Source organism: Malania oleifera, chromosome 9, assembly GCF_029873635.1.
Source record: "Malania oleifera isolate guangnan ecotype guangnan chromosome 9, ASM2987363v1, whole genome shotgun sequence".
NCBI lineage: Eukaryota > Viridiplantae > Streptophyta > Magnoliopsida > Santalales > Ximeniaceae > Malania > Malania oleifera.
Genome location: NC_080425.1, coordinates 82,533,420 through 82,605,508, shown reverse-complemented (window position 1 = coordinate 82,605,508; position 72,089 = coordinate 82,533,420). Strand labels below are relative to the sequence as shown.

Sequence of the window (72,089 nt, the reverse complement as noted above, 5' to 3'; positions counted from 1 at the left end):
CACACCAAGAGGTTGGTCGACTGAGCTATGGTCAACATTTTGACTCTGGGGCAAATAGTGTTTCGGTCAACCATCGTATTATGGCATACAAATGGTTGGTCGATCGAGGGCGTTAAAATTCCAATTTTGCCCCAAAAAATCCAACATCGGTTGATCGTCTTTGTAAGCCTTAATTTTTTTACCTTAATTAATTTTGAAAATGTAACGACCCAAAGGATAATGGTATTTATCAGGGCCTCATTGTCGAATACAGGGGATTCGTCGATGAGGGTACAACAGGACCTCGTCAACAAAGGCGAGCTTCATCGACAAGAAAATACTGAGAGGGGTTTTAGGCCATCTGAAATTCATCGACAAGGAAGTAAGGTTCGTCGACGAAATTGCTGAAGGACTCGTCGACGAGATGACGTGGCTCGTCGACGAAGGTCGTAGTATAAATAGTGTTTAACTCAAATTTTTTACATAGAAATTTCATTTGAAACCCTCTCTCTCTCTCCTCTACGGCTCCTCCTCCTTCTTTCTTTGATTTCAGCCCTGTCAGTCGCCAGATCGGCGATTTGAAGCCACCACGATACTCCTGGTGGAGTTCTCTGCAAGTCTGCCAGAGCGGATCGTCGGTGGGACGAAGTTAGAATTCATCTTAAATCCAGGGTAAGGTCTTTTATTCAGTTTTTGGCCTTCTGACAGTTGTAGGAATTGATGTAGGCCAAGAAATATTGATATTTTGTTTGTGATTTTTAGGGTATTGAGTGGAGAACCCTGGGAGTGTAGGACCCGTTATAGTAAGGGGATTTTAGCAAGAGTCAGGTAAGGGAAATATGCTATGCTGGACAAATTTTATTATGTTTCAGTATAAATTATACGTTTTTATCAGATGATTATTCACGATAGAAATTTGTACAATTTATTATTTATGTATAATATGTTTAAAACTTCTATGTGGCTTGAGGATATGGATATAGTAAAGAAACATATTTTATAGTATTTTCAGAATATGATTTACAGAATATACAGCCAGTGGTTATGTTTTATAGTAATTACAGTAATATGATTATACAGTTTTCAGTACCATGATTATACAGTTTATAATACCATGATTATACAGTTTACAGTTCAGTTCAGAGATACATATGATACAGTTACAGTTTATTTCATTGTCATGGTTTATACATTTATTACAGAATCATAGTAAAACAGTTAGTGTATATAGACATATATTATATAGTATCAGACCCTATTGAAGCATACAGTTACAAAGCACGGTACCGTAGCTACATACAGTTTACAGAGTGCAACCACCTATTCAGATAATACGTGGTAGTAGGTCGATCGTATAGTGCCCTGACGTGGATAGGCTCCCCATCAGATATGGGTTGAGGAGGGCAGAACATACCGAGGGAGTATAGTGATTTATCCTAGTTGACTAGTCAGGATAGATCCCGCCTACAGGTTGCACAACCCTGTCATGAGGGGTTAAATCATGACACATAGTTATCCACAGGAAAGTTTTCAGTTATTATTATGTATATACAGATTTACAGAGACAGAGAATATACTTATGTACATTAAAAGTATTTTGAATAATAACCTAAAATACTGATATGTTAACATGGAAATGGTGGTGGTTTATATTACTTGTACTGTATTTACAAATCCAGTTATACATGATTTTATAGAAACAAATTTACATAATATTGTAACTTATCTGCCACAAACTAGCAATAGCATATTTCATCTTACTGAGCATTGGCTCATCCCAGTTATTTTAACATTCTTCAGGTGATCCAGGTAGGCAAGCAGATCAGGCTTGCAGTTAGAGGGGCTTCAGTATTACCCTGTCAGTAGATAGTGAGTATGTTTTTTGAGTATTTTTGTATAGCCCCAGCCCAGTTGAGGGTAATTTGGGGAACAGTCGTACATGTATATTTTGGGAAACAATTTAGAACTCTGGTATTGTATATAATTACATATGGTTATGTTTATTTGATTTCCGCTTCTTGCTGCCTAGGTGGATGATTGGGTTTAATCCAGTATGGTATCAGAGCATGTTGAAAAAAGGTTTTATGTGAGTTGTTAGGTTCCTAAGGTCAATCTAAGGTCGTCTGAGCAATCAATCCATATCATGTAGATGCATGCATTATTACATACCAATTAATAATAAAAAATTAAATGCGATACAGTTCATCAAAATGTCTTCTTCTTTCACTATTCATTTTCCATGGAATTCGTTAGGAGTGTGTGAGCTTTATGTTTCTATTGGCATCCATTTTTCGGTATCTTATGTTCGTGCTAAAATGAAAACATGTTCACACACTAAATGCACACATAAGATATTTGTAACGACATGAATTTTTAAATGAAATTTAAAATAATAAAGAGAGAGGGAAATAGAAACAGAAACAGAAGGAGGCCGCAGACTTCGTCGACGACAATGCATTTAGGGAATAAAATAATTTTTAAGAAACTACTTGAATTCGTCGACGAACACAGGCCTTCGTCGACGAAGAATTACCGAGAGGGGTTCTGGAGCCGACTGAATTTCGTCGACGAAGACTGGATTTCGTCGACGAAGGTTGGGCTCGTCGACGAGTTTTGTCACCTTTAAATATGAAAAATCTGATTTTTTATTCATTTTTCACGCTTTTCTCTCTCTCCTCTTTGGCCCTCTCACTCTCTCTCTTCGATTTTGGCTCCGCCAGTTGCCGGATCGAAGATTTGAGGCTACCACGACGCTCCTGGCGAAGTTCTTCACAAGTTTGCCAGAGCGGATCGTTGGGAAAACAACGTTGGAAATCATCCCTGAGTTTAGGTAAGGCTTTTTAAGCCAAATTAGACTTTGTGGTAGTTATAGAAATTGATGTACGCATAAAAATACTAATGATTAATACTGGGAGTTTTGAGTTTCAGGGTATTGAGTAGGAAATCTTACGGGGGTTAGGCTAGGAAATTCTAGGGGCTTTCTCACTAGCCAGGTAAGGGAATAAACTAAAGTAGTCATTTTCCATACAAATTATTATTGATTATGAGTAAATTTATTTTCAGAAAAGCATATGTTATAATGTGTATTACGAATAAAATGTACGATTAGGAAAATACTGCTATGATGATTAAAATGTATATGTATGTATGAGATACCCGAAAATCATGACTTTAGTATGACTTTTAACAGAGCATGTGTGGCATGAATATTATTTTACGTAAAATGAGATATGATATGAATGCTTTTACGAGTAAAATACATTTTCAGGTATTTTGGAAAGATGAATTATGTTATATTGAGTTGACGAATATACGATAAATGGCTTATTTTCAAAATGTAAATACCTGAAACGTATCTGGCGCGAGGCCATATTTATGTTGTCGGCATGAGGCCGTATTTATATGATTTTGGCACGAGACCATATGTTTATGTTATCGGCACGAGGCCGTATTTATGTTATTGGCGCGAGGCCATATTTACTATGATTTTGGCACGAGGCCATATGTATGATTTCGGCGCGAGGCCGTATCTATGTTTTGGCACGAGGCCGTGATGATGTTATGTATGTTCATGTATTATATGTTATTACAATCAGGATGTTAGTTTAGTTTAGTTCAGGGCTCGGTACCATAGCTATATTGTAGATCAGATATCTACTTCAGATTAGTGCTAACCATCCCACGAGGGGATGGGAGATGGATAGTTGATGTGACTTTCAGTAGAGTGTGGACGTCCACCTGGAAGTGTGGACGTCCACCTGGAAGTGTGGACGTCCACCTGGAAGTGTGGACGTCCACCTGGAAGTCTAGACTAGGGTGTGGCGGGCCCATCGTACTTACAGACATATTTGATTTGGCAGTGGTCGGCCAGCCATTGTCGGGTTCTGCCTTCGGGCTGCACAACTCGTCATGGGGGTAATACATGACATTAGCTAGCTATTCATCCTGGATTTGTTTTCAGTATTACGAGTTATAGCTGATGTTTATATACGTTATGAGTTATTAGCATATATGCAAATGTATGATCATTTCGTATGATATGACGGTTTTCTGACTTATGAAATGTACAGTATATGTATAATTGTATTAAATATTCATGTTGCCACACAGCTGTATTTAGTTTATTTTCCCTTACTGAGAAGTGTCTCACCCCCAACATTAATATATTTTTCAGGAAACCCAGAGAAACCGGCGGGTCAAGACCGCCGTTGAGTAAGAGGAGCTTCCCTACTAGAAGGGTAAGCGTTGAGCTAGGACAAGGAGATTTTGTTGCATAGTCCTAAAGTTAGTTTGAATTTTTGGAGATTGTACATATAAGCAGTATAATGATGTTAATAGAAAGCTCTGGTATTATGTTTTTATGATTGGATGTTGAGATTTTACTTTACTGCTGCTAGGTTATCCGCTTCTTTGACAGATATCCCCGCTACCCATGGGTACGGGTTGACCCTTTTCATTTATTATGGGTCATTTTATATTTAGAAAATGAGCAGTTTGTTACAATATTAGTGCTTTGTCAGCATCAAAACATGGATCAGACTCAAAAAGTCAACAGATTCAACTACTTTTCAAAAGGCAGTGCATAACTAGGAGAATAGTAGGTGGATGGGTGCTGTGATTGAGGAAATAAAATCCCTGCATAATAATCAAACTTGGGAGTTGGTGGAGCTTCCAAATGAGAAGAGAGCGATAGGCTGCAAATGGGTATATAGGAAGAAGAAAGCAATTTCAGAAAATGAAAGAGAGAAATTCAAGGCACAGATAGTGGCAAAAGGGTACTCATAGAAGAAGAGAGCCGATTATGATGAAATTTTATCATTTGTGGTCCGAGACACTTCCATCGGGATTGTGTTGGAATTAGTAGCTCATTATGATTTGCATTTGGAACAAATGGATGTGAAGACGACATTTCTCCATGGTGGCTTGGAGGAACAGATTTATATAGTACAACAAGAGGGATTGTGTGAACCCAAGCAAGAACATTTAGTTTGCAAGTTGAAGAAATATCTGTATGGGCTGAAATAGTCTCTGAGGCAATGGTATAAAAGATTTGATTCCTATATGATCATGATAGGCTATTGAAGATGTGAGTATGATTGCTACGTGTATGTGAAATACCTTAATGATGGTTCCCTTATTTTCTTATTATTGTATGTCGATGACATGTTAATAGCTGCGAATGACTTAACTGAGGTAAATCAGTTAAAGGATCTTTTGCATAAAGAGTTTTACATGAAGGATCTTGATCTAGCCAAGAAGATACTTGGGATGGAGATTCATCGGTATAAAACTGTAGGGAGGTTATGGTTTTCTCAGGGTGATTATGTAAGGAATGTGTTGGAAATGTTCAACATGATTGATGCTAAACCGGTATTGTAACGATCCTCAATTTCTTAATATAAAATATCACATAATAAATAAAATGGTCAACCCGAACCCGTGGATAGCGGGGACACCTGTCAAACACAGTGGAAAACCTAGCAGCAGTAAACATAAAATCTCAAACATCCAATCATAAAACATAATACCAGAGCTTTCTATAACATCAAAATACTGTTATGATATACAACCTCCAAAAGTCAAAATAACACTAGGATTAAATGACAAAAACTCCCGATCCTAGTTCAATGCTTACCCTTCTAGTAGGGAAGCTCCAATCACTCAATGGCGGCTCTAGCCCGCCGGTCTCACTGGATTTCCTGAAAATCATTTAATGTTCGGGGGTGAGACACTTCTCAGTAAGGAAAAATAAACTAAATACAGCTGTGTGGCAACATGAATATTTAATGCATTTATACGTATACAGTACATTTCATAATTCTATAAACATCATCATATCGTACTGGGTAAACATATATTTTCACATTTGTTAATAAATCATAACATACATAAAATCATCTGTTATAACTGTAGTACTGAAAACAAACCCAGGATGAATAGCTAGCTGGTGTCATGTATAACCCCCCATGACGGGTTGTGCAGCTCGAAGGCGGGACCCGACAATGGCTGGCCGACCACTGCCGAATCAAATATGTCTGTAAGTACGATGAGCCCGCCACACCTTGGTCCGGGCTGCCAGGTGGACGTCCACACTCTACTGAAAGCCACATCGACTATCCATCTCCCATCCCCTCGTGGGATGGTTAGCACTAATTTGACGTAGATATCTGATCTACACATATAGCTACGGTACCGAGCCCTTGAACTGAACTGAACTAAACTAACATCCTGGTGGTGATAACATATAATACATGGTCATATACATAACATCATTACGGCCTCGTGCCGAAAATATAGTAATTACGGCCTCGTGCCGAAAATATAAATACATGGCCTCGCGCTAATAACATAAATACGGCCTCGTGCCGATAACATAAATACGGCCTCGTGTCGATAACATAAATACATGGCCTCGCGCCAATAACATAAATATGGCCTCGTGCCGATAACATAAATATATGGCCTCGCGCCAAAATTGTTTCAGGTATATATATTTTAAAAATACATCATTTATCATATAATCGTCAAAACCATCACAACATAATTCATTTTTTCATAATACCTGAAAACATGTTTTGTTCGTAAAATCTTTTACATTATAATACATTTCACATAAAATAATATTCATGCCACGCATATGCTATTAAAAGTCATACTTCATATTCTAAAATCGTGATTTCCTTACATCTCATACATACATATACATTTTAATCATCATAGCAGTATTTTCCCAATCGTACATTTCATTCGTAATACACAATATAACATATGCTTTTCTGAAAATAAATTTACTTATAATCAATAATAATTTGCATGAAAAATTACTGCTTTAGTTTACTCCCTTACCTGCCTACGGAGAAATTTGTTAGGATCCAAAATTTCACGCCCTTAGCGCCCGAAATTTAACTTCTGAAATTTACATTTTTCCCCAGATTAATTAACCTATTTCTCCAAAATAATACTCATCTAGCCTTCCCTAGGCTCCATATACCTCAAATTAATATTTAAACTATTATTTAACATCCCCACTTAATTTTTCAAATTTTGCTTGCGGGTCCCAAAATTACACCCGCGGCGCTCACCCGGGCCCTAAATTCCAGAAATCCTACTTCAGTCCTAGATGCTTAATATTTTAACATTTCTAAATTAATGCTAATTAATTAAAAATAAGCCCCTTAATAACCGCCGCACCCCAAATTTGGGGTTTTGGCCCGACACCCCCACGAGAATTTCGTCCCATTAGACTTGTAGAGAATCATCCCCAGATTCTCGTGGTGGTGTCTGTTCATCAATTAGGCTTATATTTTGTAAAAAATTAAAGAAAAATGGAAAAATGACTTACCCCAGGGAATACGCTTACGCCGCTCCTACCACCGATCCGTTTCGGTAGAAATAACGGCAGCAGTGAATGGAGTCCAGAGGTATCTTCGGATTTTCGATCGGGCGAAAATCCGTCATGAAATCGAGGAGAGAGGGAGAGAGAAAGTGAGGAGAGAGAGAGAGAGTTCAGAGAGTTGCTGAGAAGAAAAGAAAAGAAGAGAAAATAAGAAGAAGAAGAAGAATAATAATAATAATAATAATAATAATAATAATATATATATATATAAAAAACTTTGAATCTCCTAAGCTTCAACAAGCTTCAGGAGGGTAAATATAATAATAATAATAATATTTAATTGATATTAATAATAAATATTTTTTTTAATAAAATAAAATTATATTTAATTAATTTTTTTTCTCTTTTTTAAAAAAATTTGTTTAATTAATTAATTAATAATAATAATTATTATTTTTAATTAAATTTTTTTTTTGAAATCATTCTATTAATTTTTTATATCTCTTTTTTGGGGTTTTTACAGGTATGTACACCTCTAGTGAGTCACTTTAAATGCCCAAGTATGGATGATAATATATGGGGCATGTCAAAGGTCCCCTATGCTAGCGCAATGGGGAGTTTAATGTATGTCATAGTGTGTACAAGACCAAACTTGGCGGATGCAGTGAGTGTGGTGAGTAAGTTTCTCTCTAATCCGGGTAGACGATAGTGGGAAGCTATTAAATGGACTTTCATATACTTACGAGGTACATCTAATTATGGCATCATGTTCGGCAAGCAATAGGATAGTCCATCAATTGTGTTGTTTGTTGATGCTGATTATGCAGGGGATATAGATGACATAATGTCTACACCGGGTTATGTCTGCCTTATGAGAGGACCTATATGTTGGAGGACCATGGTATAATCTTTGGTGGCATTGTCTACAACTGAATTTGAATATATGACAGTTACTGAAACTGCAAAGAAGCCTTATGACTTACCGGTTTGGTCAATAAGTTGGGTATATAGTAAGGTGGGGTTGTGTTGCGTTGTGATAGTCAGAGCACCATCTACTTGGCGAATAATCAAGTATATCATGCTAGAACCAAGCATATTGATGTAAGGTTCCACAGGATCCGAGAATTGATTACTTCAAGGGAACTTGTATAGGAGAAGGTTCACACATTTGAAAACGCAACAGACATCTTGACAAAATCGATTACTACTAAAAAGTTCAAGCATTGCTTCGACTTGCATCACGTCTCAAAGTGTTAGAAAGGAGACGGACCTAACTTAATGTTCCAAGGTCAAGGTGGAGCATCAGGCTATGCTTTCAATTTCTCCTAAGGGGTAGAAATTCACCAAGGTGGAGATTGTTGTGTTTGGTGGCTTATTTCTTGAGTAGGTAACATACACAAAGACAAGAAACATAGTTAGAATCGGCAATATGGGGGAAACCGTCGGCAACTTCTCTACACCATCGATGGTTTGGCTGAACTCTAGAATTATCTGCTCTCGGTATCTTTGCATCGAAGCAACCGTTGATGGCTCTCTGAATGTTACTTAAACAGTTTGCTTTCGGTATCTCAAACTGTCGAGGGTTTGTTGAAACCATCGACGGTTTCGTTATAGGCAACAAGGCTAAATTCAAAATTTGAATACGAACGTTAAGTTGGTTGGAGTTTGGGGGGAAACATCTTAAGGGAACTTTATTTATACACTGGTATGAGTGTATTTTCATGAGTGGAAGAGAAGAAAATCACTGTAAGAAGTATTGTATTGTGTCCTTTGACACTTATATAGTGAAACTTTGTTCGATTGCTCTCGTGGAGGTAGACATTGCCGAACCACATAATTCCTTACGTTGTTGTTCTTGCTTTCATATATACTGCATGTGTGTGTTCCATATTTGTTCTTCATTGATTGTTGCGTTTAATTTACGATGTACAAAATTTGAGTTTATTTACAACAATCATTATACTCCAAACACTGTTGTGAACTTGTAATGTTCATAATTATGTTTGATCCAGATGCTACACAGTTAAACTTGCCAATGTGAAAGTGTTTTACATGGGTGTTACAAAGGCTCATTTTAATGCAGTTTCTTAATTATTTATAAGGGCTCACAAAATTGTCAAACTCATGTGACCCTTGGTTTGATTCTTTGTTTTAAAATACAAAAAAAAAAAAACAAACAAATAAAAGAAGAAGATGAATAATACGAGGAGGTAGGGGCATTGGCATCAATGGTGTCGCCAGCAACAATGGCAAATGTAGCAATTGTCTCCTCTCTTTAGTTTCCTTTACGTTGTGATACTAGCCTCTTTTAATATATATTCCCTCAACTCTTAGGACATGTTCACTTTCTAAATCCATATTTCTGGCTCTAAAAATTGATCTAAATACTACAAGAAGAAGAAGAAATACAAGATGTAGTATAGGATGTTCGATCATGAATCTTTTGCAAAGAAATGTTTGTTCGACCATGAATCTCTTGCACAACCATGGATCGCCTTCGCAACCATGGCTATCATTGGCTAAAACAATTGATGTTGTTGTGAGGAGAAAAATATGGAGGAGGGAGAATAAGAATATGATAATGAATCAATTCATAATTGAGGCACGCCTTGTAATAACCCCAAAAAGGGACTATGCAAGTTTAGTGGGGTGATTTCAAAAAAATAATAATAATAAAATTAATTAATTAATTAATTGGATTTATAAAAAAAAGAAAAATAAAAAATATAATAATTAAAATTTATTTTTATTTTTATTAATAAAATATATTATTATTATTATTATTATAACTTACTGGAAGCTTTTTGAAGCTTCAGGTAAGCTCCAGGCATAGGACTCCCCCCAGGTTCTCTGAGCTCTCTCTCTCTCTCTCTCTCTCTCTCTCTCTCTCTCCCTCTCTCTCTCTCTCTCTCTCCCTCTCCTCAGTTACGTTGCGGATTCTCGCCCGATCGAGAATTAGAAGATACCGTTAAGCTCCATTCTCCACTGCCGTCATTTCTATCGGAACGGATCGATGGTAGGAGCGGCGTAGACGTATCTAATAGGGTAAGCCAATTTTTCCTTTTTTCTTTAATTTCTTGCAAATTATAAGCCCGATTGACGAACGAACACCACCACGAGAATCTAGGGATGATTCTCTACAAGTCTAGTGGGACGAAATTCTCGTAGGATCGTCGTGAGTAAAATCCCAAATTTGAGGTACACGGTTATTAATGGACTTATTTTTAATTAATTAGGATTAATTTAGAAATGCTAAAATGTTGAGCATCGAGAGTTGGGTAGAATTTTCAAAATTTAAGGCCCGGGTGAGCGTCGTTGGTATAATTTTGGGATCCGCAGGCAAAATTCAGAAAATTAAGTGGGGGTCTCAAATATTGGTTTAAATGTTAATTTGGGGTATATGGAGCCTAGGAAAGGTTAGATGAGTATTATTTTGAAAAAATGAATTAATTAATCTGGAAAAAATGTAAATTTCAAGATTTGAGTTTCGGGCGCCAAGGGCGTGGGATTTGAGGTTCTAATGAGACTCTCAGTAAGTCAGGTAAGGGGAATAAATTATAGCAGCACTTTTAGAATTAATATGTAAATTAATATGTGAAAATGAACATATGGTATTTTGCCTGAAAATTATTATGATATAAATATTAAATAAATTGTGTGGCATTTGAGTAATATTAAATTGTGATGCTTTGCAGTGTGAAATTAACATATTATGAGTATTAGATGAAAATTGTGTGATACATGACATGTGTTGAAAAATGTAAAATATAATGATGTGTATTTTCTGAGAAAATATTGAAATGAGAATGATTGATGTGATATTTATATGTGAGTAGAAATTATTTGCATGAAAAATGAGTTTGTACAAATTACTGATATGAGTATTTTGGAAAATGTGGAAATATGTGCAATATGATATATATTATTATGAGATGATGAAATGTGCACAGAAAAATGATGAGAATATTTATATTAAATTGAATTGAGATATACAGAAATATGATTGATGATATGCCAATACCGCACAATAATTACGGGTGAGTGGTATTCCTTTCTTACTGATGCCGTTGGGGAGATATGCTCGGTATAGAGATTGTGTGTCTGTGTATGAAGTTCCTACTGATGCTGTTGGGGAGGTATGCTCAGTATGGAGACTATGTGTGTGCGTGCGTGTGAAGTTCCTACTAATGTCGTTGGGGAGGTATGCTCAGTATGGAGACTGTGTGGGTGTGTGTGTGTGAAGTTCCTACTGATGCCGTTGGGGAGGTATGCTCAGTATTTAAAATTGTGTGGTGAAGTTCCTACTGATGCCGTTAGGGAGGTATGCTCAGTATGAAAATTGTGTTGTGAAGTTCCTACTGATGCCGTTGAGGAGGTATGCTCAGTATGGAAATTGTGTTGTGAGATTCCTACTGATGCCATTGGGGAGGTATGCTCAGTATGGAAATCGTGAATGTGTTGAGAATTGGAATTATGCGATCTAATGTATTATGTAAAGTACATAAATGTGAATTTATGTATACATAGATATGTAATGAGTTAAAATGAGAAATGATTATGAGAAATGAGAAAGTGTGTGTTTTATAAAATAAATAATTGAGGCGAAGTGACACTCTCCGCCTGAGGGCTTACTGAGTAAGGTGAGTGCCCTGATAGGTATCAGATGTGGCCATTCTTGGCTGCATAACATGTTAGGGCAGAGGGAAGCTACCTGTATGGGCAGACAATATTCTCTATTCTCAGGAACTTCGCGGAAAATTATGTGTGTTAGAAATGAATAAACTTGAGTAATGGTTTTAAAACTTATAAAAACTTGTGTTGTATATCTATATGATTGTGAAAATGTGAATATCAGTGTATTTTCTTAGATGAAATATTGTTTTGAAAAAAAATAAAGCATGTTATAACTAAACTCATATGGCCACACACTGTAAATAATTTATTCCTTCTTACTGAGATGTGTCTTACCCAAATTATCTAAATTTTTTAGGGAACAGGGATAGGCCAGGTGATAGAGCTCCGTGATCATAGGGAGCTAGAACCCTGACACATAGGGTGAGTTTCAGGACTAGGGGAGGTGTAATTCCCCTAGAGTTGAGTTGTTTTTGAGTCTGTTATAGTGATGTATATAGATGTATATTGATACTCTGGGTATTGTATTCTGATTGATATGTACATACTGTTTTCCGCTGTTAGGTTGTATAATGAAATAATTTTTAACTCGGTACCCAATGCGGGTCGGGTCATGTGAATGGTAATATGGTGGTTGACGTGGCCGATTTGTGAATGTTATGGATGACGAGTGAAAATTCATTTATTATTGGCATCACACGCCTTCCTTTATTGGCGAGGAATGCATTAAGATTGGTTTAAGCGGCTGAGGGATTCTGTGTAAGTAGAAATCCTTTTGATTATTGGGGTTAACGATTTTAACCTTGGAATTGGATGAAACAGTGAACATTGAAAATCTTGTTGGAGTATAAGAATTTGAGTAGGGGCAACCCTAATCAAAATAATTTGAACTAAAGACTCCCTTACAATAAAAAGAAAAAGAAAAAGAGAAACAACATTGTTTGTGGCAAAAGTGAGCATATTGCTCGATTTTGCAAATTTCTAGCACGTTTGTTATGATAAACTTTGTTCAAGGTGTACACTCATTTTAAGGAACCCAAAACTATTATACTTGGGAATATTCACATGTTATTATTAACCTCTATATGGATGACTTGCTCATGAATAAAATAAAAATTATGCTCAAAAAACGTTTTCAGATGAAAGATTTAAGTGAGGCTAATGTTATTTTAGGCATGAAAATTACAAATATCGTGCGATTGTATATTTCTTGATCAATTGCATTACGTTGAAATTTTTTTGTATAAATATGGCCATGATAAGTGCAAGCATTTTACTACTCATTTTGATTAAAGTAATCGCTTATTTCTTGTTGAGAATGAAAATGGAGTGGTTAATTAAAATGAATATAATAACATTATTGGTGATTTGAGATGTGTGGTTGATTTAACTAAACCTAACATTGTATATGCAGTAGGAATACTTGGTAGATTTTTGAGCAAGTCGGGTAGAGAACATTAGAATGTTCTTGAACGTGTAATGAAATATTTAGTTAGTACAAAAAATTATGGTTTGTTTTTTACTAAGTATCCTATGATACTTGAAGGTTTTTGTGATGCTGATTGGAATACTTTGTCAGGTGATTATTTCTCTGCCACTGGTTATATTTTTACTTTAGGTGGTAGTGCTATTTGCTGGAAATCTAAAAAACAAACAATAATTGCTAACTCAACTATGGAAGTTGAGTTTAGGGTTTTAGCGTCAGTTAGTGAAGAAGCAAGTTGGTTAAGAGATATATTGTATGTAATTCCATTTTGGGGAAAACCAATACCACCCATCATAATTAATTGTGATAGTATTAGAGTGAATAACCATTATTATGACAGTAAATCTAGACCCATAAGAAGAAAACACAGTACTGTGAGATCATATTTGAGTAGTGACATCATTATTGTGAGTTATATAGAATCTTATAAGAATCTTGCAGATTTAGTAACTAGGACCTTAGCAAGAGATTGGATCTGAAGTACATTGAGGTGAATAGGTTAAAGCTCATAAAATCATGAACCACATGAAGATACCCAACCTAAGGACCAAGGATCCTATAATTGAGTTCAACGAGAAGAATGAATCATACGATGGTCATAAGAAATGCACTATTATTTTTTTAAACTCATCCCTATGGTGTAAGTGCATTTATCTTGTAACGGAGGAGGTTGAGTTTTTAAAACTCTTAATGATAATCGTTAGGTTGAGTTTTTAAAACTCTTAATGATAATCTGTCTCTTATGAGTGGGGTGTTAGAGTTACATGGGCATTTTTATAGATTTTACCTATGTGAGTAGGGGTGTGAGGCCGCTCTTTATGAGAATTGGGCTTATTCTCAAATATGTTAATAAAACCAGGATTAGCACAAGGCCGAAACGTGCTCACTGTTAAAGCTCATGTCAACACTTGAATGATTACGTATGAGCAATAATATTTATTTCCCTTAAACAGTCATAGTTCGAGTATGAGACCACTACTGGCTTTGGAGTAAGGGTTATTATTGACTAAGTGAATGTTCAATGCATATCACACTTTCATTATACACAATTATTAATATTTTATTGTTAAACTCTCTACATGCATGGTACATACATAATATTCAAATGAGGGGGGGAATTGTTAGTGCATTTTAATGTTATTATTTTATTGATTATCTTGGAAAATTGCATGTATATTGGAATGTGTTACATATCTACATTTAATTAAGTCATTCATTCATGTATCTCATAAATTCATAAGATTAATTATGTAAGTGTATCTTAAAATTATGTGTGCACCTATTTAATATATATACACCTTATTTATTAAGTGCATGAAGAATGAAAGGTCATCACGTGCTCATAAATAGACCATTAAGGCATTGACACTGCATACAAATTTTTTTCACATAATTCTCATCATGTCATCTTTCTTTAAAGTTTAGAGAGTTTGAAAAGTAAAGAAAGATGTTTTTTTTGTGGAGTTTTAGACTCTTCCATTTGTGCAGGATTTGAGAGAGTCATACAATTAAGTTAAAAATCGTAGATGACTTGAATCTCCTAAAAGATGGCAAAATATCATTGCCTTAACCTATTTGTGAATTGTATTTATAATTATATTTTTATTTATTTTAAGTTATATTATTATTTTACTAAATTTCCTCACAGGAGGCATCGGAAAACTTACGTTAGGTGAAAGTATAAAACTCTAATAGGAACCTTAGGTTATGCAAGAGAGTTTATTTTGCTTGCGCTCTTTTTAATTAAAAAAAGTGACTATTTTTAATATTAGTTAATAAATCATGTTCACGAGTAACTAAAAACACATACTTAGTTTTGTTATCGAACGTTGACTAAATACAAATTGAAAAATCGGAAGGCTCTTATACTCGAGTTATAGTAAAATGTTTAATACAAATTATGACAAATATTAAAAATAAGTTAAAAAAAAGAAAGAGTTTGATAGTGGAACTTCCAATATTTGGGGGTGGCTATCATTTTCACTTTCCCCTCTTCTCCCTTGCAATACTGAAATAATTGTTGTACGTGAATTCAAATCTGAATAGGTAGAAGAGAGTTTGACGTGACTAATGTGAATAATTTTAAGAAACACAATTGTGATGTGTGCATTTTTATTTGAGCAACGGTAGCGCACGCGATACATTGAACGCGTGGGAGTAACTTGCCCTAGACCCAGAGGAGAGAGCATTTCCCAACCGAAGCGACAGATACTCGGAAAATCCAAAAACCCTGCCCTCCTCTTCTTCAACCTTCAAAATCCCACTCCTACTACAACCCACGGCGCACCCCTGCACACCCATGAGCCGTTACGACAGCCGCTCCGGCGACCCCACCTCCTACCGTGACCGCCGAACGTAACGCCCTCCTACCCATTTCCCCCCTCCCCTCCTCTCTCTCGCGAATACACACGCACTCTCACACTAGCACAAGTTCTTAATTTGGCTCCTTCGCTTCAAATTAATGGGCATTTCGCGTTCTTTAACATTGTCTTGGTTCAGGGACTCTGGGTTCGGCGGAGCATCGGGCTATGGCGGAGGGGTTCGGTCGTCGTCCGGCAAGAGGGACTACGACGGGGCTGAGTCGCCGCGGAAGCTGGATTTGGACGGGCTGACTCCGTTCGAAAAGAACTTCTATGTGGAGTCACCTTCGGTAGCCTCGATGTCGGAGAGAGAGGTGGAGGACTATCGGCTGCGGAGGGAGATAACGGTTGAAGGGCGCGATGTCCCGAAACCCGTCAAGAGTTTTCGCGACGTGGGTTTTCCAGGTTAGCTGTTTATATTATGTCGAATAGAGACAAAAAATTTCCCCTCAGGCGCTGTAGATATTGTAGTGTAAAAGAAACTCTAGTAAGAACTTTGTCTGGTTTGCAGTCACACGCCCTTAAACATTTTCTTACACCTCCCATTTCTGTCAGTAAATTGGGCTAAGCTTAATTTCTCCCCGACAAGTCGATACAATTTGGATAAAAAACAATAACATTGCAGTGAACGAATAGACAACCATGACACTCTCTCGCTCATTTTGTATTAAAATATTGGTAGACATTGCATTTGTTTTCATTGCCCTTAGAGGCATATCTCCTCTTTGGCTAAATTTAAGGGCTATTTGGAGAGGAAGTTGCCACTTGTGTTAATTTATACTCTACAATTTTCTTTATCACTTGTAATTGTCATGTAGTATTTTGATGGGGGTAAACTTTTGCCCCATTGGTTGCTTTATACCTTTAGCAGACTCAGCATTTAGCCTTTACGTAAGGAAAACTTAGGAAGACTGAATGAGTTCCCAAAGTAAAAATTAAAAGAGTTTGTAACAAAGAATCAAGGATGAGAATAGAAAGAGTGAAGTATTTATGAAGGAAAATAGAAACCATGCTTTGGAGTCCATTGCTTCAGTTGGAAAGAAGCAAAAATTAGAACTACATTGAATAGAAAGAGTGAAGTATTTATGAAGGAAAATAGCAACCATGCTTTGGAGTCCATTGCTTCAGTTGGAAAGAAGCAAAAATTAGAACTACATTGAGCTTGGGGATAGGGCAACTTCCTGCAAGTTGGCTTTGTTCGGTCATGCTGATATGGTTGTTTCACAATATATTTGGAGAGGGAATATTTGGACTGGAGCATTATTTGTTTAAGGTTGCATTTGGCAACACTTAAAAATTGGAGATTCACTTTTCCTCATGAGTACTTTTATGCACAAGTACTTCCTTGATAGAAAACTTCTTTGTATGTTATTAATCAATAAGTACTTATATATATTGGATTAGAAGAGCTCACAAAGTAATAATGTGTTTGTTGTGTCTAAAATTAAAAAGGTATTGTATGGGATACTAGAATGATATGTATGCTGAAATACACAGCTCAATTTACAAAATATTAGCCAATGAAATTCATAGCATATTGCAGCCATTTGCGAAGGCAATAGAGCCCAAATTGCAAGTAACTTCCATGGCAGATGCAGTGAATGTACAAGGAACATGCTTTTAAAAGGAAAAAAGGACATCAACTGCAGTTTGCTAGAAAACAGTAGGAGCTCCATAAAATTCAATGCTGAATGAGCATTATTACGAAACAACATTGGCTATTAGAAAAGAAAATTGACTATAACTTGTGAAGGCTTGGCTATGATAAGAACTACAATCAATCATGCTATAGCTAGGTTTGTCAAGGAGTGTCAAGATCCATGTATAGGATCATGGAAAAGAATGAGGGTGTACATTTGTAGGTCACCTCCCTGCATAACAAAATCTTCCAAATAAGCTAGTAATGCAATCTACCATGCCTTAGTTGTTGACCATGGGGTAGTGCAAAAGGCAGTGCAAATCTATCCACACAGTTTGTGATGTCTTCCATCCCACACTTTTTCCCCATTTGACACCAATTGACGCCATCCTTTCCTGATCACTTGAATGGGCACTCCCCGTCTTACATCTTCTCCATTAGTCGCAATTTGCTCTCTAATAGCATTTGCATCCTCCACATGAGTTGTCTCCTTCTCAACATTTGTAGACTGTTGTGAAATGAATCAGTGTTTGAAAGGCAAAAGCATAAGGCAAGGTGTTTTACCTTGATGATATGATCTGTAAGCCTCAAGGCGTTGAGGCGTAGGCCTTTTGGAAATTGAATTTTTATTTAAAAATATATAAATTGATTATATCTATTAAAAATATATGAATTGTATTAAATAATTAAAGTGAAACATGTTCTTTAATCTTTGCCCCAAAGAATAGATTAGAGAGTGGTTGGGAGGGTAGTTCCCCATGAATTATAGGACTACTGCCTCATGCCCATCATTGAGCTTAATTATTTTACTCCCAAGTCTCTTCCCATTGCCTTTTTGAGTGTTGAATCACTCAGTTTTCTCCTTTTTCCTCTCATAGGTAACTTCTGAATGGAAATGAAGAGAGAGATCATCTCTTAGTCTTTGTGGCTTGTTGAAGTGAGAAAAAGAGAGGGTTTTGGGGAAAAGGTCCTCTGAGAAGAAAAAGGCACAGTTTGGAGAAGATTTGGGGTTGGTCGACGATCTACAATCAAGGTTGTTAGAATCGGGATTCTAAGTGGGATCATTGGAGGGGTCTACAGGATTGAATTGTATAATTGGATTGAGAATCGTAAGATTCTACTTTCAATGTAAAATAAAAATTTAAAAATTATATATGTGGAACTTATGGCAAGTCTTAAGACTAAGAACTTGGTTAGTAACTTGGTAAGCATAAGAAGTTAAAAATATAATAAAAAGTTCAAACAATAAAAAGAAGAAAAAGAAGAAGAGCAAGAAAAGGAGAAGAAGATGGAGAAAAACAATGCCCACTATTGAGTCTTTTCAAGAAGCAAAAAATTTGTTTCAAGGCATACCTTTGCAGCTCTGCTGGGCCTGATGGCTTAGCTTTTTCTCGGCTTCTGTTGATCAAACAAGAACTCTGTGTTGAAGAGGACTGACGTGGTCTTGTCGAACACCAAAGAAGGAAGAGGACTGAGGGCTGAATTTTTGTCAAACCCTAGGAACTATGGTTGTTGAACACCAAAGAACTGTTGATCAAACAGCAAGACTGCTAGCTGCTGCTGATCAAACACCAGTCACTAGATGGAGAGCTCTGTGGTTGTCAAACAGGAGAGAAATTTAGGTGTTGTTTTGCAGAATTTCAATGAGTTGAGAACTGAGGTGTCAAACTCCAGGGAAGTTAGGTTCAGATTCCGCCGAATTTGTTCATTGATGGGAGGTTGGGAGCCATTTTGCCCTAATTCCGAAAGACTTTGGACCCAACATAAACCTTTTGAGGCCTTTGCGCAAATAAAAACATGTATTGGGCCACATTATTGAAGTCCAAAAAGGGGGAAAAAAATCTCAATTTAGGTAATAGAGTGGGATCTGTACGATTCTAATTACGATTCTACAATTCTTTTACGATTCTACCACGATTCTACTTGATCTGATTTTTGTTGCGACTTGGATTGTTTGGGTGAATTTGGGTCGTAGAATCCTACTATCCATATTGCAATTTTAATAACCATGTCTACAATGATGTTGAAGATCTAAAGGGGGTTGCCAGATAGGGAGAGAGAGAGCAGTCACAATGAAGTGCCGGTTGTCCCGTTGGAGGAGCTCGCCAGAGACAGACAAATTATTAGAGGAGATGGTTCTCTGTTAGAAATTTTCGAATGGAGGGAGATGGTCTTCATTTGTTGAAGCGAAGTAGGAATGCTTATGGTTCCTTTGCCCAATATGATTTTTTTTTTTTTTGTTGCTTTTTTAATACATATTTTATATCATCAAAATAATCTAAAAATGCTAGCCCCAAAAGTGTATGCCTTTCACTTGATTTGTAAAAAACTTGCCTTTTGCCCCACCCCCAAAGGCATAAACGTTGAAGGATTTATGCTTTGAAAATACACCTTAGCACGTTTTGGCCCCAAAGCGCCTCGAGGTGTGCCTAAGAAATGCCTTTAAAAACACTGAAATGAATTATAGGTGAGGGGGCCATGAATTACTTTGTGTGATGCCACTATAATAATATCTATAATTATTTTTCCTTGTCTACCTTAGAGCCATGATACCACCTTATTGGAAGCAAGTTCTTCGATCTAATATTGGAGAAGGTTGGTTGTGGTGATTTTGTTGTTGGGAGTGAAATCCTTGTGTTAATTGATGGAGTGGGGTTACTTCACTGGTTGCTCATTAGTTTATTAAGTGCCTTTCATTGATTTTTGTGTGTTTGGATGGGGTTTTTTTTTTTGGGACAAGTAATGAGTTTATTGATATAAAAAATGAACACCAAATACACAAGGAGTGTACATGGGGTAAACAAAGCAAAAACAGAAATTACAAGAATCTAGTAAATCAAAAACAGAAGAAAATGATTGGTTTCGCAAAGCAGCCAACCAATCCATCAAAGTTGTAAAGAAAAATAGCTTCAGGTTCGAAATGGATCTTTCCTTATCTTCAAAACACCTACTATTTCTCTCCTTCCAAAGACAACACAATAAACAATGAGAACTATCAACCAAATAAACCCATTTCGATTACGACCAAATCTGCCTTGCCAACATGCTAGAAGTCCCACTACAGATTGCGGCATAACCCAGCTCACTCCAAACAAACCCAACACCATAACCCACAAGTCCATTGCAACTGGACAATGAATAAAAAGATGATCAACCTTCTCATTATTACACTTGCACATGTGGCACCAATCCAATATCCAAACCTTTCTTTTTCATAAATTGTGAATTGTTAAGCATTTCCCTAAAGTAGCAGTCCAAACGAAAAAAGCTACTCTAGATGGAATTTTCTGTTTCCAAATAATTTTCTAAGGAAAGCCACAATCTTTGGAGCCCATTAAAATACCATAATAACCTTTAACCAAGAAGCCCTTCTCTCCATCTGATTTCCAGCACATCTTATCCTCACCGAACCCTTTCACCGATGCACCATATCTGGTATCCATAAAACCAGTCAAGGCCTCTAATTCCCGAAGGTGCATACCCCTAAAGAAACTTACATCCCAAAACAAGACTCCATTATCAAACTTCATAAGCTCAGCCACACTAGCTTCTTTATCTCGGCAAAATCTATACAAATCAGGATAGCTGACTGCAAGAGATGTCTCACCACACCAATGGTCTTGCCAAAATTTCACCTTAGACCCATTTCCAATATCATATAGAAAGTGGCCAGAAAAAGAAGGCCATCCCCGACTAATATTTTTTCACAAGCCAACACTATGTGGACCATTAATAGGCCTAGTACACCAACCACCCCATTCACAGTCATATTTCACTTCTATCACTTGCCTCCAAAAAGCAGCCTTCTCCATCCCAAATCTCCATAAGCACTTCCCAAGCAAAGCTTCTTTAAACTGTCTTACCTTCCTTATCCCCAAACCACCCGAAGAAATGGGAGAGCAAACATTATCCCATTTAACCAAATGGAATTTTGGTTTATCACCAATGCCACCCCATAAAAAATTCCTTTGGAGTTTCTCAATACGGTTAGCCACAGCAGCAGGAATAGGAAATAAAGATAGAAAGTAAGTGGGTAAATTAGATAGAGTGCTTTTAATTAACGTGACTCTACCTCCCTTAGATAAGTACAAACGTTTCCGCCCTGCTAACCTTCGTTCTATCTTCTCCATAATTGGGTTCCATATTGTCTTGTCCTTGAATTTGGCTCCCAAAGGAAGACCCAAATATTTCATAGGAAGATTACCTTGTTTACATCCAAGGATGTGCAAGAATAAGTCAAAATTAAACACCGTACCAGCAGGAACCAACTCTGACTTGCCCAAATTTATCTTTAAACTAGAGACTGCCTCAAACATCATAAGTATCTCACAGAGAAACAAAATCTGATCCAGATCAGCGTCACAAAAAATTAGAGTATTGTCTGCAAAGAGAAGATGAGACACCACCAAAGCTCTTCCCTCTATACGCCCCACACCAAAGCCTGACATGGGTTTTCATCATCAAAAGAGATTTGGGAATTGTTGATATTGGGTGATGCTTTAGTCAATTACAAGTGGTAATTTATTGCAGATGGGTGGAGTTTAAGGGGAAGAATCATTCCATCTTTGATCTAGGGGTTGGAGGGTTTCCTATAGAGAGATTTTGTGGTGGTTGAAGTTGATTATTGAACCAGTGAAAGGGAGGGCCCTTGCTCAGATGTTTTGTGTTTTTGTTAAAAGAGAAAAAAAGATCTGGATGAAATGAGGTGGTAAAAGGGATGCTCAGCCACCGGTATCAAAAAATGGAAATTTTTGTGTATGTTGTTGGCATGGGTAGGGTTGTAGTCGTTTCTTATCTGTTCGGTTTTGACCAAAACCATAACCGAACTGAAAAAAATTGATTTTCAAAATCTGAAACCGAAACCGAACCGTACACCGACGATTTAGTGTAACCGTAAACTGAATTTTTACTGTTCCGTTTGGTTTCCACTTAGTTTTTAATACAAAATTTATATGTTAAAAACAAAGAAAAAATAAAAAAAATTTGTAAGCCCAAAAGAGCCCAAACCTAAATCAAGCCCATCTGAATGTAGACAAGAGTGGCCCACTTGCACAACTTGAATGCAGGGCTTTACTCAATGCAATAATAGAATGGCTAGATGAACTTTTATATGGGAAGGGAGGGAGCTTCTATTCTTCCTCCAACCGATGTGAGACAAAGGTTCCCCCAACCCAATAGTCGGATCTTCCACTCTCCACTACACTTGTCCCACATAGCCAAAATAAGGATTTTGAGAGTCATGCATCTTATATAAATTCCATTCCCACTCCTTCCATATCCTTGAGCAAGTTCAACAACAATGCAGATTTAATTAGTCAAAAAAATTAATTAATAAAACAAAGTATTAAATGCTTTCAGTTATATAATTAAAGAAATAACATATTTTACAGTACACATATATACAGTATTAAAAATAATCATTTTTAAGGTATAATTGGTTTTCGATTTTTTCGGTTCTGTTTTTAAGTGAAACTGAAAACGAAACCGAGAGTCGGTTTTTTATAAATTCAAAATTGAAACCGAAGATTGAAACCGAAATACTGGATACAAAGTTTCGAACAGTTTGGTTTCAGTCCAGTTCTCTGTTTTTCGGTAAATTTTGTACACCCCTAGGCATGGGAAAGAGCTAGGTGGTTGAAGTGTCAGAGGAGTGGTGGCTGGGGTTTGCAGGAGCAATATTGTAGGGACAGGATGGCTTGTTTGGTGTTGGGCTTGAAGCTAATATTTTTTTAGAGTGTGCTGGCTATTTTGATTTTAATTTCATTTTAGGCCAACTGTTAACTGAGGTGAATATTTTAAACAAGAAAAATGCTCAGCAACATCCTTTTGAAGTCCAACACATTTGCCAATCTGGTATCAGTAGTGGGGTGGCTCATTTAACAGGGGAGGGGATAACTATGGGAGGGCCCAGAAATTAGGACTGAAGCAGAGGTGTCATTGTGTCTTGCCAACAGTGTGTGGGTGGAGAAGAGGATCTTTTGTGGCTCGCTTCTTGGTTTCTTAAGACTTTTTTTTTTTTTGGGGGGGGGGGGGTTTTGAAAGGGAGTGGGAGCTCAGCAACTTTAGGGAGGTCAGCAAAAAACTTTCAAGGGTTGAGTTGTCTGTACCAGATGTTAAGGGACCACCATGCAAATGCAGACTAGAGAACTTGGATTTTTATTGTCGGAAATAATGGTGAAAATACGTCTCTGGATGCTGGAAAGGAATCTGATAGGGTTGAGTAAGGGTGTGTTCGAGTTGAGTCAAATCAACACAGTAAAATACTTGAATTCGACTTGACTTGACTAAAAAATATTAAGCTTGAAGCTCAACTTGAACTCGATTGAGTCTATAGTTGTTAAACTCGAACTCAACTTAACTACAAGTTCGTAAAACTCAAGTTCAACTCAATTATAAATTAATATTGAATAAATATATAAATATATAACGTACATATAATATTAAATATATTTACATAATATATATTATTTGACATATATAATATAAAAATAATAAAATTAAAAAGCTCGATTAGGCTTGAAACTCGACTCGAGTATTATTATTATGCTTGAACTTGACTTGGTAAAATACTTGAGTAGCTCGAACTCAACTCAAACTATAGTAGAATCGAGTTGAGTCTGAGTAGCTCACAAGTAAGTATGACTCACTTACACCCTTAGTGTAGAATCTATTAAAGTTTAAACTCATCCGATGACAATGTGAGGTTTCTTATGAAGAATTCTCTTGATGATAAATTGAATTAATTCTGATAAGTAAATTTTTGTATAGTAATATTGATAGTTGTTTTAGCATTGAGGAAACTTTGAGTGATTTGAAGGTAAAATCAAGTGAGAAGGTTAATGAGTAAGGTTGGCTTGATGAGTTTGAGTTGTTTGACAATGGGAGTTGAAATTAGGAATAGCTTCCCAAGAGGGGGGGTGAATTGACTTTTAAAAATTTCTTTTAATTCCTTTTTAGAATTCTTAAACTTATTTTATTTCTTTTAACCAATTTGTGACTTATTTGTTTAATTTGTTAAGCACTCAAGAACTTAGTTTCTTTATTTAATCCTTAACCATACAAACATCCAATCATTCAACCAAACCAATCAACTATAATTAGAAAGCAAACAAACAAGCCAATACATAGCACTTATGTAATATAAAAACTCAAAATGGTTGTTGGTTGATATTAGCCAAATTTGAGCCCTGTAGTGAATGGGAATTTATGCTTGCTGATGTAAAGTCCTGTATAAATGAATCCAATCACTCTTTCCAAATATTTAGAATTCAAATAAACTCTTGGTAAATTTATCTTTGGGATGTTAACCAAGTGACGTACTCCCGTATGGTTTCCGCAAGATATGGTGTAACCAACGTACTCCCTTTCGGTTTCCGCAACCCAAATCAAAATTGGACTCCAAGTTTACTTGATTTCCAAATATGCGTAGTATGTATAATTTAGATATTTAAAACATCCACGCAGTTGTATATGAACTGAAAATAAAGAATAGGGAAAGAGAAAGTGAGACGGGGATTTTTACGAGGTTCGGCTTATACCTAGCCTACGTCCTCGTCTTTGGCAAACCACTAAAGGATTCACTAAACCTGTTCCGTTGACGGATGGAACAAAACCTTTACAAACGATACCCCACGCTCAAACACTCCTTCACTACGCTAGAGCCCGCCTCTCCAAATGATGTCCCCTCGTTCGGTCATTCCTTTAGGTTAGAGCCCGCCTTTCTAAGCAATATCCCCTTGCTTAGCCAACGATCCAAACAATCCTTGGAACGTCAAAGAATTACAAGAAACAAGATATAGTATGCGTACAAATATACTCTCACAAAGAGCAAGTTAGTACAATTTCAGCACTATATACTTCAATGTAAAATATCAATATGAAATACAATGAAGTTTAAGTGTAGAATTCACCAATATCCTTCTTAGAAGAGGATTAACAGTGGGAATTCAGAGGAGGAAGGATTAGCACTTCAGAATAGCTTAGCAAAAGAGTTTTACAATGAGTGAGCAAGAGAACTTGTAAGAACAAGAGTGCTTTCAGTTTCACAAACAGATTTTTCAATTCTTGGTATATTTTTGATTTGCAAAGCCATGTATTTATAGGCTTTCAAACAAGTTTCCTTGTTGCAAAAGTTGCCTTAAATAGTTTCCCAAGTTGTTAGAAAATTTGGAGCCCAAATAGCTACTATTTAAAATATTAGATTTTAAAAAATTTGCCCGTTGAACAGTGTTCAGATGTCTGAAGAGTCGAGTTCAATCATTTGAAGTTCCTGAAACCCCTTAAAAAATGAACTGGACACAGGGTCAAATGTCTGAAGAGTGAGTTTAGACGTCTGAAGTGTCAAGTTTAGATGTCTGAGGTGTTGAGTTCAGACATCTAAACAGCTACTGCCTGTTTCAGTTTTGTCCCAGAAAATCTTCAGACATTTGAGGTGGTTCTGTGTGCTGTTCAGACAGCTGAAGTTCCTCCCATGAACAGTGTTCGGTTGGTTGACAGTTGTGACCCCGCTTCAGTGTTTTAGCCATAACTTTTTCTGTATAACTCCAAATTAGGTGTTCTTGGTGTCAAAAGAAAGTTAAGAGAAAATCCTACAACTTTCATGTTGAACACATTTTAAAATAAGGAATTTTTGATAGAGAAAAATTCACCTCAATGCAGATGTATAAAAACTAACAGCATTTGGAAAAACTCTTTTTGGTACTTTTCATTCCAAAAATGATTCTAACCTTTTTAAAATAATTTTTGACCTTATAAAAATATTTTTCAAGTATTTTAAAAGGTATCTAGGTCCAAGAAGTTAACCTAAGAGCTTCAAAATATTTCAAACGATATTTTAAACATTAAAGCACTTACATGAGACTTCTAAGACATTAACATTCTAAACGCTCAAGTCTTCATGCTTGCTTTGACCCTTTCTTGGTCTTCAAGTTTTAATATTCTTTAAGCTCTCTCACTTTGCTTTTCTTTGGCTCTTTTGACTTTAAACTTTCCTTGGCTTTCAACAAATCATGCATGACCTCATATTCTTCAAGTTTTAATATATTATCTTTAAATCCATGCTCTGACTCATTTAAGTTTCATTTGATCCTTGTGAGTACTTTCACCTTACTTTCTCATATGTGAGCCCTGAAATAACATTACTCACACAAATATGTTAAATTTCACTTGTTTGTTAGCATCAAAACAAGATAACAAGATTTTAAGCCTTGTAAGGCCAATAGGAATAATTTTGATGATGAATTTTCTTGTGATGGTGGATTTTATTGGATGAGTTTCATGAGCAAAAAAGCATGTTTTAGGTTCCCCCAGTTTATGTGGTGATATTTCTTACATGCCAATGACTTTGCTTGAAGGCTTAGAGGGTATTTGCACTTCTGAGCTTGATGGGATAAAGACTAAGTAGCAGGAAGTGAGTGATCAGATTAGGGATGGTGTTTTGCCTACCCGTCTCTCCTTTAGTGGAGATTGATGGGAAGGATCTTGAAGCTCAACTACTTATGGACAAGATAGGCCTGTGATTGTCTGACCCTGGGGGACAAGAAGATTGACTGTATGGGAGTGAAAAAGTTAGATGATAAATGGTCACTCTGAACCAGCTAACTTGAAGTGTGCAATTGACCACCAAGTGAAGGGTTTAAAAAGGGGTGTTCTTATTTATTTCTTTGTTAGATTTTCTTCTTTGCATTTTTTTGTTTGTTTTTTCCTTTTTAGGACCTACATTTCTTTTGTTATCAAAATAAAATAACAGAGCTAGAGTTGGTTTCTCAACATTTGCCATACTTCCGTAGCGAACAAATAGATACAAGAAAATGATAAATGCTAGAGTTCAGCCTCACCATCAATAGTGTTAGTAAAATTTCCACTGCAATTAAGATGAGAACAAACCCTTTTGAGTACCTGTCCCCAGATCTCCAAATTCAAGTAATCTGCCACTAATGTCTTCCTTCTCATTGATCTCAAACTCATATTTTTGCTATTTTTACCCATTCTGTACCCAAAATATCCACACATCCACAGAAAAATGCTGTCTAATCTGACCAGAACAATATAGAATGAGTCTGATTGAGTGAGCAATTTGAGTTTGAGATCAATTCAACGAATCAATCTGATGGTGATTTGAGTGAGCAAAAATACCATCCACAAGACAATAGATTACATAGAGAGAGAATTAGTTCATGAAGTGAGTGGGGGGACTGCCGGCAATGTTGAAAAATAAGTGCACATGTTAAATTTTAAGAGGTGACTATCTCAAGCACTTGCACTGAAAGTGCAAGCTAGGATTTTTTTTTTTTGCTTCTACTGTCTTAATTAGATAAATTATTTTACTAAGAGCACTTGATTGAAATGCTCCAGAGAGCACTTATATGCATTCCAATTACATATTAAAAAATGGGTATTTAATTTTTGTTAGTATGAATATTTTGAAGTGTTCCTGAAAAGGTCCTAAGAGTAGCACTGCTGAGTGTTTTTTGCTTTTTTTTTTTTTATACCCTGTTTTATGGTCTCTACTGAGGCTACGTTTGGTCCAAGGATATTTTTATGATTACATTCCATAGTCCTATTCATGAGGATGTGACTATTGGGGCATCAGACATTACCTCAAGTCAAGATGCAAATCCTCTTGTATTTTCTTTATGCAAGTGCATATTTTATAAAAATTTTGCATAACATCAACTGTTATATTGCCTATGTTATTTTTTATTTTGAATGATTCTTAGGGCAGATATTACCTTAAGTCAACATCACCTAAAAAATGCAAATTCTCCTGTATTAATATCTTTATGCAATTGTATATTTTATAGAAAAATTGTTGTGTAGCATCAAATATATTGTTTATATTATTATTTATTTTTGAATTGAACTTTTAAATCAAGTTGATATTTTTATTCTTGAATGTCATATGTTCTGAATGTTTGATATCATGACTGCAGATTATGTCATGCAAGAAATTACAAAAGCGGGCTTTGTTGAACCCACACCTATTCAAGCTCAAGGATGGCCAATGGCTATGAAGGGTCGTGATCTCATTGGTATTGCTGAAACAGGGTCAGGGAAGACGCTTGCTTATCTATTGCCTGCAATTGTCCATGTTAATGCCCAGCCATTTTTAGGTAAAAAAGTATATTCTTAATGTGTGTCTAACTATGATTTTCATAAACTTTTCTTTTTCCCTGATCACTGTAGGGTATAAGTTTTGGTTTTTCTATTGTTTTTTCAGCTCCTGGAGATGGTCCAATTGTACTGGTTTTAGCTCCAACCCGTGAGCTTGCAGTTCAGATACAACAAGAATCAACTAAATTTGGTGCATCATCAAGAATTAAGAGTACCTGTATATATGGTGGTGTTCCAAAGGGACCTCAAGTGCGTGATCTCCAGAAAGGTTTGAGATGAATTTTCTGCTACATAATGACTATCACAACTTGTTCTTTTATTCTGCCGTGTGTGCTGGTTAAGCTTACAATGCCTAGGTATTGTATTGTGAATTCTATTGCTGCCTGGAAAAAAATTACGGAAGTTGATGCATGTGCTTCAATTTTCACTTGCTGCATTTTCTGTTATCATAATTTTTTTTTTATTCTTATCTTTAATTTTATTGATATATATTTTTTTAATGTGTTTCCAACTAGGTGTTGAAATTGTTATTGCTACACCAGGGAGGCTGATTGATATGTTGGAATCTCATCATACAAACTTGAGAAGGGTTACCTATCTTGTATTAGATGAGGCTGATCGGATGCTAGATATGGGTTTTGAACCTCAGATTCGAAAGATTGTTTCTCAGGTTTGTTTTGATTGTTCTTGTAAAACTAATTTCATGTATATAAATTTTTTAAGTGCGAAATGCGTCATCTATGTGTCTATCACTTATTGGGAAATTGTTTTCTGGATGATTTTGGCATCTTTTACAATATGCTTGTGGTTATACATAAATTCATAATTACATATAGATACTTGTGTTTTGGTCTGATTTTCATTTTAGACATCAAGGCTCGTGTCAGTTCATTTTTTATCTGAAGTTGCTGTGTTAGATCAAAACGCCTATTTCTAATGTTTGTTATTTCATATTCTCTTTATGTGTCCTAATATTACATTTTAAAAGGGGGTATTCATATGAAAGCATTTATCTTTTGCTATTTTGCTAGATGCACATTCTGGTATAGAAAAATTGCTTTGATTTTAATTAATTACAGTATAGGAAAAAATTCCAAGAGCTTAGGTTAAGCGACTAATTCTGTAACAATTGTGCTTAAATTCTTATAGCTAGATTGCATTCAGTGGCATAGAAAACCATTTTATGAGATGACAATTCAGTATTTTTTAATAGGCAATAGAATAAACAGTAAAATATACTGTGGAACCTGCACTCGGATGAACATGAACACATATTTCCAGAGCCTCTGTTGCCTGCACCCCCTCTTGCTTTTAGGGATGGCTATTTATTCTTCCTTTAGCTGTGTCCTATCCTGATATGATACAAACGGGAAGGGGAAGGATACATGTCTACCTGAGATAGGGGCAGGGCCTAAATGCTGGCCCGCCCAAATTGTATTTAAAATAGTTAATAGTTGTGAATAATTATGGGATTTTATCATTCTTAATTCTTTCTTGGTTTACCATTATTAATTAACTTTTAGTGTGTTTGACCCAGAAGAGAGAGATCAATGAAAAATGGGAAAAAATAGTTCCCTGGGGATGCGGCAGGGTCGAGATGAGGATGAGGAAAATGCAGCCAAATCTGGATCCCTGCCCCAACCCACCCTGTTGCTATTCTCAGTCTCTCTCTCTCTCTCTCTCTCTCTCTCTCTCTCTCTCTCTCTCTCTCTCTCTCTCTCTCTCTCGTATTTATTAGTTTCGTTCTACTGATTGCTGGTTGTCTTAATTATATATATTAATGCAGATTCGCCCCGATCGTCAAACTCTGTACTGGAGTGCCACATGGCCGAAGGAGGTTGAACAACTTGCATGGAAATTCTTGTACAATCCATATAAGGTAGAGGTCTCTATGCATTGTTAGCAATGTACGATGAGTTCATGAGCGTTTAGAAGGGCATGTTGTTCTAGAACAGTTGAATTTTTGTTTCATATCCTTGGGTGTATGCCTCCTTTGTACATAAGTCTTTTCTCTTGACCTTTGATGGTATTCATCAAAAAATCATTTTATATCTTATTTTTCAGTTCATTCAATTACTCACAATAGGCCAGGTATTTGTAGTTGGGATTTTTAACCTACCCCTGAAGTCTGGTTAATCAGTCCCAATAAGGTGTCTGGTCATCAATTTAAAAATTTTAAGTGATTTTCCCTCAAGATCCAGCTCAAATAGCGAGGACATCCATATTTACTTGGCTCTCTCATTGGCTTTTGCTCAGGTGATTATAGGCTCTTCAGACTTGAAAGCTAACCATGCGATTCGCCAGCATGTGGACATTGTTTCTGAGAGTCAGAAATATAATAAGTAACAACTTGTTCTAACTTTTTTGATGCTTCTATAAATGATTGTAGCTTACAGTCTTTCTATGGATGTCTTAATTATTCCAGATTGGTGAAGTTGCTGGAGGATATCATGGATGGCAGCCGGATTTTAATATTCATGGACACCAAGAAAGGATGTGACCAAATAACTCGGCAACTACGAATGGATGGTTGGCCGGCTCTCTCAATCCATGGGGATAAGAGTCAAGCAGAAAGGGATTGGGTCCTGTCTGAATTCAAATCTGGAAAGAGTCCAATAATGACTGCAACGGATGTTGCAGCTCGTGGTTTAGGTATGTACAGTACACACATATAATATGGTACTTCAATTTTTAATGCTATTATCTGGTTCTTATTTCTGTTGGGCAGGTTTGGTTATTCATGTAGGGCTATGAAACATGGCATTGTATTTCTCATCATTTCTGTGCCAAGATTTCAATTCAACTTAATTAAGAGTGTCTACTTGTGATTGGAAACTGAATACTTTTGAACCATTCCACTCCAGCTGGGGGCCTTTTATATCTCCTCATTTCATGTTCATTAAGTGTTACTAAGTTTTATGCTGATTGCTGACTGTCAACATGCTGCAACCTTCCTTTTTGGGGACCTAGGATCAGCTATTGAAAAAGGATAAGATGCTGGACATTACACTGGCAGAGTAGTGCCAAGAGATTATTTATTTATTTATTTGTAAATTATGAAAAAATTTGAAGCTTTTATCATTGATGCTGAGTGCTAGGTGCAAAATAGGTTAACTCCATCCCTCGCTGCATGCTTCATTGCGAAAAACAAAAACAAGGTATGGAAGGGGATAATATTTCACAACTTGCTCCTTGTTGGGATTAAGATGTAGGTTTTAACTGCCTTACCCCAACCCTCAGTATATAGGTTTAACATTCTGTGTTATTGTTCGAGGATTTTTGAACTATTTCGGAAATGTTCTGTTTTTTGGATGTTTAAACCTAATACAAGAGAGATGTTGTTTTTGTTGTTGTTATTACTATTATTATTATTATTATTATTATTATTATTATTATTATTATTATTATTATTTTTGGGGTGTAGTGGTGGGTGGGGGGGGGGGGAGGAGTTCATTTTTGTGGTTGCTTTCAACTTGAAACATTTGTCCACATATTTATAGCTCGTTTGGTTTGGAAGAATAGCTATTCATTGAAATAAGATGGAGTACAGTTTAAATTTTAGGAATCAAGGGAATATTTAGTCCTTATATATTCCTAATTATTTCATTTAATATGTAATAAGAAAGGAATAAACATCCTCATGATGAAATTTGGGAAGTTATTTCTTATCTATTTCTTATCATGGACTTATAAAATGTTTCACATTGTTATTTGCTTTGTAGTAACAATATAATTTCTTGTATAACTAATTGTAATAAACCTACTAAACTAATCTATTCTTGGGAATAGGCATTCCGCAAACTAAACGTAACTTAAGGGACCATTTGGTATCACTATAAAAAATTAGAGAAACCAAAACCAGAAATGAAAACCAAAAACCAACAACATATTTGGTTAACATTTATAAGACTAATACAAAATAAAAACTTAATTAAAAAAATGTTCGTTTTCATCTTTAAATCAAATAATATTGTAAATATATGATTAAAATAATAAAATTACAAAGAATACACATTAAGAAATTACTATAATAAAAATAAAATTTATTATAATTATTTTGCTTAATTGTTCTACTTTCAAAATTTACTTTACAATAAAAAATTTATTGGACATGACAATTGAAAAATAGTAAAAGTATTTTTTAATTGACTTTATTATTATTTTTTGAAATTTATGTATATTTTTATTTTAATTATATTTAAATTCTTATGATCAATTAATTTTGATTTTAATTTAAAGGTATATAAATTGAATAATTTAATAAAAAAAACTATTTCTGGATATTAAAAATTTTGGCAACAAGTTGTCAAAACAACAGAAAACCATAAAATTTGGTTTTCAGTTTTTTGGCAAATAGTTGAAAACTAGCAATAGAAACAAACAAGTGACAAAATAAATAAACGCGTTTTTATAATTTGTTTCTTTGCTGCGGAGAAACAGAAAGCAGAAAATAGCAACAATACCAAATAGGTACAAACGTCTTTTTATAATTTTTTTCTTCACTGTGGAGAAATAGAAACATATAGAAAACAACAACGATACCAAACAGGTCTTAAGTTTTGCATTTAGTGCATCCTGATCTTATGGATTAAGATAAGGATGTTGGTGATGCATTTATCATATTAATTATATTTTCTAAATTATTTTAGTTTATATAAGTCTACTCTAGTATTTTGGAACAACTCTCTCAGAGTCTCAGTGGTTTGGCTGGATGGTCTTAATGCTATGTTCCATGGTTTTAAAACCCATATCAATCTGACCAGGTTCAACTGGAACTGGTCCGGTCTGGTCAGCATCTCAAAACCGGATTTGACATGACCCAGCATAGACTTGGCTGACCTGGGTCTGAACCAGGCTTGGAGGTGAGTCAACCTGGCCCATGGGGTTTACAAAAATTCTGCATTTTAGGTGCTTTTCCGACGACTTTTTGGCTCCATACAGGCAAAAGCAGCAGCTCTTTCTTTACAGTGGGTTTCTCCATCACCAGCACTTCCACCCATGATTGGTGGTGCTTTCGTAGGGCAATACACCTTTCAGTTTCCTCTGCCATGTGTGGATGGTTTTCTAGGCTTGAGAAAATGATAGAACACTAGAACTGAGCTTGCATACATAGCTTATTTTGTCTTTTATGGAGGGAGGGAGAGAGAGATGGAAGTGGGGTAAAGGGAAGGGAAGGGAAGGGAAGGGCTTTTGGACTTAGAAGAGGGAAGCTGCTGTTGGGAAATGGGAGACTGGTTTCGTATCATGAAAGAAGGATGTTTGTCCAACTTCTATGCCAGCTACAGTGCACTCACATCATGGAATGCACCATCACTCAAACTGCTACCATTTTAGCATCAGTCGTGCTTTATGACATGGGCTCGCATCACTAAGCATTTTCATTTTAGCATGTTTTAAATCTTAATTTCTCATTTTCTTATATAATACAAGATATCTTATTAAAATATATTATTGGAGATTAATTCTAATTATTTTTAAAAGGGTAAGTTTTATTTTTGTTTTGACTAAAAGAATAATATTTAAATAAAAATTCTAAATAATATTTAAGAAAATAAGAAAATAGTTTAAATTTATTTATAAAATTGTTAGTGATTTTTTTTTTTTGGATTGAATGATAATATACATGATTTTAATCAATGTTTTTATCATATTTAAGTAGGAATAGGGGTAATATTATTTTTGTAATATAGATATATATACATAAATAAATAACTCATGTTATTATGTCATGCTAACATCACTGGTGACCCTACTGGGTTGGTCTCCGGTCCAGGTTTTGAAACCATGCTATATTCACTTATGGGGTGTTGAGGACTGCACCCACTTTGAAGGTTCTGCATCTTGTAGGTGTTTATGATTTCTCTCCCAAGCATTGATGAGTAGGTAACTGGCATCCCTAAGGGATCGGTGAAAATTTTGTGCATAATTGGCCCATGTACAAATGAGTCTTGTATTGTTTGTGGAAAAAAGAAATTATACATTTTGATGTTGCACAAGTTTGCAGGGTGCTGTCAACCCATGCTCTACTCTATAAAGGCCAAATTTGTTCCCTTTGTAATTTGTTTTGAGTTGATGCCAGATGTCAAGGATGTAAAATATGTGATCAATTATGATTTTCCGGGCTCCCTTGAGGACTATGTTCACCGCATTGGCCGAACAGGAAGGGCTGGTGCCAAAGGAACAGCATACACTTTCTTCACAGCTGCAAATGCAAGGTTTGCTAAGGAACTTATTACGATCCTTGAAGAAGCTGGGCAGAAGGTTAGTCCTGAACTGGCAGCAATGGGGCGTGGTGCACCTCCTCCTCCATCAGGTTAGTTGATTAGAATCTTTTTACTTTTTTAATCTTTAATTTGGCCATGTGCACATGCACTCCTAAATGCATGTGTGCCTGCCTAACAAAATTCATACCATATTTGTGAGCTTTGGTTGCTGATTCGAACTCCTGCCCCCTGTTTGACCAAGGAGCATCTGTTCAGTATAATGGTGATGACATATGGTCAAATGAACCGTTTTGGATACTTGGAAATAAGAATGCTCAAAACTACCCTCTGCTCCACCGTGTTACTAAAGGCAGCCACATTATTTGCCTTGACTAATCTTTTATTAATGCTCATGACTACCAAATTTCTTCATTAGCAGAATTAAGAGTCACATTGAGAAGATTTAAACAGTGGCTCTGTTAATATTTTGATGTCCACAGTTAGATATAGTATAAAATTCTATATTCATATTTCATGGTAAATCATGAGTACAGGTTGAATTAAATTCATTGAAATTTAAAAAGTCACCTAGTTCCAAGAGATCATACCTGTAAAATTTAGAAGTTGGCTGGTCCCAAAAAAATTTGATGGCAATAACATCGATCTTATAAACAGCATATATTTGGAACGAAAACCAATTTGTGCCAAAGGCAATGTCACAGCACAAAGCAATGATCACAACAGCGGAAAAAGGATTCTTTCCATTGCAATTTTACTATTTTTGCATGCATTATTAGTAATTTCATGTGTTAATAGTACTTGATTCCAAAAAAGGTTTGGAAGGCTTTGTAGAGTTTTTCAATATTTACTTATGCTAGTTTGGATAAGGAGTTCTGCAAATGTTATGATTTTGAAGTTCATTATTATTATTTTTTTTGCAATTTTGAAGTTCATTGTTTGCAAATTCCAGGATTACTGAAATTTCTTTCTTGGGTAACCTTTTGTGGCCCAAGTTAAAATCTCAGGAGCATTTGGATTTGGTGGATGGGTTTTATAGAAACCCCAAAATTCAATAAAAACTTGTCTAAAAATCTCACATCCAAACATTCGGACTTAAAATCAACATAGATATACATGCACACGCATTCCAAAATTGTGTTTGTAGTTGGTGTGCCATTAGTGCTTAACGAAAATGTTTCCATTGTGTTTTCCATGAGATTTGAGCAGCAGAAGAATGAGTGTGGCCATAGTAATTAGTTTTAGTAGCTTACTTGATTCTACTGTCTTTAAAATTATTATTTTGTTCCATTTTCCTAATATTTTTGAAGACTGCACCAAAACAATCACATTATTACCAATTGAGCTATTGCTTGTTCTTATGTCATTCGTGATGCCATCACAACAGCTCCTGCTTTGTGCGAGGCCAGTGTGGGCTCTCTCTCTCTCTGACACATGAGGGTGCATGCATTGAGTAGTTGATTATAATTAAAATGATATTCTCTTTCATTTATTACCTATTAGGTCATGGTGGATTTCGAGACCGTGGGAGGGGCCATGGTGGTGGCAGCCGCCCTTGGAGCTAGTCAGTTCTACCGAAGTAAATGCCGTTGGAGGAAAGGTAGCGAGCAAGCTGTTCTGCAAAGATGAGTACGGGGTAAATACTGCTAGTGCTTGTAGTTTTGGTTCGCAGTTGTTGGGTAGGGACCCTCTTGCATCATTCTGTATCTCATTTATACCTTCAGCTTGATCTGGGGAGATTTGTTTGACTAGAGGGTTGAGCTTAAACTTTTCCCTCTTTAAAACTTGGGGTAAGTTGAGCACATCTCTGTAAGATAGAACACAAGGTTTACCACCTTTTACAAGTTTTTTTATTGTGCAGAGGAGGCAACACTTCCATTTCTTCCATTTTTCTAGTTGACCCCCTGTTTTGCCAGTTACTGAAATTATAGGGCTTATGCGGGTTACAGATAATCTTATTCTTGATAAACAGTTTAGTAGTTTGGCTACTTCATGGTATTGGCAAGGCCACTCTTATGCTACTGCAGTGCTCAGTCATGGGGTAAAGAGAGTTGCTGGGAACTCCCCTGTGAGGGAACAAATTAAGAGATAAATTTGAATGAAAAGAAGTGGGAAAAGAATACTACAACAACAATAAAACAAAACTTTAGGATTGACTACATGAATCTTTTTTTACCAATTTATGTGATCATTGACCATTGTTTTTTGATAGATTCAGGACTATTAAATTCTTTCTCACTATCTCCTTTTAAGTTACAAAAGGAGTGGAAAAAGAATAAAATAAAAAATTTGAATTCAAACGATAAATTTAATTTAATTTCAACAAAATTCTGTTTTATTTTTATGTTCTTTTTGTGTAAGAGTATTTGGTTCACAAAATGGAAGAAACAAATTTTGAATCTTCTTAGGAGGGTATTTGTTTATTTCTTTATTTTTTGGTCAATTGAAGGTTCATATTAGTTATGGATACGTAATAGAGGTGAATTATTTCTCATCACATATATATTTTTATTCGCTTAAAGATTTAAATATGAGACTTTCTAAATTTAATCGTTCAAATATCCCTTGGAAATTTTGGAGAATGCTAATGTGAACCTACACTTGTTTTAGTTGTGTTATAATTATTGTTGTTGGTGGTATTATCTATAGGTAAGTTCGGCTATACTAATAATTGTGCCACATATTAAGTGTTTTTTTTAATCTATTTTTTTTTCATGTAATCTATAATTTATATTATTATGTTTTAGAGCTCTCTATTAAATGATATATAAATACATATTATTTTTTGTTTCTAAAAAAATAAGTTAATAGGGTGAGCATATAATCAAATATAATTTTAAATCTAAAATTTCTCCAAACATAAGTTAAAAGTATTATCAATATTTTATATTTTGTTTATCAAAAACAACATTCTACATTAATAGATTTCGTTTTAATTGTAAGTTGATTCATGAATTATTACTATATGGTATTTGATAAATTCATTAATAATAATCAATTTTTATTTAGAATTTAGTGCTCGTTAGTAGAGTTAAAAATATTGATTTTTCTTTAAATTTGAGAAAAAGACAAAATGTTACAAAAATATCGTACAAAACGACGTCGTTAATCTGTATGGAATCAAATGCGGTAGTTTCGTGAGGCTGTGGCCCGGGGAAGAAGAAATCCCGCGACTGCTAAATTTTACTACCAGTATATCACTGCGGTAAGATCAGAACACACCCGCAGAGAGAGAGAGAGAGAGAGAGAGGGAGGGAGACGCCATGAATGAAGGTCCAAAGCTCTACGCGAACAAGCCCAAGAAAGGTATACCCATTTCCCACGCTCAAATGTTAATATCAATCCTCGTCAACAGCAAGAAGAATATAATATTTTTCATTAGTTTTTGGGGTTTGATTATTGGAGGGCTTTGGTTGACATCAATTGTTTCTAATTGTGTTCGGTGAGAACAGCACAGCTCCAACAACAACAGAAGAAAGGGAAGGATTACCCTCCATCACCACAACCACCGGCGTCGTCGTCGTCAGCAGCGGCATCAGCTTCATCGTCGTCAATGGGTGCTCAACGTCCGCCTCCTCAGTCTCCCAAAGAGTCCTTCGCTCGCCGTTATAAGTTCATCTGGCCTCTTCTCTTGACTGTCAATCTCGCCGTTGGAGGTTTCTCACTCACCCCTCCCCTCTCTCTACTAAGGTTTCTTTTCCTTTAATTGATTAAATGCATAAAATATTAAAGAGGGTTGATATTGGTACTGTCGACGGGAATGATGAGAGTTTAGTTGTTAAGATGGGGAAAGACCCGTCCCGAAAATTCCTCACTTGGTTCAACGTATGATGACAAGCTATTTTTTAGGGGTCTTTTTTCTTTAATTAGAAAGAAATGAACGATTCTTTTGATTGGTTTGGTAATGAATTTTGTATTTCTACTTGATATCTAGCTGCTACTATGCTGTAAGAACCATAGAAATATTTAGACTGAAAAAATGATCACTGATTGCAGGTTAATATATTGCCTGTTATTAATAAGGAGGGTCAAGCAAAAGGCAAGGGTTTGAAATCTGTATCTCCATGTGGGTTTGTGTGTGAATGATATTAATTCAAATATGCAGCGACCTAGAGGGGCAATTCCTGGAAATTGAGGCACTGAAGCAGTTTTTTTGCGCTTCAACATGATATCCTAAAAATATTGACATATATTTCTATTCCTTATTTTTGTTCTTCTATTGTTTTGGAATTGGATGATGTATTGCATGACATATAGTATGCTAATACTTAGTCGATGAAGCTTCACATCCTCACGAACCACTATTGACACGTTTCCTCTGATGAATTCAATCCAAAATCAATTTCTTTTTTCAAACCATGTTCTATTATATATCTCACTATCCTAACTCAAATTGTTGTGCTGTACCTTGTGGGCGAGTAGTGTGTTCAAGGTGAATAAAATACCCTTTTAGTCATTGGTTTTCAGTCCATTTTACCAAGCTATTTTGATGATTTCCTTCTGTTGCAAAACTTTGCAAATCTAAATAAATTGAAATTTTAATGAATAAAATACATTACTTTGAGTTAGAGAGGGAGGGAGCAGTCCCTTGGAACTTATTGTACATCTCCAGGTCTGCTCCTTTATATATGTATAATAATAGGCTGTGAAGGACACAAATATCCCTAGTCACACCACCTAATTACTAAAATAACATATCCTCTTTTAACACTCCCCCTCAAGTGGGAGGTGTGTAGATATGATCTAACCCCAACTTGTTGCAACAATTAGATAGGGCAGGTTTGAATAAATACTTGGTGAAAACATCTTCTAACTAGTCCAGAAATTTTAGATAGCAATATAAATTGCGGCTTGGTTATGAAAAAACATATTTCCTTACCAAGAATCCTACCTATGACATTAGAGACTTCAACCATACAAGGTCACTAATAGGAGGAGCCATAACAATATTCTATTTCAACACTAGATCTTACTACAGTAGTTTGTTTTTTTACTTGCCACAAATTTACACTATCCAATAGCAGTCCTTGAATTTTCAGCATAGCTAGCCCCACCTACGTCGGAGTATCCTGTGATCTTAAAGTTTCTATTACATTTATATATCAAATCTATGCCAGGACTCAAGAGCTCTTGAGATACTGTACAATTTTACAAATAGCATACACATGTGATTGCTTGGTATTTTCCATAAATTGATTGGCCATCCCACCACTCTGCTTGCGATGCACTTAATGTCCTAATTTTTTCACACACAGCCGGTCCCAATCCCGGGTTAAGGAAGAGGGTTGCGTTAGGTAGCTGATAGCTAGCGTAAAATTTGTTAGATCATTATGATATATTGTTGTTGTTGATTGAACATCCCACCTTTAATACACCACTACGACAAATAAGATGTCAGATGTAGTGATGGTCAAGCAGACCTACTTGCCAGCCAATTGCCTATATCAATGTTTTTGTTTAAAGTCTAATCAAACATCCCTAGACAACTTCATATTAGGATCTGTAGGAGTATGGACTGGTTTAGCTCCCATGACATGTGTCTCACTTTGCAAGTCTAAGGTATATTTTTGTTGAGATAGGGTCAACCCTTTCTTACACCATAAATCTAAATGCCAAAAAAGTAACATAGAGAGTACCCAAGTCCTTGATTTGAACTTTCTTTTGAAGCTATTGCATGACATTTGCGATCCCGCTCCATTCACTACATGATGATATCATCAACAAAAACTACTAGAAGTACCACCTTGCCTCTTTTTTATGGCCAAAGATAGAATGATTTGAGTAGCATTAGAACAAAAGTGGAGACTACCTATACTACTTTTTCATACGAGGTTCAAGGAGACTCCTTAACAATAAGACCATAAATGGCCTTCTGCAAGCTACATAGCTTACCACTCTCCCCTTGAGTAGCAAGCTCAAGAGGTTGCTCCATGTACACCTCTTCATAGAAACCCCCTAGAGGATGCGTTCCTCACTTTTGCTTGGTGTAACAACCGATTAAAATTAATGGCCAATGAGTTCTATTGGGGAACAAAATTTAGGTGAGCAATAGGAGACTTCTCAAAATTATTAATACCATATGTTTGGATATACCTCTTGTCAATCAACTGATGTTTAAGGGTTCAATAAAGCCACCAAGAAGATTTTTGACGGTCTAAACCTAATGACACCTCACCAACTCCTTACTAAGAGGAAGATCCACCAAGTGCGATCTCCTTCAAGTGGTTAAGGCATCCATTTCCACATCCATTGCATGCTTCCACCTAGGGTAACAAACGGTTCAACATGTGAGGAAGGGATAGAAACAATGGAAATAGTCAAATAGACAGTGCAAAAGAATGCATAGTGATATGCAGGTGAAGACTAAATCATGATGAGCGGATTGCGGAGTACAAGTTCCATACCATTTTGGGGAGTAATTGGCAAATCTAATTCACATTGGGATGGATCTCTAAGCTAGAAGTCAAGATGGTGAAGGAAGGAATAGATAGCTACATGGTGGTAGTGATATATGTGTTTCCTTTCTGTTGTTCCTAAACCTTGAATTGTTTTCTTTGGGTTAGTAATTGATGGATTGGGAAGAGGAGAGGAAGTTTTCTTCAGAGGAATAAGGGTAGGAACATGAGGATCAACACACCATGGGGGACTAAGAATTGTTGTTGGAATGAAAATAGATTCATCAAAGGAGGACTTGGCAGTTGACACTTGGTATTTTGGAGAAATAAAGTGTCTCCGAAAAAAAGGAGACATTCGCTTCAACATACCTCCTGCAAGTGTGGGATCATAATATGGATATCATTTTTGAGTTCTCAAGTATTCAACAAAGACAAATTTAGTAGCACAAGGAGAGAACTTGTCTTGACCAATATATGGAGCATGAACAAAGCATGTGCACCTAGAGACATGAGGCACAATAGAGAACTTGAATGCTCTTGGGTATGCGATGGAGTGGTGAATTGCCTGGCCTCAAACACCCCCACGACCCCCCACCCCAAAAAAAAAAGAAAAGGCATCCTGGTTTGTGAAAAACATGTTTTAATGATAGTAAGACATTTTGGAAACATGCATATAAAGAAGTAAAAACTGTTCGATGTCAAGTAAGTCTTCATTGTTTATTTTGTTTAGGTGTGTATACACACGATATTTGATGAATAATTCCTTTGGCCAAGCAAAAAGATAGAAACACATTCTAAACAAATTATAGTGCATTGGGATAGAAAGAGTGCTTTCTAAAGATTCATTTAATATTATTGAAGGCACTTTTTTTCCCTTATTTCAGGAGAAGTATGCTAGTGGGTAGTATTCTGAGAATGAAATTAGGGGAGATTCATCTAAGGATATTAATTGTTCTGAGAATGAAATTCAAGATTTTACAGTGGGTCCAGAAGGAATGTCAGATGTAAGGCAACTAATTCAGATAATTAGATAGATTAAAAGGATTACATTTGGCGTAAGGAAGTGCAAAAGGTTTTTGAAATGAGGAAACTTCTTGAAGAAATTCAAGAATCATCTAGTATGATCACAAAAAAAATTCTTAAGAGAGATTCAAAAGGTGGATTAATTTTAGTGGAGGAGCTTGTTGACCCTATGGGTCATATCCTGGTTTTGATAATGACAAATACTCAAGTATTTAATGTCTGTCGAGTTGATGTGCACGTTTATCTTGGCAGTATCATATGATGACACTCAAAGACTCGGAGGAAAATGAAGACCCTAGTTGATATTTATTTGTTGTAATTTCTATTTGGGTCTATAATAGTAAATAGGAAAAAGGTCTGTAATATTTAATGCATGTCATGCATGTAGGAACTACAAGCTCAAAGACCTTAGAATGACTCTAGGTCCCTACACAAAATCATGAACTTAGAAAACCTTAGGAATTGGTCGACCGACGTCGGATTTTTTCGGTAAGCTCAAAATGAAAAAGACCTGAAATGACCCTAGGACACTCATACACGCACATATATATATATATATGGTTATATGGAAAGGGTGATCGTATAAGTGAAAAGAACCGAAATGCACTAAATATGCATATTCGGTCGACCGAACCTCTCAAGCATATATTTGTTGGTCGACCGAACCGGCACCGGGTCAATAGTTTGACCATTGCCCGGTCGATGAAGCCATGCCAGTTCATTCTCACCCGGTCGACCGAACTCCCATCAGAGTCAACCGTTTGACCATACGGTCAGCCGAGCCCAAAACGTAAATCAATGCCTTGATCGACCGAGTTCCCACGTGTGAGAACTCAATGCTCCAGTCAACCGAACTACTTAGTTCAAAAACCTCCCGGTCGACCGAACCGCGCAGTAAAGAAAAATTGCCTTGGAACCCTGGTATCCGATCGACCAAACTTCTAGTTCAATTTATGCCCGATCGACCGAACGTGCACAACTCGGTCAACCGAACCTTGCTTCGGTCGACCGGTGCTCTCGGGTATATTTTTACCACGGTTAAAATAATAAAACGGGGTTAATTTGGTTAAAATGTTTTAAAACAAATATAATAATTCCCTATGTATCCTGGACAGCTATAATCATTGGGTAGTCTATAAATACCCCCTCATTTGCAAGGATTAGTAAGAGATTAGCAAAAGTGATTAGAAAAATTTCTCTCAAATATTTTATATCCCTTTTGCTATATACTCAACATTCCAAGCAAATTTTTTCACTCTCTTTAATTCTTCTTTGCAAAACCATCTTTGATAAAGTGAGCGTTTATTGTATCCTCTTCATTTTCATTCTTGTTGCAACTTGAAGAGTGAATATATTTTTGTGTTTTCATATATTATTCTAAAGCTAGTATATTTATTATTGTTGAAATTATTTTTAGAGAGTTAGCTTGAGTTGATCCCAGATTATTTCATTGATAAATATTATTTTGGGATAACTCGTTCGAGCTTGTGAATCTTGTATTATTGTTCCAAGTATTCAAAGGCTTGTTTTTGTGCTTTGTGAAATATTTTTCAAACAAACTTGATTTCAAATATCTCTTGCGTTAGAATCTTGAGAAAATCATCTTAGAGATATTTTGATTACATTCTCTGAAAATCTTTGAAACCCTATTTGTGGTTGATATATATCTATATATAGTTTCAAAGATAGATTGCAAACACACACTCACACTTGGATCGCCTAGTGACATTATCTTGAGAGTTGTAGTATTATCTTCACTGAGCTTATAGTTCTTATATTATTGATGTGCATTGATTGATTGATTATACTGTGCTTAGTGGTACATAATCTGCTTAGTGTAAGAAGCATCTCCGTGTATGCAAAAATTTATATGCATTTGTTGTATTCCAGACGTGGGCTTGAAGAGGGAGACTAGCCTTGTTGTATAGTCCTAGATTGACTTAGACCCGGTTAGGAAAGTTAGGTGCGCTATCCTGGTAAGGCGTGTTGGTTGAGGTCAGTCCTTTGAATTGACCTGATTGTAATCGGTGCTGCTCCACCCGTTAAGTGAACCATTAGTGGAATCCTTGGGCTTGCAAGCTAGAGTTGGGGACATAGGCACAGTTGGCCGAACCCCAATAACATATCGTGTGTGCATTTTATTTTTCCATAATTTATTTATCGCACGTGTATGTTATATTGTGAATGGCCGCATGATTTAATTTCCGAACGCTATATTTATCTGCGCATTTAGAACTGTATAGACAGACCCTAGGTTGTGAATATACTGCTATTAGATTAGCTAAACCTGGGAATAAATTTTAAAGTTCCAAATCAACCCCCTTCTTAGGAATACACCAAAGCTAACAGAGCCAACTATTGAGAGGGCTAGTGCCTAAAAGGATAGTTTGAGATGGGGGGGATGTTTCAGATGATTATAGTGTAGATAGTAGTGACTTGGATTGTGACAGGGGCTTACTTTTGGGTCAAATTCGGGATCAACATGGTTGATTCCTCTATTGGATCACCTAGGGGATTTATTTTATGTTCCGCCTCCTCCTTTAGAAGGCTTAATTGGAATTATTATTTTAAAGATGATGTTCCTAAGGAAGAACATAAGGTAAAGGGTGGAATTTTGCCTACTCCAATTCAAGAAATTTCAGGGAAGGACATTGAAACTCAAGAGTCTGTTAGATGACTTGGGCCTCATGTTGTCTGATCAAGGAGGAGATGAAGTTAGGCTTGACGATGGCAAATCTATGGAGAAGAAGGGTCAAAGGGAATTAGCCAATTTGAAATGTTCAGTTAACTATGATAGGAAATGATTAAAAAGGGGTTTTCTTGGCTGATTGTTGCAGTTTTTATTTCTTTTGTTTTTTTTTTAAATTTTTTATTATTATTATTATTATTATTATTATTATTATTATTGTTTTTGTGTTTTTTCCTTTTCTTTTTTGAGGATTTAGCATCTTTGCTATAATTGTTCATTCTCTTTCCTAGTATATCTTCTTTTATTATTTAAAAAGACAAATTCAAGTGCATTATCACATCTAAAAATTTGAATTTTTATTTCTTGTTAGAATTGACTGTTTAAGAATCTCATACCTGTCCTTTAACATATAGATCCACGTCATATTGCAGAAATCTGCAAAAGATACAAAATATTAATAATCAGTCAAATTCTTGACTCTTCACAGACCTTAAATATTTGAATGAATGATAGAAAGTAATAATCTACTACTAGAATCTACTATAAAGAAGTCCTAGTGTGCTTGCTAATGCCTGAAAACCTTGAAGATGGGAAAAACATTGTGGTTTTTGAAGGGATGGAGAGAGTGCAGTAATTGAGAGAAACACCATGATTAGAAATCGGAAGAGTTGTATGACAAGAACTTGATTGACCACCACCACTTCTACCACCATTGAAATAGTGGAGAGCATCCTTCTCAAGCCCTCCACCAATTCTCTTTGTTTGGAGATCCTTAATAACAAAATGAGAAGGAAAGAATTTTATGGAGCAGACTTATGAGATTTAGTTAATGGATTAATTGATTTGAAGTTCAAGGACATTTAGGCACATACTATGTAGATGAAAGAGGAACAGAAGAAAGCAAAAGAATGTGGCCATAACCAGTACCTGTTACCTAACTAGGAGTATCCTTAGAGTGTATGGTAATGGGTTTGAAGGTCCAAAATGAATTAAGACTACTTGTCATTGGGAAGGAGGCACCATAAGCAATAGCCTAGGTTGAGGAAGAGGTAAGAATCTGGCTATACCTAAATGGCCCACATTAGTACTAGAGATAGAAGATTGAGTTTGGAGTTGTGGAACCATGTGGACAAGATTGTTATACTTTTAAAGGGGCAGGGTTGATGATGTAGTGGAGTGGCCATGTGATCCAAGGTGTTAATGGTAAAATCATCATTGGCAAGAAACTTATTGCCCCAGTAGGTTTCTATAGAGATCCCAACAGCAATCAAAGTTTTCCTTTTCACAATGTGTGCAAATACAGGAATTGCTGCGACACACTCCTTGTCCTTGCCATCCAGAGCTCGTCTTCATCCTCCAACACTTTCCTTACTACGGATAGAGATAGTGCCAACCATCGTAAACACACGAAGAAGATAAGGAAGAGGACTGAGAGATACATTTGGTGATCTGTTGGATTCTAACATATGCTTTATTATGGTATAGATTCAGCAGTAAGGATCTCATCATGGATGGCTTGAAGCTCAGGACTGAACCTTGTCAAAAACTTGGTAGAAGAACTTTATTTGGTCCCTCTTAATCATCTCAATGTTGGAAGTGACTGATTGGTAGATATTGAGAGTGCTATAATATTCATTAATCGACCTACCCTCCTGTTCATATTTGAAAAACCACTCATACAAGTGAAAAACACAAGTTTGATTTTTGTCTTGTGAGAAGCTTTCATGAAAGTCATCCCGTAGACCAGCACAACTTTGGCTGTTCTATAAACATCATGTTTGCAGCAATTCATGGCTCCATATTATTCCACACCCACACTAGCAATATGTCGGTCTCTTTCATCCAATCTTCAAATTTCTTTGATTCTTGAGATGGAGGAGAATGCAGCAAATACTTGGACTTCCTTTTTGTGTTAAAATACACTTGCACTGCCTTAGACCTCAGGTAATTGAAGGATCCAATCAGTTTGATGGTTGAGATTGGGTTGTTAAGCAGAAGCTTTCTCTATAGAGGCCATTAGAACCATCTCCACACTCCACTAGCAGCACACGCCAGTGTTAGGAATGAACAACCAAGCAACGATGCAGAATCATGCAGCACACAGTAACCCAAAACAGCGTTCGTGAACTTCAAAGTTTCAGAACTTCACGAGGCAGCTATGACCACAAAACTGAAGTTATAGTATTGTAGGAGGAATCACAAACACAAATATTCTCTCACTAATCCTGCCGAAGTTGGCTTTGATCATGCAGAACAAGGCAGACCAAGAACAGCTGCCACTTAAACAGCAGTACAGACACTCAATAAACAACCTGGTACCAGTTAGAAGCATATGCAGATATGGCCAGGAGATCATGTGCACTCACAAATCATGAATAGTATCATTGCTCGACGACCAATTTGAGGAAGCAGCAAAACAGCAACAGCAATCTGCAAGAAACAGTATGTAGCTGTCTTTACATCAGCAAACTACCATGAGTCCATGAGCCACCCAACACACATGAGCATTCTCTCGGCTGAGAAGAGGAGACAAAACCCTAAACGACTCGCAAACCAGAAAAGAGATATCTATTTTAAGCATTGACAATGGAGAGAATGGAAGAAAGGAAGAGACATGGCCACAACTAAGTCACAATAATCAGGTTTAGAGAAGTTTAGCTCTGGTATCTTGTTGCAAATCTGAATTAAGTTGAAGTTTCAATGAAGAAAATACAGCACTTAGGGATAGAGAACGAGAAGAGCCAGATGACAGTTCCTTGGAGCTTGTGTACAGCTTCAGGCCTCTGCTCTTTATATATTACACATCAATGATAATGGGATGCAAGGGGAAAAAATGCCCCTACTAGCACTACCTAGTTACTAAATTAACATATTCTCTTCTAATAGCTTCTTTGCATTCTCATAGGTATTGTTGGTAAGCAATTGGAAAATGCCTAATGTAACCTCTAAATGAATGTGAGAAAACTGGCAAAAAGTTGACTGCATTGTCCAACTCTATGTTTAGCATTTACTGTATATTTGGTAGACAGTAATCGTAAAAGTCAACCAATACTCATTCTATGCATGTCTGTGCACACAGAGATGCTCTGAGGAAAATATGAATTGAGGATTGAAATGTTGCAAGATATAGGCCATGGTTGCAGCTAAAATGCTTTATAGGAAATGGAGAAAGATTTATTGCCAATATGGAAGAATATGGGCTGAGCCTGCAACTGACTGAGGGTGAGAAAAGCCATAACGTAGAGGCAAATGTACTTTTAGAGTCAGCCATATATAAAAATTAGAAACTTAGAAGCTTTTATTCTTATGTAATTGGAGAGTTATGTTTATCTAATTGCTCCTTTTCTTTCTGGAGGATGTCTCTTCCTTCTTTCTTTTGTGTCACTCTCAAATAAAAATTTTTTCACTATCAAGGGAAAAAAAGAAAATAAGAAGTGCTTAAAGCAAGCAAATGAGATTGACTTGAAGTAAAACTGAAGTAGCTGAATAATATGTCTAGATAACTTGCCAAGGAAAATAGAAAAAAAGTTATATTGGTTTTGTTTTCTCTTTGTTTGTGTGTGTTTGTATGCATGCACATGTGGGTCCAAATTAGCCAACTAAATGGGCTCCTAAAAGTTCTAGCCATCCAATTGAAAGCATCATTCATTGTGTGCGCACAAGTGTGGTGCAATCATTTCTTATGGCTGGAACATTATCAAAGGTTGCTTTATGTTATCAATGGGAACAAGTTCATTTTGGAGCTACCAATGATATGTTTTGATTTTGACTTCTGTGATTTTGTGCATGTCATGACACAGCCTATCTGGATGAGGAGGTAAGGCTGTATATTGTGCCCTCTCAGACCCCAAATACGGCCAGGGCCTTGTGTGTATGTGTGTGAATTAAAGTAATTTAGTAAAGAAAGAAAAAGGTAATGTTGTAAATCAGAAATGAGAACCACATGAAATGGAAAAGCAACAGGAGGTTACAAAGAATGAGAACCTGATGAAGGAATAACCATTCCCCAATTCCAATCTCATCCAAGTATAAAATTTGAATTAGAGAAAGTTGGTGTACATTCTCAATGTTCAAAAGTTGAAGGCTAGGATTGGTGGTCTTAAGAGTCTCAGACTATAAAAGCTAAAACTTTTATCATCCCTCTATCCTGAAACTTCAACTTGTGTCATCACTATTCTAAAATTTCAGTTGAGGCTTCCAAAAGTCCAAATCTGCATTCAATATGATATTGTTCCCACCTCTGTTTCTAATAAAATTTTGCCTATATCTATTTTTCAATTCCTCATGAGTTGGATTCAGTAGAAATTATCTTGGCGTAAACTTTCTTTGGTTTGCAGTGGAACTTTTTAATTCTTTACCATGAAGGCACAAGCCTTTCACTTGAATCCTATTTCTACTTTCTATCAGCATGTTGCTTATGTTATTAGATGTTTGGGTGCTTAGCCGGTGTCTATAAATTTGAAGCATAACATGGAAGAACATCAATATGCTGAATGTTACTATCAAATTTATTTGGTTAAGATTGCTGTAGTTTTATTCTGCATGATGTTTACTAGCACTAAACTTTATTTCACATATTATATTTATTTATTTATTTATTTTTGGGGAGGGGTGGTGGTGGGGTGGGGTAGGGTAGTAGCATGCAATATCCCAAATGACTTTAGCAAAATAAGGGGCTTACATATCTCAGATTTCTTTTGGAGGTTATCATTTGAATTTCAGGCTGCAGTACTTTCCAAATAGCTGCATTTATAGAATGCATATGTTCATGAGGAACTATTCAATATCAGGTTTGTGTTTAATTAATAAGTGCTGTTTGTTGTCAATCAGAGTCCAAGTCTTAGTTTGGCTCCCCTTGTGCATGATGGAAAGAAACTTCTAGAAACTGATGATGGAGCTGATTAAGGTTATTTTAAAAATTGTTAGTCCCCTGTAGAAAAGGATCTGTTAGCGAGAAAAATGTTGGTCCCTAGTGTTTGGTTAAAAGTTGTAAACTAGCTGATATATTTGAAATGATCAAAATGGATGTCATTATAGGAAACACAAATAATGTGCAGATAGTTTTGTAATATTCGAAAAAAAAAAAAAACAAAAAACAAATGACATCCAATGGAATAAAATAATCTTTATAAAAAAAAAATCGGATCTTAGCTTTTGAAAGCTCTAAATCTGTAATTTTTAAAAGCTCCTCAGAAAAGCTAAAGGTTAGTTAAAGAGCTGAAAACATTATTTATTTTATACCAACTTTTACTTTAGGCGAAGTTCATCCAAAACGAGATGGCCAAACTCACTCTAAGAAGCTTCCTCACTGGCATTTGTCAATAATTGTCATGTCAGTGATGCTGAAATTAAGCCTTTTGACTTGAAAGACTTGTTTTTGAGCTGTTGGTCACCAATGTTCAAATTCTTAGTTTGTTTCCTGCTATTCTTGAGATGATTGTGTGTAAATCTTCTTTTAGGACTGTAGACTAAACATCCCTTGCTTTGCCTGTGCTCTTCCTGAATAAGAAGACTCATGCTTTATTTATTGCAGAGACAGCGTCTGTTTTGACTGAGAGATTTGTCTTATTTTCAGCCACTTCTCTTTGAAAAAATGTTTTAAATAAGAAAGATGTTTTATTGTGATTGACCGAGCAACTGTAAAACCAAGAGAGGCTTTTGTGGGTCTAGCTTGCCCTTCTGTTTCTCATACTTATGTTGGAACTTGTAACTACTTCTGAATTCAATGCTTTATTGATGCATAAAGTAGAGGTTGCGGGATCCCTACTGGAGATGTAGGGATAGCGGTGCTTCTTCCAACTAGATAGATTGATATGGATGTTTGCAACTTGGAATTAATATGGCATTTTATGACAAAATGGATGAAAAGGTTCTTCAAGTAATGAGTTTTTGATATTTATTCATGTGCAATTTACAGTTCCATTTTATTTTTACTGGCCTTGGATTGTACTGTTGACTATTTGGTGGAGATTGGTATGCTGTGGTATTAAAACATTACTTATGATATTAAACCAGCAAATGTACATAATTGACCAATTTTTTTATTTGTTATAGTATCATCCCATGTCCCATTCTTGATGTGGAATTTGCTGTTGTGAATACCATAGCTGTGGAGTTTGCTAGAAACTTCTCTTTTTTTGATCTACTTCTTTGTTGATAGAAAACTTAATAGAATCACTGTTGGGTTCTGTGTCTATGTCAAAGACACAAAAAAACACACCTATTCATATGCTGAGTCACAAGTAACACTTTAAAACCTTTCTTCCTTCACAATATCTGAATTGTTTGTTCGAGAAATTTGGGAAGGAAGATAGAAGGGAAATATGATTGAACCCATAGATTTACTTACAATAGATGCCTAAAATTCTCTTGGGTATCTGCTGATAATGTTGAGTGGTTTTTTATTTTAGCTGCATTTACAACGTGATAAATTGACCAAATTTAAGTTATCTTAGCATTTATAAATTTTTAGTCCCTGTACTTTTAGTTTTCCTCAGTGAAATGACTAAACTACTAACCATCTTTGTGGCTTTTGTGTTAATGAGATGTTTTGCTAATAAGCTCTAGAGACGCATAGAAATAATCTCTTACCTGCCATTACCTCGGGGGGTTTATAGTGACATATAATTAATGGACACTGAGTAAGCCATCGTATTTGTGCTTTTCATTGTTGATGGGAACATCTAATTTTCTCTCTCTCTCTCTCCAACACCCCCCCCCCTTTTTTCATTTTCAGTTCTTTTGTTATAATTACTTGTCAGTTTTGACTTTCACTATGGGGACCTGCATTAAGTCATGCCTCTTAACGTCATCATAGTTCTATTTGCCATATATTTTGTTCTCTGGCTTTGATATGTGCTGTTCCATTTCTGGTCATCATGAAGCTTTTATGACTTGGGTTGGCCAAGGACTTGCTTAGTACTTGATGTGCTTTGATTTTGATGGAGGCTTAATTTTTGTAGCTTACCTTTTCATGAGAACAAAAAAGAAGGATACAGGCATTGAGGAGGAAGCTGTTGCCGATGTTCCAGCTACTCCAGTTTCGACTATTGCTGAAAAACCATCCTCTCCACGTGTCACAGAGCCTGTGAAGTTGCGTGAACCAATACCTGAGAATCAGCAGCGTGAGCTTTTCAAGTGGTTATTGGAAGAGAAGCGGAAGATCAAGCCAAAAGATAGTGGAGAAAAGAAGCGCATCGATGAGGAGAAAGCCATTCTTAAACAGTTCATTCAAGCAAAATCCATTCCAAGATTCTAATTGATAGACAGCGATTAAGTGAATCGTTTCTTCTATTTGTATTTTCTCCTCTCTTTTCCTTACTTTTGGTGAAGTCTAGATTGAACTTTTTTGTGTTATATCAATGGATTGAATGTTTTTCTCCAATGCCCCTTTTAGACGAAACAGTCAGCATGTTTAGCCTTTGGATATGGTTGGAAGTTGAGTATTTTGTTGTTAGATTATCATGTATCAACAGTTTTGGTAATATTATTTGGAGAGTGTAGGTGTGCGTCCAGTCCCACATTGCCTCTATGAGCAGTTTTAAAACCAGCATAAAATCCTCTTAGCTTTCTTTCCTTAAAATCTAGGTTTTGAGGATGAACTCTATAACTTGGTATCAGAGCTGGGCCTTGGGTTGCTTGGCTCCTTCGTGGGTTGGACTCCTCTCCTTAAAATTTTCTTAGCTCTCTCTCCTTAATACCTAGGTTTTGAGGATGAATTCTAAAATAGTTAATGTTAGTAACCATCATATATCCTGTGTAGAATAGTGTTGCTATATTTGGAGTGGCCATACCCGTGACTTGCTTTGTTGATGCTAGGCTGACCATATTCATTTGTGCTACCTAAGTTGGACTGGCAAGAAATTCAATGGTTTTTCTAGTTTGATGTTGACGAATGTGAGATCTAAGGGAGGATAAGTCCTCAAACGCAGCTGTACTGGGGAGAGTGCAGAGAAATTAAATTTTGATTCACACAATGAAACTGACTAGAATAAAAGTTGTATCCAGATATAATAATTTATAAGAAAGTCTCTCATAGAAATAAGTGTTTGAAATTTGAGAATAGTTATTTTCTATTTATTTTATGTTATTTACTAATATATATTTTTTGTATTGTCATATATTCTATGGTAAAAAAAATAATTTTTTTTATGCAAACATTTGAAATTCCCATTTTGTGAATCAAACCTAACCAAGTGTTTTTATCCTCAAATTTATGCATTTGTTCTATAACAAATTCATATTTTAAAAAATATATTTATTATATTATGTTTAGAAGCATAACATTCAAATTTTGAATTCGGTGTGGTTCATAATTCATAAGACTTGCACTGCATAAATTTCAGACTTTTCATTTGGATTTGCAAAAATATATCTAATTTTTAATATAATTTTATATTACATCTTATTCAAATTCGGGACAAATCAAAATTTAAGGTCCGGCTAAACCTAGGATTGATACAATTCACATTGAATTTCAATTAAATTCAAACAATTTTAAATTTAGAGGTCAAATTTTACGGTCTAAAATGCATTATTAGAGGTGTGGTGGGCTTAAAAAATATTCAATGGCGTGAAAATGAGAGCTTAATTAGGTTTGAACTTCTTATAGTTGTTTAGTGGTGAACGTAGAAATGCAGAAAAAGCATGGTGCCCCCACATGTGATACCATGATCCCAACATAATCACCACGCCTCCCTCACTATTACACCAACCTCACCCCAACCCCTACAATCATAATTTAATTACTCTTTTTAACTGCTCTAGCCATACTGCCCCTAGTTATGAATTACCCTCCATCATAGTCAACCTTTGAGGCCTTAAAAAATTTGTCTTAACACAATTACAACTCATAAGTGATAGATACAAATGTTTATATATAAAGGGTATAAGTAAGAGTTAAGATTATACAGTAATTCTAAAATGCCTCTTCAATAGAGTATGACTTTTTTCTCCTTTTCTTTCTTTTTGAATAAATAATTGACGCATATGGGTCTGTGGTTGACAACATATAGTCACTTTTATTTATTTTTTTGTAATGGAGAAAATATCTCAAATCATCGTGTCATCTTCTTAATCGGTGATCTCCAAACACTCCAATCGTGAATCTTATTACTTTCTTCTTTTACCCCAAAACATTTAAAATAGGATTTTATAAATTAGTGAAAATTATAATATTTCATTTCCAATTCTCATAAATTTTCACAAAATTTGCACATTTTTTTTAATTGCAACTATAGCTAATTCTATTTCTTTGCACGAACAAATCACCATAGATCTAATAATAACAAAAACTATAAATGGCATGATTAGCAAATTATTTCCTTCTAAATAGTATGTATAGAGGTTACGCACTCCTAACCTTCTTGGTAGAATCCTTCGCAAGGTCAAAGGCATGTGGGTGCAAAACTACAAGTCAAGCGTCATAAGGGTTGCTTAGTGCTCACACTAGACAATTCCTCATTTGAACAAGTTTAATAAAACGATAAGCTAAGCTTAAGCCTATGTTTGAAGTATCCCACCCCCTAAGTCAATTTTGTGTTTTTAATTATGCTTAATCATTAGAGTCACATACCAAGTCATTTAATAATTCATGAATTAGCGTACTATTATAGCTTGATGATAGGTTTATGAGTTAACCGATTAAATAGGCATTTCAACTTATTCGCTTTTCATCTTAAAATTCATTTAAATTGACTTGACTTATATATTTATTATTATTATTAGTATTATTATTTTACTTTAGACATATTTTTCTCAAAACATATCTACAATTGTCAGAGACTTGAAGAGAGTTGAGCTCAAGATTTCTAGCATAGGAGCTATACTTGATCTTTGCTTGTTCATTAACACGAAACAAGCTTTGATGAAGTTGAGTTCAAGTCACCTAGATTTAAAACAAGTTCTAAAAATTAAAAGTTTGGCTCAATAGTTTACCTTCCTCTGCTAAAAAGTGCAGCTTATAACTTTTGAGTGGGAAGAAGATTGTGGTGTGAATGACTGTCTAGTGCAAATAACTAAAAGCTCTGGATTAATGGTTCACCACCAGTATGCAGGAGGCAAGTTTGAAACTGCAAACAGAGGAAATGTTGGAAAGAAGTGGAGCTTAGAGTAGGATGACAAATTGGATCTACAAGGTTTGACTCCCCATTTGTGGTTTGCCTAATAAATTATCATTGATGCCAATGGACGAGTAACAATATTTTCATCCCTTAGTTAGGTGCCAACTGGGTGGATTCGAAAGGCTTGCCTAGCTCAGAGTTCAGGTCATCTTAAAAGAAAAATTCATTTAATTTTAGACTTAATTGTATAGAAATGTAAACTATAAGCTTTCTAATTCTAGCAGAGTGTTGGGAGAGATATCAACCAACAATTACAGCAGAATAATTCTTCTCCCTATATGCAAGTAAACATAGTGTATCTATACTTTTATACATGCTGAAAATAATAAGAAAAATAATCAATCACACCAAGCCACAAGAACACAAGTAATTTTTTACGTGGAAAACTTTTCCAATGTGAGGAAGAAAAACCATGAGACCTAGTCCAGTTGATATCTCCACTATCAATCAAATAATGGGTACACCAAGTCTTCTCTAATCTCAATTAGAGGTTACAAATATATCTCATCAAAATATCAACAATCTTGGCAAATACAAAGAGAATTGGAGAGAATATACCAAATTTGCGGTTACTATTCGCGGGCAAAAATCCCAATTCCCTTACTCCAAATCCAATTTCCACCATTCAGATTGTAGCTCCTTGAGTCGTGAACCTCTCCTCCAAATTTCAGCTCGATCGGACCACAAACGAAGTGAGATCGGAGTCTTGATGAAATCTGGACAGCATAAGAAAAATTACGTTTTTCTCTTTCTTTTGAGAAGTGACGGCTCCTACCTTCTCCCCTCTGTTTTTATTACTTCCTTTATGTTTTCACACTAAAGGGGTTGGACTTTGAGTTTTTAATAAAACCCGCTTGGGCTTTCCTCCACATGGAAGGAAATAACCTAACACAGAGAAGCATATACGATTTTCAAGAAGGCAGTGTATACCCTCACTTTGATAGTCCTCATAGCACGCACTTTTTCAGATTCCAGATCTCAAATTTCTTGTGTAGATTTGGACAAAAGTTATTATAATTTTTTTTAATTTTTTTTTTCAAATTACACAATCCAATTTCAAGGAAATTTCCTAACCTGAGATGAACAAAAAAAAAACCAGATCCTCAACAGTTTGAAAATTGTTCCAGTGAGTATCCAGATCCTCAAACCCTTCACATTCATTTTCAAGGTTGGAATGATGGTATTTAGTTTAAAAACACTTTCTGAAAGTTTAAAAATAAAAAACCACAAGTTGGATAATGGTCCATAACATTAAAATAAAAAGCCCAGAGCCAGAGGCAAACAAGAGAGAAGTGTGATTGTGAGAATTGAATATTAATATAGTTGGCTACAGTCAAAGCAAATATTGGAAGGCAACAGTGATGGGGTGATCAACCCTTCCTACCAACATTATTGGGCACTAATTTTATACTTCTGTCTTGGGTCATACCTAGTGCAAATGACAATATTGTACATGCCCAAACTGCATTCTCTTATACAGAGGTGAAGGGCATTTCTGACCATCCCTTGCATTAATGGTGCCCCTAATTGATGAGATTGAGCCAGGGAAAGGTACCCTTCTTGCCCAAAAACAAAAATTAAAAAACTAAAAATAATGGGCAGTACTCAAGTGGTGATTCAATGTTGATGGCTAAACAAGAGTATTTTTCGGTAAAGAGAGGGCCAAGGAGCCACATGTGGCTTCTCAATTAAAATGAGAGAAGATAGATGAGAGGATAGCCCAATGTGTGGATGGATTGGGTTATGATTTCTAGAGAGAGAGAGAGAGAGAGAGGGAGAGAAGAGGAAGAAGAAGAAGAAGATGATGATGATGGTGATGGGAGAATGTGTTGGGAGTTATTGAGTCTCACATGAATGCACGAGGTCTCCAGCTAGCTACCTCCACTGCAAGCAAGGGAAGAGCTTAACTCAATCCACTGTGCGACCAGACAATCATGGACGTGGGGACATCTCTTTCTATACTTAAACCAACATATCATAATACCCACTACCCACCCATCCTTCTATAATCTCCTCCCTCAATTTAGACTTAAGTTCCATTCCTTACGAGATAAAATATATATTAGTTTATGCGAATACTCGTAATATAGGTTGACATGTTAAGTGGCTCGAGATCAATGGTTGGTCAAGCTTTTACGTTATAAAAAGAAAAGATTGTTGAATTAATAAAGGAATTCGGATTGAGAGTTCAAATTTTATGGGTGACATCAAAATTTCCCACAACAAAAGGAGGGACTTTAACTAAAGAGCTATGAACATAGGTACTCTTTTTGCACTATAGTTGCTGTACATGCCTCTTAACTTTATAAAAATAAAAAGAATTTCAAATGCAGCACTAGTTAAATTGTAGGTTGGACTCGCATTACTTTTTGCTAGAGACCTACTTATGTTAATGAGAGTCTAAAACTTTCATGTTTGAAGTTTCAGCTTCAGTTCTTGAGAGATATTAAAAATAGATGTATAGATGATATAGAGACCTTGGTAACTCAAGCCCAATAAACCTTCAATGAAAAAAGACCTAAACATTTGACATGGAAACCAAATGGGACAGCTAGTGGTTGATGGATGAATTGATAACAGAAAGACGGATGGAATGGTCATGTATCTTTTTTAGGAAAAGTTTTTTCACTTGAACGTACAAACATATACAGCCATGACATGAACCATAGAATGGAAAATCAATTGAATCCAATATGTACATATAGTTGGGACAGTTGCATTAAATTTTTTTTCCCTGATGAGTGGGACTATTGCATTAATTGAGGATAGATGCAAAGTTGAACTCAGCCCCCCTTAAATTAAGCACAACCCACTTCAAACAATGTAAGCTGAAAATGAAATTTCACCAGTTAATGCGAAAAAGTCAATTAATCTCAAGATGATTGATTAAATATTGTCATGATTTTCTTGTAAAGCATAGCAAAACTCTTGATCGATCGAGAGAGATAGCTCGATGAATTCACAACCAAGGTGCCGGCATGAAATGTGCATGCTGCCAGCACTAATCTGAGGTAGTACAAAGGTGGCAAATTTGTCTGAGAATGCTTTTAACCAGCATTAAGCCGACACTTGGCCGATAATCACGGTTAAGCAAAATTACAGTACCCAAAGGCTTCCTTCCTTCCTATCTATTATATTAATTATTATGTTTCTTTTCGGTTCCCTGTGTTGTCTGCTACTTGGTACTAAGATCTTCTATTATCAGTATCTCCTTTTTCCTGATTCCAAAAAACAAAAAACAAAAACCCATAAACGAAAAAAAAAATGACTTAGAGCCAGATTAGGAGAGTCGTATCCCAGCAACATATATATACCATGCTTTCAACTCACTAACCCTGCCGTACTCTGTTTCAGATTTCCCCTGCTATAAATTATACGCATATGTGAACACATTTGTATGTGTATAAACTATATATAGTGTATAATTATTAAATAAATTGAACTATTGAAGCCTATGCTTCTTTCTTTTTAGCTTTTTAATGGTTCTCTGGCTATATATCTTTAAATCTTTAGCTATAGCATGCGTGCACGCACACATGCATATTCATTTCTTCATCACAGACATGTCGGCATGGATGTGGTCACCATGATTGAGCACGTATAAAAAAGAGAAGCATAGAGAGCCTTCGCGTGGGGGGAAAAACAAAAAAAGTGATCAAAATGGAGAGTGTGTGGATTAATGTGGTGTCTCTGATGATGGCCTCATTGATATTCTTGTGGTTGTCTGCCTTAATCCTCCGCAGAAGCAGGCTTAGGTTGATCCGATCGAGAGGCCGACTTCCTTTGGGAACTCTCGGGTGGCCTGTCGTCGGCGAAACCATCGAGTTCATCTCTCGCGCTTACTCCGACCGCCCCGAGAGCTTCATGGACAAGCGCCGTCACGTGTAAGTACTATTTAATGAAGTTCTGAGTTTTGAAGTAATATATATACACAGACACACACACATACCCAGATGTTTAATTTGTAATATGGGGCTTCATTGAATACTTAACTGGTTTTTGTTTTATTAATTATTCAGTTATAATATATCTCAGGTTGCTAGATTAAGCATGCAAGTATTAATCTTTATAAAAATTCTACTTAGTTTTTTGTTTGATTTTATTACTACATCATGCAAAGAACAATATCTGAATATCATCACTGTATGGTCAGAGGTGAAGGAAACTTCAAAGAGTGGCTGACAGAGAACCAGTAGTACTTCAAAATTGTTGTGGATATCTTGTCGTAGGATGAGATGATCAATGGAAAGTAAATGTGACAGAATTAAGTTTTGATGTGGTGTGTAGGTACGGGAAGGTGTTCAAGTCGCACATATTTGGGAGTCCGACCATAGTTTCGACTGATGCAGAAGTGAGCAGGGTTGTTCTGCAAAGCGATGCGAAGGCCTTTGTGCCATCTTACCCGAAATCTCTCACCGAGCTGATGGGGAAGTCCTCCATTCTGCTCATCAATGGAAGCTTGCAGAGGAGAGTCCATGGACTGATAGGAGCCTTCTTCAAGTCCCCACATCTCAAGGCTCAAATCACTCTAGACATGCAAAATTATGTTCAAGATTCAATGAGGAATTGGAGAGAAGATCGTCCTATTTTCATCCAAGATGAAACCAAAAATGTTAGCTCTCTCTCTCTCTCTCTCTCTCTCTTTCTGAGCTCGTAAATTCTGTGTAGAGAGTTTGGAATTTTTTGAAGTTTGAACTTCGTCTCTGGCTTTTAAAAAAAAAAAAAAAATATCTTTTGAAAGATAATTTTTGAGATAGAAAGAACCAAAGAAGTGCAGGATGAAAGAAGACGAGCCATCTCTCTCTCTCTCTCTCTCTCTCTCTCTCTCTCTCTCTCTCTCTCTCTCTCTTACTTTCAAGTGAATGGCATTTTTGGTGTTTGAATTCAGTATTTCTGACTTCTTCTTGAGTTCTGAGATGAGCTGCAATTTTGGAAAGTGATAAGCATTGGGGGTGGGGTTCACAATGAATTCATCTGAATCATGTTGTCTAGGAAACTAGATTCATGCTAATTATTCTGTTTTATACTTTTTAAAAGTCACCAAGAATTCCCATATGTTTCTTCAGATTGCCTTCCAAGTGCTAGTAAAGGCCTTGATTAGTTTGGACCCAGGTGAAGAAATGGACTTTCTAAAGAAACAGTTCCAAGAGTTCATATCAGGCCTCATGTCCTTCCCTGTGAAGATCCCAGGAAGTCAACTCTACCGATCATTGCAGGCAAGTTTACTCCATTGAAATCAATTTATGTCATGTTGTTTCAAGTCTTCTGCCATGAACAGGGGAAATTAATCCAACTTTTGCTGCAGGCAAAGAAGAAGATGGTTAAGTTGGTACAAGAAATTATTCAAGCTAAGAGGACTAGTGGCATCCCAATGGTTCCCCAAGATGTGGTGGATGTTTTGCTCAAGGATGCAAGTGAACAATTAACAGATGATCTAATATCAGATAATCTGATTGATTTGATGATACCGGGAGAGGATTCGGTGCCGGTTCTCATGACTCTTGCTATAAAATATCTCTCAGATTGCCCTGCTGCTCTCCAACAGTTGACGGTACATGCAATTACTAGCCTTTTCCTCAGAACTGCTACTGAAATTAGTCACATGATTATTTGTCTCCTTAAAAAATTATCTGTCACCCTAGTCCTATTCTAAAAGATGATTTGGGATCTCTAGAAATCTGTCCTGCCCTAATTTCCAATTCATCTACAATCAAGCAAGTGTTACTTTCGTGTGGGTTATGAGATTCAATTTTTTGTTGAATATCTTCAGCATGTGTTTTTCTTTTGTCTCCTTGACCTTTATGAGCATCTAACCTATGCCCAGCTTTTCACTTTATTGTGTTGTCTCAAGCCTTTCTTGCATGCGCTAGTAGAATACTTGGATAAGTAACTTTCGTTTCCTTTTTGAACTTTTTTTGGTAGAACAAACATTACATTCATGATTCATTGAACATGCACCAAAAGAAATGCAGCTACTGTTCTGATAACCTGATCTATAACTCTAGAAGGGCTACAAGACTATAAATTTTAACAATAGATGGCACATTAATTTGTTAGTTCCTTAATAATTAAACTGTTTTTTTTTTCCTATTTGAATCTCAGGAAGAGAACATGAACTTGAAAAGGCTCAGAGACCAACTTGGACAGCCATTGTGCTTCAGTGATTACCTATCACTACCGTTCACACAAGCAGTAAGTTTTTCCTGCACAAAAGAATGATCAAATCGATGAGTACATATAGGAAAAATCTAAAATGACCAATAACATGTATTTCTAAAATGTTACTTTGCTTTATGCAAAACAGGTAATAACAGAAACATTGAGGATAGGGAACATTATTGTAGGGGTGATGAGAAAGGCCATGAAGGACATTGAGATAAAAGGATACTTCATACCGGAAGGGTGGTGTGTATTCACGTATTTTAGATCAGTTCATCTTGATGAAAATCTCTATGACTGGCCTCGCCAGTTCAATCCATGGAGGTGGCAAGTAAGAAAAGAGATCTTTTCTCTTTGTAATGATTTTTTTATCTGCAACCCATTTGTGTTTTTGGGGTTGCTGGGCCTCTCTTACGTTTGTCGTTTGGTGTTATGTGTTTTCTTTAACCTTCTGGATTTTGGATTCACAGGACAAAGATGTGAGTGGCTGTAACTTCACCCCTTTTGGAGGGGGACAAAGGCTGTGTCCTGGGCTTGACTTGGCCAGGCTGGAAGCTTCAATCTTCCTACATCACTTTGTCACTCAGTTCAAGTAAACAGCTCAACTCAATTTCACTTCTGCATACTTCTTTATCAGTCATTTTTTAAGGCTGTCATGCTTAACACTATACTTTCCTTCACATATTTTCTAATTTCCCAGGGAAAATCTAAAATGGGTCATTTAATATCACTTGGATAGCTGTCACAAGGCATTTTCCTACTTTCCAAACAAACATCCTGTTCCCTCCTTTTTCCCTATATGAAATCCCACTAAAGTAGATTCCATAGTTTTCTTTTTGTATAAATTATAAGGGTCAGTAACAAAAGACAGCAAACTTTCTGCACTGTTAGGCTCTCAAAGACTCGCCATGAGAGAGGCATCTTGTAATCTAAGCCCTATATGAATGTTTATTATAATGGTCATTTAGTACTAACAACAACATTAGCAGGATACTATCATGTCAAAATTATAGAGGTGCTTAGTCCTTACTTGCCAGTACATGTGACTCATACTGAACTGCTTTTTAGTGAACAATTCAATTTGTGGGGCACCTCTCCTTGGATTACATCCCGAAAAGGCTTGACCAGTCAAAATTCATCAGTAGTAGCATTCCCCTGCTTCTAATTTTAGAATACACGTCTTTGTCGAGGGCTTAAAATTCACCATCGACGGGACGACCATTATGGCCTAGTGGGTGTCAATATTGATAGTGTCCTTATAGCCAGCACCTTTCGTTGATTTAGTTTGAAGTTAGGTCTATGGACCAACATCGAACATCCATTTTTCATTATAAAAAATTTAGAGTCATTGGGGGTTGTTCTAGGGTTTCTATAAGACGGTTTATCGGGTGCCTTTAGGTCTAAGTATGGCCTAATCCGAATGCGACACTTTTGGCATCAAACATTTCCTTGTTTTAATTTAATAATCAGATGGGAATATAAACTAATGACAAAGCAAGTGTGAAAATTTGAAAATGCCTTGTTCTATGCGTAGGTGGGTGGCTGAAGATGACTCAATTGTCAACTTCCCCACTGTGAGAACGAAGAGGAGAATGCCAGTCTGGGTGGAGAGAAGGAGAGACCCATGCCCATGAGGAACTCTGAAGAAGAGCACTACCATCAGCTAAGTGACAGACAACAGCCAACATGAAAAAGAAGGAAAAATTTTAAAAAGCCATTGGTTGAATGCACACGTGTGGGGGCATCAGACAAGAAGCAGACACATTTGCCCACTACTCTCCTAGCTACTAAGCTATTGCACGTGCACATATAGCCAGTAGAAGTCTATATATATAATTTTTTGTTGGGTCCTATATATGAACTTTGCTTCCTTCTTTTCCCTTCTTTCCCCTGTTTTTACCGTGTAAAAATCCAATAAAGGGCGTGTAGGGCAACTTTTGTAGGGTAGTGGGCGGTAGAGATGATGATTTGTATTGATGGGTCTCAACTCACAAGGGCATTTGAGACCTACCCTCAAGGGATGGGGGCCGAAGAAACAATGGCATAGAGAGGGTAATTAACATGTGTGGAGGTCTAGTTATATTAATTGGCCTATTTAATCACGGGTACCTATGATTGGAATGACATAATCTATAAGGCTGGCAGCCCTTTATATTTGTTTTTGAAGCTTTTGCCCCATTTAGACTGTTGATTTGTTCATGAATACATTGAACACTCCCAAACCATTTGAGTGGAAAGTGCATGTGGATCCAACATGTGAGTCTAAGTGCATTTGATGATGAAGTTTTCCTATTTGGGAGAAAAAAATTATGAAAGCTTACGTAGATCCAAGTTGTTTATTCGTGAATACATCTGACGCTTTAAATCACTTTGGACGATTTTTTAAAATTAAATGAAAAAAGTCAGTCTATACTAGAATGTGATTTAAGTGCATCTTTAAGGTTCTTTATTTATTTATTGAATGTTGCATAATTATAGGCTTAATTTGCTTAGTCAACATTTTCGGTTTGGTTGGGCGGTGTGAAGTGTTCATATATGCCAAATTGTATTGTTTACAAGGTATACCGCCCACCTAAAGAAAAAAAAAATTATACTAAATTAGTTAATTTGATTGTTTTCTAAAAAACTTTTAAAGCAATATAGGTATTTATTTTAAAGTAATAAATCAAATAATATCATATCCATGAAGGGCAAATAAACTTTAAAAGGTGAAAATTTTAATGCAGATGATATTTAAGAAAATGGTTTTATCTCAGACAACAATAGAATAAAAAATAACATATATAATTAAGTTCGCATCCTCTCGTAAAGAATTTAATATATTTGGTTAAATAAGAAAGAGTGAAATAATGCTACATTCAAGTTAAATTGAATTTCAAAGATTTTGAGTTGGAATGGCCATTTTTTTTTTGGGCAAAAATTAAAAATATTGTAAATAATTGTATATATCAATTGATACACACTATAAGAATTGTAAATTCCAACACTAAAGTATCTGCTCAATGCCGATTGATACTAGTATATACTAATCATGATATATGTCAAATATTATTGACATACACAAGCAAATACTATTCAAAAGTTTTAAAATCTATTTAAACTTTAAATATTTTGAAATTCAGAAAATAGTAATCGAGCAATTGTACCATTCCCTCTATCTCATGCATGATGTACTTATATACATTTGGAAGCCTATTGGGTCAAGCCACAGAGCGGGGATGTTGATCCTCTAATTCCATTCTTCTTTTCAAAATTAGAATTTGAGACCTCCAATGCAAACTTATGGAACCATTGAAATATCTTCCAAGAAATAATAAATATCTACTAATATTCTAATGGAAAAAAAAAAGCATATTCCCTTGATGTAACATAAAGAATTGGAGTAAACAAATATACACATAGGCAAGTTCAAGATTTTTAATTATATGTTTTTTCAAATTATGATTTTTTTAATATTTTGGTGAAAAATATTGGATTGTTATATATATATGCTATGATGATTAATGAGTGGGTGTAAGCACCTACAATGCATGCATAATGGATAGGACACTTTTAGATGATGCGTTACAAACCCCCCACCCCACCAAAAAAAAAGGTAAAAATGAAAGTGGTGCATTGTCTTTATTGGGTTGGGTTTTCCTCCTTTTGAAGGATGACCACTTATATTTGGTAAAACTCACTTGAATGCCTTGCCCCAAGCCTAACTAGATAGTGATGTTTAATTGATGGTATCCAATTTAATTAGAAGTCTATGCTAAGAAATTTTAAATAAATGAGACACTTACAATTTCTTTGGAGAATCTATTGCATTTTTAAGTGAGTAAATAGATGACATGCAAAGGAGATGAGCTTGATAGAAGCAGTGTGCAATCACGTTTCAAGGTCTTGTATGATAAATTTGATGTTGATGACTATACCGTGATATTTTGTTTGATTTGACTAGAGTTTTTGTAATAATTTCAAAAATGACTATACAAAAATAGTGGGGTGATTTCTAAAGAAAGAAAATAAATAAATAATTAAATTTATTTAAAAAATAATAATAATAATTAAAATTTATTTTTATTTTTATTAATAAAATATATTATTATTAATATTAATTATTATTATAAACCTTCTTGAAGGATCTCCTTTAAGAAGGTTTGAAGCACTTTAGGCACAGAGAGCCCCCCCCCCCCCCCTTTTCTTTTCTGTTTCTTTCTGTGCAGGTCTCCTGCGTACACTCTCTCTCACTCCTCGTTCTCTCTCCCTCTCTCCTCATTTTCTTGACAGTTACTCGTCCGATCGAAAATCAGAAAATACCGCTGGACTCCATTTTTCGCTGTCGTCATTTTTACCGAAGCAGATTGGTTGTGGGAGCGGCGTAGGCGTATCTCCTAGGATAAGCTTAATTTTTGATTTTACCTTAATTTCTTGTGAATTTTAAGCTCAATCGACGATCAGACACTACCACAAGAATTTAGGGATAATTCTCTATAAATCTAACCAAACGGATTTCTCGTGGAGTCGTCGTGGGCATAACCCCAAATTTGGGATAAGGGGGTTATTAAGGGATTAATTGTTATTTAAATAATGTTGATTTAGAAATGTTAGAATATTAAGCATCTGATGTTGAAGTAAAATTTTTGAAATTTATGGCCCGTGTGAGCATCGCGGGTGTAATTTCAGGACCTGCAGGCATAGTTCATAAAATTAAGTAAGGGTGTTAAATATTAGTTTAAATGTTACTTTGGGGTATATGGAGTCTAGGGAAGGTTATATGGGTATTATTTTGGGGAAATGAGTTAATTAATTTGGAAAAAATGTGAATTATAGGATTTGAGTTTCTGGCGCCAAGGACGTAGGATCTGGGTTTTAACAAGACTCTCAGTAAGTTAGATAAGGAGAATAAATTATAACAGTATTTTTAGAACTACTATTTGAATTAATATGTGAAAATAAGTATATGGTATTTTGTCTAGAAATTATTATGATATAAATATCAGATAAATTGTGTGGCATTTGAGTAATATTAAATTGTGATATTTTGGAGTGTGAAATATGATTATAGAAATATTGTCTATAATAAATGAGGAAATATGAGAATATGATTTGTATTATTGAAAATGGTAGAAATTTACGAAATGGGTTTTATATATATATTAATTTGAGATTGAAATGTGTATATTGAGATGGAGAATTCTGAAATTGTGAATATTGGAAATGTGAAAATTGTATTGAGAATTCTGCAAGGTAAATACTGAAATGTGGAAATGGGAAATGAATTATTGTAATGTAAATGTTGCAATATGAATAGTTGAAACATGAATATTGAAATGGGTATACTGAAATGTAAATATGGCATTGTGAATATTGAGTTGAAATGTAATTATTGAATTGGGTATACTAACTGTGAATATTGGAAAAACGTAAACGTTGCAAATTGCAACTACTGCAAAGGGATCATTGAAATATGATTGATGAAATGTCAATACTGCATAATGATTGTGGGTATGTGGTAGTGAACGTTGATGGATGGTTATGGAAACCCTAATGATGAGTTGTGATATTGAACACGGTATCGTTGCTAGTGGTGTAGTGCAACCACATGGACTCTTGGAGCATGTGGCGTGACAGTCAACTGACCTATTTAGTAGAGTTGTTGTGCCCCCTAAATCCGGATCAGGGCTATAGGCCGGTCAGTTGTACTACAGACGTGAGATATGTGATATGATATTTCGATCGCCGCACAACCTTGACCGTAGAGGGAAGCATGGCGTGGAAATAAAGTTTCTCAGGGTAGCCATGAGATACAGACGCAATGTTGGTACTAGATACCAAGGATACTCATGAGCCGGATAGTGAAATGGAAACGGACAATGAAAGAATGATAAAATGGGCTATAATGAGAAATGAAAGAAATAATGGAAAACGAGAAATATAGAATGGTAAAATTGAGAAATGGATTCGTGTGAGTTAATAACATAAATAATTAAGGTAAAATGAAACCCTCCGCCTGAGGGCTTACTGAGTAAGGTGAGTGACCTGATAGGTATCAGATGTGGCCATACCTAACTGCATAATGTGTTAGGGCAGAGGAAAGCTACCTGTATGGGCGGGTAGTCTTCCCTATTCTCAGGAACTTCGCGGGTAAATATGTGTTGGAAATGATTGAATTTGAGAAATAGTTTTAAAGCTTATAAACGCTTGTGTTGTATATCTATATGATTATGAGAATATGTTTATCAGTGTATTTTTCTCAGATGAAATGTTGATTTAAAAAGTAAACTGTGTTATAACTGAACTCATATAGCTACACACTGTAAATAATTTATTCCTTCTTACTAAGATGTGTCTCACCCAAATTATCTAAATTTTTCAAGGAACAGAGTTGGGCTAGGCGATAGAGCTCCGAGACCTTAGAAAGCTGAGACCCTGACACACAAGGTAAGTTTTTGGATTAGGGGAGGTGTAATTCCCCTAGAGTTGAGTTGTTTTTGAGTATGGGATGGTAATGTATATATAGATGTATGTTGATACTCTGGGTATTGTGTTCTGGTTGTTAGATATGTATTATCTTCCGCTGTTAGGTTGTATAATTGAAATGACTTTTTACTCGGTACCCAATGTGGGTCGGGTCATATGAATGGTAACAGGGTTGTTGACGTGACCGATTTGTGAATATTGTTGATAACGAATGAATATTTATTATTGTTTATAAAAAAAATTATACGAAAATCGAGGCATCACAGTTTGGTATCAGAGCTTAGGTTGCTAGGTTCTGTAGACTTTAGTAGACAGCGGAATACAATACCAGAGTATATGAGTGGTTGTTAGAGGATGAGGTGAGAATTTAGGATTCTATCTTACGGCCTAGAGATAGGAGTACCAGGATTGTTTCTGTGTTTTTCCTAGGGTGGCGATTTCAGGATAACCATGGATACTATCGTTGGGTCTTGTTTTTGAATGGTAGGACTGAATCCTAAATGGGGATTAAGGATGTGGAGATAAATGGTCATAGAAGAGTAATTTATGAGTTATAGTAGTGTATTTGTTGTGTGATAGTAATTGTGTGCTGAGATTAGTTGTTTTCTTCGCAGGATGGATCCGGGGAACAGTAACACGAGTGCGGGAGGTGATGGAGTAGGACCTTCTAGTATGGGTGGTGGAGACCTTGACACAATGTTGTGTAGCATCACTCAGCAGGTGATGGCTGAGATGGCCAGGAGCTCGGGGGAGCAGAGTTGCACGATCGAGCAATTCACACGTATGTGACCCCCGTCTTTTGCTGGAGAAGCAGACCCACTGGTAACAGAGAACTGGGTTCAAGACATAGAGGACATACTGACAGTTCTCTTATGTACAAACGAGCAGAGGGTGTTGTTTGCCACATTTAAATTGACCGAGGAAGCAAAGCATTGGTGGAGGTCAGTGAGATTACTGGAGGAGCAGAGGCCTGACCTTGTAATGATGACGTGGAGTTGCTTCAGGGAGATTTTATTCAAGAGGTACTTTCCCGCTACAGTCAGGAGTGCAAAGGCATCAAAGTTTTTGTATCTGTCATAGGGGCCTTTGACGGTGCAGCAGTACGCAATGAGATTCATTGAATTGTCCCGATTCGCCCCGTATCTGGTGCCAGATGAGGAGAGGAAGGCGAGGAAGTTTGAGGAGGGCCTGAGGTAGAACCTGTATGAGCAGGTGGTAGGTTTCCGAGCTCAGACCTTCTCAGAGATAGTGGACAGGGCTGCGGTGATTGAAAGCGGCCTATAGAGAGGCGCAACAGCACAGACCCAGAGGAAGAGGCTCGTGCCTTCTAATTTTCAGGCATGGGCCAGTTGAGGGCCACGGAGGAGATATCATAGTAGAGGGGGACGACGTCAGGGAGGAGGAGATCGAGCAGTACAGGGCAGACAGACGCCCCTTCCTTGTCCCAGATGTTTGAAGAAGCATCCAGGAGAGTGTCGAGCGAGAGAGGTTGTCTGTTATCAGTGCCACCAGTGGTAGCAGCTGCTCCTCAACCATATAGAGGAGGCTATCAGGCACCTCGAGGTGGACAGTAAAGGAATACTGCTCCGGCGCAAGTTTATGCACTAATATCGGTGATGCTGAGGCGGCAGGAGATGTGATGACAGGTACTATTTTAATATTTTCATTTAAAGCTACTGTCTTGTTTGATTCAAGGGCGACTCATTCTTTTATCGCCCGGGAATATGTTAAGTTGTGTGGGTTTGAACCTTAGAAGTTAGATATTAGTCTATTTGTTGCTACACCGACTGGGGTTGTAGGGATATGTAGGAAGGTACTCGGGATTGTCTAGTGGGTATTTAGGGGAGACCTTTGTCAGCTAATCTGGTGGTTTTAGACATGCATGGGTTTAAGGTAATCTTGGGAATGGACTGACTAGCTGCCCACTATGCCAGCATTGATTGCCATCAGAGAGAGGTAGTGTTCAGACCTCCAGAGGGACAAGAGTACAGATTCGTGGGATCACGTGTGCGCACCCCACCTCAATTACTATCCACCATTCAGGCGCATAGATTTCTATCAAAAGGCTGTCAGGGATATTTAGCTTGTGTGAAGGCAGTATCAGAAGGGGTGTTGAGGGTGGAGGAGATCCCACTGGTGAGAGATTTTCCTAATGTACTCCCCGAAGATTTGCTAGGACTACCTCCTGATCGTGAGGTAGAGTTTGTTATTGATCTGGTTCCAGGTATAGCGCTGATTTCGAAGGCGCCGTATAGAATGGCACCGACAGAGCTGAAAGAATTGAAAGAGCAGTTGCAGGAACTATTAGATAAGGGGTTTATTTGGCCCAGTGTGTCACCCTGGGGAGCACCGATTTTGTTTATAAGGAAGAAGGATAGGTCAATGAGGTTGTGCATAGACTACCGGGAAATAAATAAAGTAACCATCAAGAATAAATACCCACTCTCACGTATCGATGATTTGTTTGATCAGTTACAGGGGACACAAATCTTTTTGAAGATAGACTTACGTTCTGGGTACCATCAGGTGAAAATCAGGGCGGAAGATGTTCCGAAGACAGCATTTAGAACACCGTATGGATACTATGAATTTCTGGTTATGCTGTTTGGGTTGACGAATGCTCCTGCAGTGTTTATGGATTTGATGAACATGGTCTTTCACCAGTATATGGATCATTTTATGGTAGTATTTATTGATGATATACCGATGTATTCGAAGAGCACAGTGGAGCATGAGGAACATCTAAGAATAATGCTTCAGGTGCTGAGAGAAAAGAAGTTGTACGTAAAGCTCAAGAAGTGTGAGTTTTGGCTGGAACAAGTTACCTTCCTTGGACACGTTATATCCAAGGGTGGTATCTCTGTTGATCCGGGTAAGATTGAGGCGGTAGTTGACTGGGTACGACTAAAGAATGTGCACGAGATCAGGAGTTTCTTGGGATTGGATGGCTACTACCGTAGGTTTGTTGAGGGCTTCTCTAAATTGTCAGACCCACTGACTAGATTGACGAGGAAGGGAGTGAAGTTTGAGTGGTCTGATGAATGTGAACAGAGCTTCTAGGAATTGAAGCAATGACTCATCACTGCGCTTGTGTTGACGATTCTTTCAGAAGAAAAGGGGTTCATAATTTACAGTGGTGCATCTCATAAAGGGCTCGGATGCGTGTTGATGCAGCGAGGGAGAGTGATAGCCTATGCCTCATGACAGTTGAAAGAATATGAGAAGAACTACCCTACCCACGATCTAGAATTGGAGGCGGTTGTTTACGCGCTGAATATTTGGAGGCACTATCTATATAGGGGTAGGTGTGAGATATTACTGTCCATAAGAGCTTAAAGTATTTCTTCACGTAGAAGGAATTAAATATGAGGCTGGGAAGATGGTTGGAGCTAATAAAGGATTACGACTACACTATCAGCTACCACTCGGGAGAGGCTAATGTGGTCACTGATGCTTTGAGCCGGAAATCAATGGATCCATCTGTGTCTATAGTGGAGATTCAGCATCCGATCTAGATGGATCTAGAGAGGCTCAATGTGGAGCTGGTAGAGGACGATCACCAGGAGTTTATTGTTGACTTGGTTTTGCAGCCAACTCTACAGGATAGAATTAAAGTAGCTCAGAGGAATGATGCAGAACTAGTAGATCTTATGGGAGAGGTACATGATGGTTAGGAAACAGAGTTTAACATCTCAGATGATGAAGCCTTGAGGTTCCGTACTAGGTTATGCGTTCCTACTGACCCTGAGATCAAGAAGGTTATTCTGGAGGAAGCACATTGGTCCATGTATACTGTACATCCAGGTAGTACTAAAATGTATAGAGATCTTTGAGAGTTCTTCTGGTGGAGCAACATGAAGAGGGAGATAGCCCAGTATGTGGATCAGTGTTTGACGTGCCAGCAAGTGAAGGCTGAGCACCAGAGACCGGCAGGATCATTGCAGCCACTCCATATTCCTGAGTGGAAGTGGGAGCATATAGCGATAGATTTCGTCACAAGATTACCGCCAGCGTTGCATGGATAGGATGCTATCTGGGGAGTAGTGGATTGATTGACAAAGACTGCCCACTTTTTGCCAGTCAGAGTTAGCTACTCCATGGACAGATTGGCTGAGTTATAAATCCAGGAGATAGTTAGGCTCCACAGCTTCCAGTTTCCATAGTTTCAGACAGATATCCACGGTTCACATCTTGTTTTGGAAGAGTCTACAAGGGGTCATGGGTTCTCATTTGTCATTCAGCACAACTTTTCATCCTCAAACAGATTGGCAGACGGAGAGGATAATAAAGATTCTGGAGGATATGCTGCGAACATGCGTTCTGGACGTGGGAGGTCGTTGGATGCAGTTTTTACCACTGGTCGAGTTTGCGTATAACAACAGCTACCAGGCCAGCATTGGGATGGCACCGTATGAGGCGTTGTATGGAAGGAGGTGTCGATCCCCGTTATACTGGGATGAAATTGGGGAGAG

General features: G+C 36.4%; 3 protein-coding genes across 3 annotated transcripts; all 3 read left to right on the top strand.

The window, feature by feature from the left end:
* The first annotated feature begins 15,390 nt into the window (after nucleotides 1-15,390).
* LOC131164910 (DEAD-box ATP-dependent RNA helicase 20) lies at nucleotides 15,391-36,652 on the top strand. Its single transcript, XM_058122453.1, has 10 exons — nucleotides 15,391-15,788; nucleotides 15,933-16,198; nucleotides 28,364-28,543; nucleotides 28,651-28,812; nucleotides 29,060-29,214; nucleotides 30,331-30,423; nucleotides 30,801-30,886; nucleotides 30,970-31,196; nucleotides 34,624-34,857; nucleotides 36,269-36,652. The coding sequence occupies exons 1-10, from the start codon at nucleotides 15,733-15,735 to the stop codon at nucleotides 36,328-36,330; spliced, it is 1,521 nt and encodes a 506-aa protein (XP_057978436.1). The 5' UTR covers nucleotides 15,391-15,732; the 3' UTR covers nucleotides 36,331-36,652.
* Nucleotides 36,653-36,815: 163 nt separating this feature from the next.
* LOC131164911 (uncharacterized) lies at nucleotides 36,816-52,256 on the top strand. The gene is made up of 3 exons (XM_058122454.1): nucleotides 36,816-38,071; nucleotides 38,218-38,421; nucleotides 51,835-52,256. Exons 1-3 carry the CDS (start codon nucleotides 38,029-38,031, stop codon nucleotides 52,128-52,130), a joined length of 543 nt encoding a protein of 180 aa, XP_057978437.1. The 5' UTR covers nucleotides 36,816-38,028; the 3' UTR covers nucleotides 52,131-52,256.
* Nucleotides 52,257-58,150: 5,894 nt separating this feature from the next.
* On the top strand, nucleotides 58,151-63,318 carry LOC131164909 (3-epi-6-deoxocathasterone 23-monooxygenase CYP90D1). Its single transcript, XM_058122452.1, has 8 exons — nucleotides 58,151-58,877; nucleotides 59,281-59,605; nucleotides 60,060-60,209; nucleotides 60,299-60,544; nucleotides 61,096-61,185; nucleotides 61,298-61,483; nucleotides 61,623-61,744; nucleotides 62,687-63,318. Exons 1-8 carry the CDS (start codon nucleotides 58,654-58,656, stop codon nucleotides 62,784-62,786), a joined length of 1,443 nt encoding a protein of 480 aa, XP_057978435.1. The 5' UTR covers nucleotides 58,151-58,653; the 3' UTR covers nucleotides 62,787-63,318.
* The last annotated feature ends 8,771 nt before the right edge of the window (nucleotides 63,319-72,089 follow it).

Excerpts from the sequence above, each read along its gene's own strand:
- LOC131164910 (XM_058122453.1), top strand. The coding sequence starts at position 15,733 with ATGAGCCGTTACGACAGCCGCTCCGGCGACCCCACCTCCTACCGTGAC. Across the intron at positions 28,813-29,059 it reads AGTGCGTGATCTCCAGAAAG|GTGTTGAAATTGTTATTGCT; the intron begins GTTTGAGATGAA and ends GTTTCCAACTAG. Across the intron at positions 31,197-34,623 it reads TGTTGCAGCTCGTGGTTTAG|ATGTCAAGGATGTAAAATAT; the intron begins GTATGTACAGTA and ends AGTTGATGCCAG.
- LOC131164911 (XM_058122454.1), top strand. The coding sequence starts at position 38,029 with ATGAATGAAGGTCCAAAGCTCTACGCGAACAAGCCCAAGAAAG. Across the intron at positions 38,072-38,217 it reads CGCGAACAAGCCCAAGAAAG|CACAGCTCCAACAACAACAG; the intron begins GTATACCCATTT and ends CGGTGAGAACAG. Across the intron at positions 38,422-51,834 it reads TGTCAATCTCGCCGTTGGAG|CTTACCTTTTCATGAGAACA; the intron begins GTTTCTCACTCA and ends TAATTTTTGTAG.
- LOC131164909 (XM_058122452.1), top strand. The coding sequence starts at position 58,654 with ATGGAGAGTGTGTGGATTAATGTGGTGTCTCTGATGATGGCCTCATTG. Across the intron at positions 60,210-60,298 it reads AACTCTACCGATCATTGCAG|GCAAAGAAGAAGATGGTTAA; the intron begins GCAAGTTTACTC and ends CTTTTGCTGCAG. Across the intron at positions 61,186-61,297 it reads CACTACCGTTCACACAAGCA|GTAATAACAGAAACATTGAG; the intron begins GTAAGTTTTTCC and ends TATGCAAAACAG.